The sequence below is a fragment of the Ixodes scapularis genome, unplaced genomic scaffold (assembly GCF_016920785.2).
Source record: "Ixodes scapularis isolate PalLabHiFi unplaced genomic scaffold, ASM1692078v2 PGA_scaffold0__279_contigs__length_252992795, whole genome shotgun sequence".
NCBI lineage: Eukaryota > Metazoa > Arthropoda > Arachnida > Ixodida > Ixodidae > Ixodes > Ixodes scapularis.
In genome coordinates, this window is record NW_024609835.1 from 101,354,152 (window position 1) to 101,426,240 (window position 72,089).

The 72,089-nt window shown below is 45.1% G+C and overlaps 1 protein-coding gene across 1 annotated transcript; it reads right to left on the reverse strand.

Moving 5' to 3' along the window:
• Positions 1–16,052: 16,052 nt before the first annotated feature.
• On the reverse strand, positions 16,053–17,969 carry LOC121837104. The gene is made up of 2 exons (XM_042292563.1): positions 17,160–17,969; positions 16,053–16,169 (listed from the first exon to the last, which is right to left on the reverse strand). The coding sequence occupies exons 1-2, from the start codon at positions 17,967–17,969 to the stop codon at positions 16,053–16,055; spliced, it is 927 nt and encodes a 308-aa protein (XP_042148497.1).
• Positions 17,970–72,089: the final 54,120 nt, after the last annotated feature.

Genomic DNA, 72,089 nt, shown 5'->3' on the forward strand with positions numbered 1-72,089 from the left:
AAATACTTTACGTTTAGAACGCAATCAAAGTTTAGCATTTTGAGCATTTTACTGGAAAATAAAATAAGTATCGCCAAGCATTACCATCTACTATTAAGCTCTTAATTTATAATGTATTGTTCAATTCTCGTATATCCTACTGTAACCTGGTGTGGGCAACCACGACCAGTACAAACCTTAATAAACTTTTTTTTTATTGCAGAAGAGAGCAATTCGAGTCGTAGCCAATGCGTCGTATTACGCACACACCGATCCACTTTTCTGTAAGCATAAAGTAATAAAAATACAAGAATATTACAAATATAAGCTTGCGACAGTATACGCGGCATCCCTTAAGTATTTTAACCACCCATTACTGCGGTTTGCTAGACTAAGTGTTAAAAATAAGGTATACGGAGTACGTAGCGCCGGGTCCCTGAGAGTACCTCGTCATAGAACAAATTATGGGCTTCAAATGTTACAGCATACATTGCCAACATTACTGAACTTTTCAAGAGACCACCATGTCTGTCTTGATGCACTAAATAAGAAAACAATACGCACAATATTCACTTCTAACTTTTAAACTTTTTTCTCCTGCATAGAACTGCCTGTTTTGTTTTTTCGCCTTTAAAATGTTTCTGTTAACGTTTCCTGTCTGCCGATCTGCCGATAGGGGGCAGGGGCTTTGTCAAGCTGCACCTTTTGCAGCTTTTTTCCCTGTCTCCGTCACCCATATGTACAAATGGGAGTAAATAAATGAATTGAATTGAATTGAGCTCACTACAAAAAAAAAAACTATTTCCTTTACACAAAAAAAAAATGCCGAAAATATATTCAAACATTGGCGGTTTAAACCAGCTCAAACCGGTCTGAACCGTAATAAGCCGAGAATATTGGACTTAAAAAAATGAAAATATTACAGTATCGAGTTATTACAAGATAAGGTGATCGATGCGTGTTTGTGCGAAATCCGCCCCTTAATTCTGCAGAAATCAGCACGTGTGCTCGCGCATATACGTTAATTTCCCTTTAAGTCAAATGTATTGCCTATTATTCACTCACGCAGCCGTGCCCGTTTCGAATTACGTATTTTTCATACAACGACAAGTAAGGGTTCCGTCATTATCTTGTTTTCTTTCCTATATCGTTGTTTCGCACATACTCGGCTCTCACAGTGAAGTGATCCGCCATTTTGCGTAGCTCGAGAGGTGCCTTTTTATGTTTTCAGAATGAACTAGCTTAAATATCTCATAATAAATATTCGATTCCTTCTTGGAAAAAAGGCCAGCAGGAGCACATTATTGGAAAAAAAACACACACACGCAAAAAACGGTAACAGCACCCTGAACAAGCGAACTCTGTCGCAGTAAAAGAATGTCAAGCATGAATTTTACGTCTTCCAGCGGCCCTTTCCCTTATGCTATGCAGTTCTGGGTTATGGCAAATCTTCATATTTATATGTATGACTGGGGTGCGTTCAGAGCACTAAAACACTCCAAATGCTCCTAAAAACTACCGGTTCTAGAGGTGTACATGCCTGCTTTATTACCCTGAGGAGGAGGTTATCTTCTCGGGAAAACACTTGGTAAAAGTGCGACTACGTGCGGGTGCATGAGTAGTTGTGGATAGCTTACTAAGGAGCCTAACAAGAGTTCGCATAAATGCAGGAGGATTTCAAGAAAAGTAAAGATTTGTTTCCCTTTTTTCATTCTGGTTAAAAAAAGTTCGGCGCATGTATTGCCGTTTGTTAGTCTAAGGGGCATAGAATATTTTTTTATGAAATAATTGTGTTTAGAGAAAAGTAATGGTACTGAGCAATAACAATTAAAATGTGTAACTGTTCCAGCAATTTGCTTATCAATGTGTGCTTGGGGCATGACTCCAGCAAGAGGAAATGTTTACCACTACTGTTATTGAAGGTGCTGCTCTTTCTCGGCGTTCTGTGCAGCAAGGTGCCCTGGGTCATACGAATTTGTTCTCCTCTTACGATTGCAATTTGTTTTTTCGCTGTAAAACGTGGTGTTTTGCTTGATTTTTGTATTATTAGTACCCCCTCTCCTTATCTTATGCTTTAAATGGGCATTTTAGCTATTCTAAGTAAATAAATAGGTATACTTGACTCTAAACATTAAACGCCAGAGCCATAGTAGGGCCTAGACGACCAAGTACACCCACTGCGGCATGCGGTGCTCGAGCATAACTCGTTAAGACGGAAACCGTCCAACAATAATTGAACACACTTAAGACAATATAATGCAACCTGTTTTGCAAATTTTAAATTACTAGTTGTTAGTGGCCCATCGAGTAAAACTTAAATAAAATAAAACCTGACTTTTTTTTTCATTGTAGCACAAAGAATGCATAATTTGGACCTTTTTTTCTTTTAAGGAAAATGTCAAGCACAATGCAAAAAAAAAGTATAATCGTAAAGCTAATCTTGGCTATACGTGTAGACAATCTTAAATACAGCGTACAAAATGTAAGCTCAAAACACAATTCTAGACTGTACTAAACATTGCAGAAGAATACCCCAATTTAAAGAGAAACTAAACAGCCACGTTTCTTTTTAATTTTATTATCTTCCTAAATGTAAACTGAATGAAATAAAATTTGAATAATTTCAGTATGCCAAAGGTTTTGTGTAATACTTAAAAGATATTTGCGGCGTAGATTGTTGTATTACTTTCTCCTGTGGCTCTCAAAGTAGCGTCAACGCGCAATTGGGAAAGTCGTTGTATCCACCTCCTGCCAGACGTAACTTTTTCTCACAAAATCCGGGAAGAATCTTGCTAACGTAAGGTCCGCAGCGTTGTGTGGACCAGTGTTCCGGAAACGGCACCCCCATTTTATCCCAATTGCATTGCGGGGAATAAGAGCTTCCAACAATGCCATTCTTTTCAACTTCTCGAAATAAAAGCCTCGGGCAAATTCACACTACTGTAATGGGTGAACTCCAGCGTTCCGTCTCTTTAATTCCTAAACGTAAACAAATGGAAACTGACAGCCACACTTTGTTGCAGAAAAAAATCTGCATGAAGCTGCTGTCGTTATTAAACACGGAGTCGAATGAAAAAGTATGCAAAAGCTTCCTCAAATCACTAATTTTTTTAATCCTGAAGGCTGGTCGCACAAAGCGCTTTGTGGCACTTGGTGCCACTGCGGACATCGATCGTGCTATCAAACGTAAAAAGCTTGCGAGTCGCAAATGAGGCGAATAATTAAAACCACCGATTTTCTTCGCAAATAGACTGTACACCTACAACAGGTACATGGTTAGTGTGTTGTTTGTTTGATAAGACCCTAAACGTGTCTAGTTCGTGCATGATGCAAAAAGCTACCTTGCTCTCTGCTTGGAATGCTTGCACAACAGCACCGCTAGTGCACTGTTATAAGCGACGCCGCGTATACCTGCCCCAGATCTCCACGCACTGCGGCAAACACAAAAACCGCTGACAGAGTGTAATCGGTATACGGCCCCAGCAAAAGGGAGCGTAGCAGCATATTACGCAAACCTGCCTTAAAACGCAAACGCAAACGTGAATGTGAGTTAAAAACAGGGGTCGAACTGGCTGTTATTCCAGTTCGGGTTCAGTAGCATTGCGTTTTGTTGCGGTTTGGATCTCTTTCAGTGATGTGCTTGATTTGAAATAACGGTTCGGTTACCGGTTTTATTGATCGCCAGCCAGTTTATACCGGTTAAAAAAAAAGTCCCAAACTCCCAGTGATTAAAAAAAAGACAGACGTTTACAATTCTCTCTAATGCCGAATTAGAGCGCATCTCTTGAGGAGGAGGAGGTGAGGGTATGTCCTTCCTCCCCTCCGTGCCCTCCCCTCCTTCTCTCCTGCTCCCCTCCCATTTAGTGGGAAATTTTCCCCAAATTTCCCTCTGAATTTAGAGAAAAGTTCCCACTAAATTTAGTGGGGAAATATTCCCGCTAAATTTAGCGGGGAAACTGAATTGGTGTTGAGGTCACGTGATTTTAATTTCCCCGCTAAATTTAGCGGAGAAATGTTTCCGCTAAATTTAGTGGAAATGTTTTCCCGCTAACAAGGTGTTGAATGGGCGAGTTGGTAAAAGTTTAACATGGTGGGTGCAACAGCTTCAAAAAACGAGGACGATGAAAGGTACAGATACGACAGGACAACAGCTGTCCTGTCCTGTCTGTTTCTTTTATCGTCCTCATTTCTTGAAGCTGTTACGCCCACCATGTCAAACGTTTTCCGCTAAATTTCACGTCACGTCACATTCATTGACTTGACATCACACGTGACATCACGTGTGACGTCACGAGGGTAAAAGTATCCCACTCAATTTGAAGGAAAAATTTTTCGTTAAATTTAGCGGAAACATTTTAATGGGTTCAGTGGCGTCACGTGTGACGTCACGTCAAGTCACACTTGACATTATATGTGACGTAACGAGGCTATAATTTTCCCACTAAATTTCATGGAATTGGCGGAAACATGTTCCCGCCACAATTAGCGGAATAATTTCCCGCCAAATTTAGCGGGAAACTTTTACCCTGATGAAATCATGATCGAAAACGTCCCACATTGCAAAGCACGCCAATGGCGACGCCGCTCAACCCGAAAACGGGCGCCTAAGAGCTGCGCTCTAAAAGAATAGAAGGTTACTTAGTGTCATCAGCATTAAAAAGAATTCGGTCATCAGAAGCCGTGCTGCGAACACGAGGACAGCAAAACAAATACAGGCTTTATTTCTTTTCGGGATCATGAATTTTTAATGCGCACACCGTTCAATGAAAATCACGTGGTTATAGAGGCGCTTGGAAAGAGTAACACAGCGAAATACTCACATGTGAAGTCAATCAGCCAGCACGTATAGCAACAGCGGGACGGTACGACGCACCATACTCAAAACTACCGGCCAAAAAAAAAGTATATATATATATTGTTAGCCACTGGAGATGGGAAATTTATCCACCGCGGTACGACTGCTCACGTGGAGACTTGAACGGATATCACGCAGTACTGATACGCGATGACACGCCGGTACGATCCTCATCGAGGTCGAAACGGCAAACTACACTCAATGGACGCCCGAACGACTTGCTCGAACGGCTGAGCTGAAAAGGAAAAAAAGAGCGAAGGCCCATCGAGAGAAGATTGAAACAAGAGGTAAAAAAATGCAACGGATGACTTGCTGTATTCCAAGGACATCTAAGGACTTCTTATGAGTTGTGAATGCAAAAGCAGGAATGTCGTTTTTCTGCTCCCTTGGTACGTCCACGGTGTACTGGCGTGGACGCCCACGTTTCACTACTGCCGAGGTTGCGGCCGGCGATGATATATAGGGTCACCCAAGTCACCAGGCTGGATCTAAAAAGGAACGTAAAAATCGACGCCTGCACGTAGCAATCTAAACTTTTCGTCAAAGGTGCATTTCACAGGTCGGTTGGTTCTTGTAAAATTAGAAAGCGTAGCCCTTTCTCTGTAAAAGATAGGGCCAAGGAACTGGCCAGGGTCTGCGGCGGGCGGCGAGGCAGACGACCAAGTCCAGCTAGTAGCGGGGTGTATTTGGCTTTCATATTAATATATGGCGTCGGGAGTAACGTCCAAATAAAACCCCTTTAAAAATTCCTTTTTTTTTTTTTTTTTTTTTTTACATGTACTGCCAATTATTGTTGTGGAAACGCGCGAAACACGTGCCAGGAGCGGGTGCTCCGCCGCCATTCGCTTCCGAGGGCCGCTCATTTCAGTGCTGCGCCGCCATTTGCTTCCAAGGGCCACTGGAGACACGGGCCTCGTGTTCAAGCGCATTTAACGCTACTTGCGAGATAAACGGAAACATATCGAGGGTCTTTATGTCCGAAGGTGCAGCCGACCAGCGAAAGAAAGCAGACGACACGCAGGCGAAATTCGTTGGCAGGAAAGCGCCGTCGTTATGCAGACGCTTTTTTTTTTTACTCTAAGTTTTGTTTTCATTGTCCGCGTTTATATTTTATCAAAGGCACATTTCAAAAAGATTATGCTCTTTTTAATAAACCACGGTGTTCGGTAGCTGTCGCGATAAGGAGGTAGCGCCATCTCTCAATACGAACGCCAAACACACCCTGCTATTGGACTTGGTCGTATGCGTCGCCGCCCGCTGTTGACCCTGGCAAGTTTCTTGGCCCTATTTTTTACAGAAAGAGAGCTACGCTTTGTAATTTTACAAGAAAAAACCGACCTGTGAAATACTCGCTTGACTAAAAGTTTAGATTGCTACATGCACGCGTTGATTTTTACGGCCCATTTCAGATCGAGCCTGCTGACTTGGGTACCCCTATAGATGCCTCAGGTGCCGCCATGTTCCTCGACGCCGAAGAAAAAACAAAAAAAAGCGGCAAATTGTTTAAATATTTGTGGAGGACGGAAAAGCGTTTCCTGTGATTTTACATAAAGCTTCAGATAACTGGAAACCATGGTTTTAAGCCACAATATGGCCAAGTATCGTTACTTCGAAGCGCAGCTTATTTAGTGGTACTAGGCGGAGCAAAGGCCGCCGCGAGCGCCGAATACTCCCCCCGCGGTTAGAGCGTGAACTAAATGTGCCACGCAGCGTCGACCGATTCGCAGACAGCGACGTCACAATATTGGAAACGACATTTAAAGCGTTAAATTGAGCGTTCAATCTCGGCGTCTCTGTGACAGTTTGCTCTGGGCCGGCTTGGTAGAACAGCGTCTTAGCTGAGACTCGGCGAAGGGAAGCACTGTAAAGGCTTGGGCGCGCGAGTGACTTGACGGCTTGAGTCCCGCTCAGCTCGTGCGCTGCCTTTGGCAGTGCTTTCTCTCCCCCCCCTCCCCCCCCCTCTCCCCCCTTCTCTCTCGACTGAGACCGCCGTGTCTGAGACGTTTTTTCTAGCAAGTCGGCCCTGGTTTGATGCGCACGTTCGTTTATTCTACAATTGAATATGGATGTGACGAAAGCCTCACATGCGCCAAATTTTCATTCACTAAGAGTTATGCATTTTTACTGGAGCGACGCTAAAACGGCTTAAATTAGTCGAGTCGCATTTTTAGAGCTCATGACCATCGCTAGGGGCTATTTCGCGGCCTGCAGTTGGCCCCTAGATGCTCGCCTATTCAAACCAAGGAATGGCCAAACTCCCCAATACATGGCTCTGCGGAAGGCTTACTCAACACGCGACCATGTAATGCTGGCCGCACCATCCGTGTGGCGCTGGAACGTTCGATGTTGCACGTGCCACGTTCGGATACGTGCATCTGTCAGCATTTGTAGATGCGCGGTAACAAAACCTGTAAAACAATTTAAAGAAAAATGCAGCTCGCGCCCGCAGCGTTCCAATAAACATTTCTTTCATCTTCTTTTTTTTTCATAGATTCCGCGAGCACTTATGTTTCACTTTACGTGATAACGAAGCCGAAGCTACTCGCAGAAGCACGTTCTCCTGAACGATGCTCGCACTGCACGAGCGCGCGTGCTTGGCAGAGACACTAATAAAGACCCTCTACCCTGGGAAAAATGGCGCCATTTATTGTTGTAGACATGCTCGAGGCACGTGCCGCACGCCAATTATGGGAAATTCATGGCGTCTGAAATCCAGGACAGTGCTGCGCTGTATCGTCATGATCTTCCCAAGGGCTGCACGTTGGACGTGCCTCGTGCATCGACGCACCTTGCGCTACTTTCGAAACATGAAGGGGCTTTAGAAACTGAAAGCTCGGAGCCCGCTTTTGTGGCCTCTGCTACGCTGGTGCTTCAAATGAAACGGGAGTGTAAAAAAAAAAAAATTGTAGTGGGGAAGCGAATCGACGCATGTTCAAACAGCGAGCCAAATATTCTATTTTACTTGCCTGGAGTGCTGCTCACAACTTGAGAGCTACGGGCCTATAGTCAGATATACTCCATCACTCACCTTATGATGTACTGCGATGGACGCTACAACCTACGCAAGACAATGTGTGGTTGTCACAGGTTCGGTGAAAATTAACAATAAAAGATCCGAATGATCCCCATGCAAACAAAATTTATAATTTTGTTTGGACCGCTGACCGGACGATAGGTCCACGCCCTGGTGGACGGACTCACTGTGAGGGGCGAGGAACGAGACGGACACGTTGCGTTAAAAATAACGAAGGATTTACTTGACTCACTTTCAAGACAACGCACACACCAAACGCAAACAAAATAATAATCACACGCTAACTCTGCCCTTCTCGCGCGCGGCGCTTTTACAGATAATGAAATTCACATTAAAAAAAATCACACCGCTTTTCTCATCGCGCAGGCGCTACTCTCAAAACAAAACAAAAAAAATAATAACCGGCAGAGCAGCGGTTAAAGGCTTTGTCCACACTGGACAGTACACAAGAACAAACGAACAAAAAAAAATGTAGAACACAATAATGACTCTAAATGCTATACAATTCTACTAAAGTGAGTGAGCGAACCTGGGTCCCGGAGAGTGGTGTGGGTGACGCGGGCCCGTTGCGGCGCTGGTCGAAACGGGGAAGTCTGTGCGTGCTTGGATGCTCCGTGAGATGCTCCTCGGCACCACACTCACCCACGAGCACACACACTTGGGGGCCTGCAGAGCCGCTCCGAGCTCTTCCCGCGTTCCCCCTTCCGCCGCACCCGCTGTCGCTCCCAACTTTCGCGTCGCGTCCACCCACCGGTCCAGTCTTCGCATACACTGCCTTGACTCGGCTCGGAATCAAGCCGAGGTCCTCACTTTCCCGAATTCCAGCGGCAGACACCCACTCCCCCTTGCCCCCCAAAAAAATAATTGTTTCTCTGCAGTGGCAACAACAAAATACATATAGAAAAAAACACACGTCTCACTGGCAAGCCGAGCCTACCCCAGCGAACCATAAAGCGCACCCCCACTCGGACATCTGGAAACCATTCCCAACATTCCGGGAAGCCGAGGGACCCATCGCTACCAACTAAAAAACCTCGCGAGAAACGTCCTCGGGACGAGGGGGGCCCAGGGGGCCATAAAACAGAAAACGGACGGTGCCCGAACCCCGCCGCTCAACGCGCGGGGCAAGGGTGCGTCCCACGACCGGATGCGTTCCCTCGCGAAAACTTCGAAAAAAGATTTAAAAAAATAGTCGAATTCTGTGACAGTGGTTCGTAGCTTGTTTCGTGACTTCGCACTCTCCGGGTCGCTCTATTCCAACGTGACGCCCTCAGAACATTAAATTTGCTGCGGGGGTTCAGCGCCCTTTCCGGTTCATCGTAGGGCGAAACCAAGTATAAAAGTGTACGCCTCCACACCGACGTGCCTACGTTTATTCGTGCTGCACATAGACAAGAAATATACTTATTTGTAGCATTATTATTGCATTGGCTCTAAGTAATCGCTGCCGTCTGTTTAGTAAAAACTGAGCTGCTCACGCCACAGTCGTGAGTATCGAATGGACTTCGCGCCGCCGCCTCAAATAAAGTGCGGCTCACATTTCATTACGCCGAACGGTTTCCAATGAATCGGTAACCGTCACATGAAACTGCGGTTCCGTTCTAGTTCGAATTTTATGTCAAATGTTCGATTTGGGTTAAGTCTTGTTCCGCTTCAGTTAAAATTAACGACTTTGCTCCTGTTTTCGATTCGGTTCGACACCCCTGGTAACAGCCGCATGCTAATCGCGCATGATTACAACAGCCGCTTTGTCGCGTTCCGCAGCGTCAGAAAAAACACCTTGTCCGTCTACAACTATTCCGCTCTTGTTGCTTCACTGACAGCACGCAATTTTCAACCTCGACGGAGCACACACCAGTGAGACAATCTAGCCATCAGACACCACGCCCGCAATGACGCTATTTCAAGAGCCACTTACCATGCCCTAATGAATGGCGCTATTAGCCTGTAGGTCCCAAATAAAAATCAACATAAACTGCATAAGAATAGAGCCAATTTCAATCCCACGCCCTTCCGCGCAAAAGGCACCTAATTTCATTCCCATTGCATTCCCCCAGCGTCCTTCATTCCATTCCAATTCCATTCCGGGTTCGCGAAAGTGCGGAGGGAATCATTTCAATTCCTGAGTGGCGACTCCGCAAATCCGGTGTAAACTTATCTTGCTACCTCATGTAAAAATGTTATTCCAAACAAAAAAATCTACACGACACCGTGACTCTCCGTATTATGAACACATCCAGCAATTGTATAGCTTTTTTCACATGAAAAAATATTGCTTATCTATTTAAATGCATTGTTCGAGTCCTAATGAAAATATCGTAATAAACTTAAACGTATTTCTCTGTCATAAGCCCAAACTTCGTCCCGCAGCCTTCGCCTTTCATAAAACTAATCTGCATTTCAAATTTTGAGACAAAATGATAACAACACACTGACTACCACCCTATATTCTAAAGACGAGAGTACTTTCGTTTACTGAAAAGGGCATCACACGCTATCAAAACCACGGAGTGTTTGGTCAACATCGCCTAGAAGACAAGGCCGTAGTGCTGATATTTGTGTGTCATCAGCTAAGGCCAACGCCGGACACAAATGGGAAACGAGTGCTGCGTCAGTGGTCGTCTTCGAGTCAAGTTTGAGCAGAACGTTGACGCAATCGTCGTGTTGAATCTGTGACGAGCGTTGGCCTTCGCTGGTGATGACATCTCTATCAACAACGGCTGTGTTTCCTAGGAGGCATTGGTTTGGGCCACTGAAGGAATTCCCTCTCCGCTTACAGATGAGTCACCAACGTTGCTACAGACGCTAAGACATTCAATTCAGATGATGCTCTATCCACGGGTGCAAAACGCAAATCCATCCGCAGGATAAAATTCCTGCTCAAGTATCGCGCGAATGTAGTATTCATTCAAGGTATTTTGTCTAAACTTGCTCTGTAGCATCACCAAGTACATCAAAGCACATCTCAGTGTGTTTGGCTATGCAGTCACTGGCAAGGGTGAGGGTGAGAGGCGGGCCTCCCTTAGCGAAAACTAATACGTTTGAAATATACCACATTCTAATTTGAGTGTATTTGAAATACAGTTCATAATTATAAGTACACGAAAAATAGACCGAAAATATAAACTTCTTTTTTTTTTACTTAGTACTAAAATATACTTCTAAAAATCATTTTAAAATACCTTTACTTAAACTACATTTGAAGTTCCCTTCATGCGTTTTGAAATATGTAAATACTAAATTAATAGGAACAAAATACCTTTCACATATATTTCTTGAAATATTTATTTAATTCATGCAAAATATACTCCAACCCTAAAAAAATGGAGCAATCAAAAATACGTGCAGAATACTCTTAAAATACCTGAAAATCGTAAATACTATTGTGTTATACTCTAAGTATCTTTTGACTGCAATTCTTTGGTAATTTGACTTAAACTACCAAAATATTGAAAAGCTCTAGAAGTGCACTTCAAGCAGATATGGAGTACACTGATGCGCCTAAATACAACATTTGATTAGTTTGTCAACTGAATTGTGCAGCATCGCACTGATAAATAAGCCCAAATTATGTTATTGTTTCCTTTTTTCTATCACGAACACACCTGATCAGTTCCTTACACACCAATCACAAACGGGGTTCGGGAACTACAACCACAATATTTGCTGATGCTGCAAAGCTTCAGCAGGTGCTGTGAACAGGTACGTTTGGCGTGGTTTTGTTAGCACAATGTTAGTTCACTGAACGTGTATACTCACCATTGTACGTGATGTGAATAGTGACTGTAATATAGTGACATTAACTACCATATTAAATAGTCTACTACTAAAAAGAAAAGGCAAAATAACTACTGTAAAATACTTATTTTTCGCGGGCTCAATATTTCGTGATTTAGGTAAAAGTTGGAGTTTTGGAATAATTTGCAAATTCTAATTTTCGCGACGCGCTGGGATCGTAATATAGATTTTAATGTTTTTACATTTTGCCAAAATTGTTCACGGGACCTAATTTTCGGAATTGTATGCGATTCGCGAACTTTGCGAGAATTAAGTCCTCACGAAAATAAAGTCGTTTACAGTATTTTAAAGTGAAGAAACTGCCCTGATTCGCTTCGTCCTGAGTGGTGCTACGCAGAGAAGCAATAACATGTATTTTATGAGCCGTTTGTGTGGATATTGTTTTAGGGACTGCGCCGAATTGTTATTAGTTGTACCAATGCCTTTTAGTAAGAGATATCGTCCACGACCTTCAAAACACTGTTTTCCCTTTCACAGACTCCCGAGGAGAAGATCGAATACTTGGAACCTTAATAAGCGCAGAGGTGGTCACCGAAAAACTTATTACCTTCAATATGTAGGCTATATAAGGCTCTAGAGCAGTCAACGGGACTGTGAATGAGGTGTTCAGTGCGTCATGGTGTTTGTGTTTGTGTTCGTTTCTAATGTAGCTTTGTGAGATGTATTTAGTAGTGCCTTCAAATACCACGGGGACACCATTTGCTGACAAAATCGAAAATAAAAAAAAAATTGTGTAACCGGTTTTTAATGCACAAATGGCATCTTGAGTGTGAAGGGATAATATTTTTGATATATCTAAAATATTTTTTATTCATATTTATAATGTGTTTTGAATACATTACGCACGTGTTTCGAGTGCGGCCAAATAATACAGAATAAATACAAAATGAATATTCGTATTCAATATATTTCAACATTGTTTGAAGTACGGTCCCTTTTGCTAAGGGCTCCATCAATACAATATCTGAAGGCAGGTAATCATATCTGAATGTGGCGACATAGGCTGAGGCGAGCCCAACGGCAAGCCAAGCCTGCACAGGAGGCCACGCGCCAGCCCAAAATGTCGGCAGCTTGACTTGAAATGATGCCAAAGATCCCGATGGAATAGCTTCCGCCGCAGGCGATTCACCGTCAGCCAAATCCATCTCTGAAGATGCTGAAGAATCGTAAAGGCGTATCACATCCGGGTCACCAATTTGTCGGAGTTGAAGTGTTCAACGGGACGAATTTTAAAGGACGACTGTCTTCGAAGCACCCCCTCGGTCTAGTTCTTTATTTCCTCTTCTTCTGCCGCTCTTTTGGGCTGGCGCGTGACCTCCTGCGCAGGCCTGGCTTGCTGTTGGGCTTGCCTCAGCGAATGTCGCCACATGAGGAGATTCAATTATTAAATACTTTATTAAATAAACATCTGGACGAAGTCGGATTCACGGAAGCCCGTGCGATCTCAGAAGGCCGTCGGCCCGCGCTCCTGTCTCAAATAATGAAGCTCCGAAAGTGATCTCACGACGTTATGGGTTGGATTATGACGCACTTATGAATAACATAGCGGGCGTATGATGTCAAGAGTGCAGAGAAAGGAACTAATAAATGGCGCAGCAGACGCGATTATTCCTCCCCTGGTGATAACTTCAGTTACCATAAATAACATCTCGAAATGCAAGAGAACTAATATATCAAGGCGCTACACACACCCTCCGAAGAAACCTAACCCATAAAATTTGTAATAAACACTATATCTGTTACTCACACACTCCTCTCTCAAATAATTTTAAACGTGTTTCGATAATTCTGATAAGCCCAGAGGCCTAATAAGACTGTCATCTGGGCATCCCATCTACAACCATCAGAAGCTTCCCGCAACAGATAAGACACGCACGACACAATCTATGCTTCCAGGGTTTATCGGAATAACAATGACAGGTCACTTTTAGAGCGCAGCTCTTAGGGGCCCGTTCCGGGCTTGAGCGCCGTCGCCATCGGCGTCGCCGTCGGCGTAACCAAGGTCATCCCCAGGTCACTTGACCCCCAAAGTCATCCCAAGGTCACGTGACCCCAAGGTCACGTGACCCCTCCCCAAGGGTCATCGGGGTTCACGTGACTCCCCAAGGTCACCCCAAGGTCACGTGACCCCTTCCCCAGGGTCACGTGACCCCCAAGGTCACGCGACACCCCAAGTCACGTGACCCCCGATGACGTCATCAGTGACGTCACTGATAACGTCACCGGCATCCGCATCGTCATTGTCATCATCACTGATGACGTCACTGGCATCCGCATCGTCATCATCACTGATGACGTCACCGGCATCCGCATCGTCATCGTCATCAGCGATGATGGCGTCATCAGTGACGTCACTGATGACGTCACCGGCATCCGCATCGTCATCGTCATCATCGCTGATGACGTCATCAGTGACGTCACTGATGACGTCACCGGCATCCGCATCGTCATCGTCATCATCACTGATGACGTCACCGGCATCCGCATCGTCATTGTCATCATCACTGTTGACGTCATCAGTGACGTCACTGATGACGTCACCGGCATCCGCATCGTCATTGTCATCATCACTGATGACGTCACCGGTATCCGCATCATCATCGTCATCATCGCTGATGACGTCATCAGTGACGTCACTGATGACGTCACCGGCATCCGCATCGTCATCGCCATCATCGCTGATGGCGTCATCAGTGACGTCACTGATGACGTCACCGGCATCCGCATCGTCATCGTCATCATCGCTGATGACGTCATCAGTGACGTCACTGATGACGTCACCGGCATCCACATCGTCATTGTCATCATCACTGATGACGTCATCGGTATCCGCATCGTCATCGTTACTGATGACGTCATCGGCATTGTCATCGTCACGTGACCCCCACCCAAGGTCACTTGACCCCCCCCCCAGTACACTTCCCTCCTCCTCCTCAAGAGCTGCGCTCTAATTCGGCGTTACAGGGAGTTGTAAACGGCTTTCACTTTTTTAATTTTGTATTTAAAATTATAATTAAAGAAAAGTGCGAGTGTCTGATCCGTGCGGACATATTTTAAATTGTCAAGCATATTAATGCGGTGTGCATTTTGAGGAGCAAAAGCAGTTCCACCCCAACTTTGAGCTGGTCTGCCTAAGAATGTATATATGAGCAGTTCGCAAAGGCCCCATTTTTGTTTTAACTTGAAAAGTTGTTTGACTTATTGAGTGGGGGAGGGAAAGGATTCCAAATCTCTGTGAACACGTCGATTATCTCGATACTGACTGGCTGAAGCAGGTATAACGCCACGTATGACGTCACCTCCAAGCTTGACGCGTGTTGATGAATTTTTGTTTTTTTTTAAGCCACGATTATCGTTGTTATGTTCATTCCAGGAACTTCTATCAAGTGTACAAGACACGCGTTAAGTTAACAGCTAAACTAACCAATGAGGAGCGCCGAGGGCGCAAGCGCCAGTCCCAGGACAATAGGGCTGAACTTATTGACGATTAGGTCAACGGGCCAGGCAGGCTGCTGAACGATAACAATCAACGCTCGAAAACGCGACCGCAAGCAACAACATGGAATTAGACACAAGCGACGAAAAAAACTCGGCCCAGAATTGAACTCGCTGAACGAGCCAAGCAGGCATCACTGAAGTATCGAGATACCGGAACGTTTCACGTGCAACAGCTGCCCTGCAGTTTGCTATACATTTTTATAAATACATTTTTAGGGGCGAAGCTCCTGAGGGTCTAGCCTTCTCTGTCCGGCGTCCGTGCTCACATCGATCTTGCTGGCACTCGTGCTCGTGATCGTGCTCAAAAGCTCACGTGCTAACGTGCTTGTGTAGGGCAAAAAAAAGATGACGAAAAAAAAAAAAGGAAATGTTTGTTTTCGGATTCGAGCCTGTGCGGAGAGGCCCCAATGGATTTCTAGTCCATCGCCTTAACCACTCGGCCACGACTGCAGGACAAGTAGGGGACTCTGAGATGTAGTAATAACTCAAGAGCTGGGGATGTCATGGATGAAACGTTGCATGTAGCCGCTCGACGTCTATACAGAAGGCGCTGCGGTCAAAATCGTATATAATCGCGTTAAACTTTGCATGCATTGGCTCAACGTTTATAGACGAGAGGGCGCTGCGGTCAAATGCTCAAATGCGTATATAGCCACGTTCCATACCACACATTCTCTTTCTGACATTTATGAAAACGAACGAAAGGCTCGGCATGCTGCGGCTCAGCGTCTACGCGGACAAGCACTACCAGAGCTTCGCCCCAATCAACGTCATTCACCACGTGGAGATATTGTACGCGCTTTTGATAATGTTGTCTTTGTTGTCCTAACCCGATCAGTACTTCAGGCAATGACTATACAAGAATTTTCAGTATACTCTGACTGAAGTTTAGATGTAAACGACAGTCGCCCATACTCTACGCGCTTTATTTGTTATTTGTAGATAAAGCTCTAAATTTTGGTAACAAAGGGAGTTTTCATACGCAGCTTCCGCCTGGAACCCTCCCTTAATACATTTCAGTTTTTTTGAAATTTTAAAACAAATCAATACGTTCTTTGTTTTGCACAAACGTTTCTCAATATCATAAAGTTCTTAAAACCATTCAAAATCTTGCTCTGGTGAATGTTGAGGGAATTGTTGCTTCTTGGCGTTCCGAGATATCGATCAGTCTCAACAAATCTCAACACTGTTATTTTAAACTACACACACTACACACGTTCAAAACAGACGAGCCACTTTCTCGTTCTCCGTCTGCTGGCGATTCGATCACACGTTGCTCGTCGGCTTCATTTGCAGTGCAGTAGTCTCTGTCCCGGGTTTCCTCTTCACTTTCCGCGCCCGTCAAGAGGTCGTCAACGTAGACCGATCTACCCAGTCGCTCTGCTGTCTTGGGGAATACGCTCTCCATTTCTCTGAAATGATGTCGTAGGGTCGGGGCCAACAGAAAGGGGCTGGACGTGGCTCCGAAAATGACCCTCGTCATACGCCAGACTTCCACCACCGGATTTGTTTGGTTCGGTTGAGGAATTTCTTTGTACCAGAGGAACCGCAGAGCATTGCGATCCTCCGGGTTTACTTCAATTTGAAGGAAGGCCTTTTCGAAAACCCCGCAACCAGTGCCACCGGGTGTTGCCTGAAGTTGAGAAGCAGGCTAACAAGGTCTGGGTTCAGGTTCGGACCGCTCTCCAGGTTGTCGTTTAGTGACTTGCAGTTCGGTCCGTGCGAAGACGCGTCGAAAACGATTCTCATCTTCGTCGTACTGCTGCCTTCTCGCAGAACAGCCTGGTGGGGCATGTAGTACACCCGTTCATTCGAGTTATCGTCTCTCTCGACCCTCTCAGCCATTCCGTTCTCGACGTAAAGCCGGACTGCCTGATCATATCTCTGCATGAGCTCAGGATTCTTGCTTAGCCTCTTTCGTTGGCTTTCGAGTCTCTTCCAAGCCATCTCTCGGTTGCAATCAAGCTTTACATCAGGTTTCCAAGGGAGGCTCACTTCGTATCTTCGATCAGATTTGGTGATGCTTCTCTCAAAGCGCTGCATGATGTCGCTATCGGACTGATCCTGGACCTCTGCGTCCACAACTCCCATACTCTCAAGCTCCCAAAATCCTCTCAGGACAGCCGTGTTCTCCTGGTCGCTCACGGCAGCTCTGAGGACGATCACTTGGGAACAGTTGACAACAGCTGCAGTCGCTTGGGAACGTCCATGTACTGCCCAACCAAAGGTGGTCTCCACTGCCGTCAGGTTCTCGCTCAGTCGACGGACTCTTCCCGTAACGCACCCCCAGTAGTGCTCCGATCCTAAGAGGATTCCTACTCCGTTGCACTCGAGTCCGTTCAGGTCGTCACCAACCGTCAGTCCGAGCTCCTCCATATTCACCAGGATGTCTTCATCCGGACCTGGAAGTTCTTGTTCGCAGATAGAACGCGTCTCGAGGGCGTCTATCTCGTATGTCTGGCCGGTTAAACGATTACGCAAAACTACTTGAACTCTACGGTACGTTTGTTCGCTAGTCTTGCCACCGAACACTCCTACGGTAAGAACCTCCGTTCCGAGAAGCTTGCAACCAAGACCCCTCGACAGCTCCTCTGTAATGAAGGAGCGCTGACTACCGCTGTCGAAGAGAATGCGGGCCAACTTTCTTCTGTTCTTGCTTTCCACCCACGCGGTAACGGTTTGCAGAAGGACAGCCGGTTTGTTGCCCTTCTCGCTCACATGCAGGTTGAGAGGCGTCTTGTCTTTCTTCCGCGTTTCATCCGATCCGCTGGCGGCTCGTCCCGGCAAGTAATCTGGATCACACATAGTGGATACATGCCTTCCTTCACACCTGTCACAACGGAGCGTGCCGCGACACATTCTTGCCGTGTGGTTCGGCTTTGTGCACCGGAAGCACCTGCGATCGGCTTGCAGCCTGCGCTTCTTTTCCTTGAGTTCGATCTTCGCGTTACAGTCTGGTGTGCTGTGCGCCTTTGATTTGCAAAGAAAGCATTCCATGCTGTCCATCCTGCCATGCAAGGCCGTAGCGGTAGCGTTCCGAGTCTTGGCGTTGTTTAGGCGCCTCTTCGGATGTTCATGCATGGGGAAACAATGTGCAGGCTTACCGCCGGCGTCTTCGGGTTGTTCCTTGGATGTTTTCTCCCGGCTCTCCACCTCGATCTTGAGAAAGTTCAGCAGCGCGCGCGATCATAAATCGTCTCCGCCGAGACAAGCAGTGGTGCGAGGTTCAGCTCGCTCCTCGCGTGCATCCTCTCCGCAGAGAGAATCCGATGCCGTCCTCGCGAAAGTTCCAACACACTCCCCACCGAATGGGCGCGAGCACATTCTAGAGTTCCGTCATTTCTAGGGGGTAGATTAGTTGCACTGGCCTTCGCAATACTGTACCGCGATGTACGCGAATCTCGCATGAACGAACCCTTGCATCGCGTCCATAAAATACCTTCTCAACCTTTCCAAGCTTCCAAAGCAGTCGTGGAAGTGGCTCTTTCAAAAGGACCAACTGGCCCACTCGGGGCGGAGGGGACTGCTTTTGGTGACTAGCGTAAGCAGACCTCAGTTCTCGGAGGTATTCTGCCCCCCACGTCCCCCAAAATAAATTTAGGATCCGTTTTCGCTTTCGCCACAGACCGCGAAGTGTCTCCGGTGTCGAAGCGAGCGGCTCTCCCCCGGCCGCCGGCAGCGCCGTCAGCCGTCTACCGATTAGAAAGCTCGCAGGCGTGAGAGGGTCGCCCTCTCCCACCTCGTTGTACACAAAGGTCAATGGTCTCGAATTCACCACGGCTTCAATTTCGGTGAGAACCGTGGCCAATTCCTCTGCGCCCAGGCATTTCTTTCCGATCACCTTCCTCAATGACACCTTTACTGAGCGCACGAGCCTCTCATAAAAACCTCCCCACCATGGCGCTCGTTCGACAATAAATCGCCACTCTATGCCAGCATTGGCAAAATGCTGAATCACATCAGGGTGTCGGAGTGTCTTCCACAGTTCCCTTAGTTCTTTTGAGGCCCGTTTAAATGTCAAAGCGTTATCCGAATAAATGACGAGGCATACCCCTCTCCGCGACACAAATCTGCGAAAGGCATACAGAAAGCTCTTTGTCGACATGTCTGTAACTAACTCTAAATGTACCGCTCGGGTAACCGCACATGTAAACAACAAGACGTAACATTTGACAGTGAGGTCGTTCGCCTTAACATACAGGGGTCCCGCAAAGTCTGTGCCCACTACTTCAAACGGGTCCGCTCGCGTTGTACGATCCGCCGGCAAGGGTCCCGTTGGAGCACTTGCAGGAGTCGCGTTGAATCGCTGGCAGGTCACACACGCACGCACTACCTTCTTTACCAGCGGTCTTCCGCGGAGGATCCAGTACTTCTCGCGCAGCTGCACGAGAGTGTCCCTGGCTCCCGCGTGCAGTACCTGGCGATGGGCGTCGATAGTCAGCAACGTTGAGTATCGATGCTCCTTAGGCAGTACAATGGGGTGGCGTTCTTCTTGCGTCAGGTTCGATGACTGGAGTCGACCGCTGATCCTCAGCAATCCCTCTTCATCGATGAAAGTGCGAAAGTCACGCAAGAGCGACCCAGGTGGGGGCGACATTCTCTTTGCTGCACAATCAATATCGGAGGCAAACGCTGATCTTTGTGCTCTCGTTATCCAGTGTGTTTGCGCTACGTGGATCTCCTCGGCGGTCAGTGGTCCCATCCTTTTTTCTGACGATCTGAGGTTATAGATGAACCGTAAAATCCAGGCCGTTGTTCTGTGGAGTTTCAAGGCCGAGCTGAACCTTGAAACGTCCAGCAACTCTTCCGGTACAGTTGCAGTTACCTCGAAGAGCTCTGCTCTTGGAGTCCTCTCCTCGAGCCCGTCGTGGGAAAGCTCCTCGTCACTTTCCCCAGGCCACTCTGTCGCGGGCAGTAGCAACCAAGTTGGTCCGTTCCACCAGAGCGGTGCAGACAGCAGTCGATCCGCGGACAGCCCTCGTGTCATCAGGTCGGCAGGATTTTCTTTCCCCAAGACAGCAGAGCGACTGGGTAGATCGGTCTACGTTGACGACCTCTTGACGGGCGCGGAAAGTGAAGAGGACGCCCGGACATTCTGCAACGAGGCGATCGAGATATTTGGAGCAGCGGGGATGAAGCTCCATAAGTGGGGCTCCAATAGCGCAGCCCTGTCGAAAATGCTTGAAGACAAGGGTCCCGATGAGAGACCATTGGGACAACAGACGGGTGTGTTGAAGGTACTCGGTCTGACGTGGAAGCCGAATGAAGACAACCTTTCCTTTTCGGCAGAACACGTGATTGAATTTGCCCGCCAACGAAGAAACACCAAGCGTTTCGTGCTCCAGACGACAGCACGACTGTATGACCCCCTTGGTTTCCTTTCCCCCTTCGTGGTGCGAGCCAAGATCTTGTTTCAGGAAATCTGGAAGCTGAACCTGCGCTGGGACGATACACTGCCGGAAGAACTGATGAGTGGCTGGAACAACTGGTGCGACGAGCTCACCACACTTCAGCAAATTAACGTGCCCAGATTCTACGACAGCGAGCTGAAGGGCAACGTTGTACATCGAACGTTGCACGTATTCTCGGATGCCAGCACCTCCGCACAATTATTTTGTTGAGGGAATTGTTGCTTCTTGGCGTTCCGAGATATCGATCAGTCTCAACAAATCTCAACACTTTTATTTTAAACTACACCCACTACACACACGTTCCAAACAGACGAGCCACTTTCGCGTTCTCCGATCCGTAGCGTTCCAGCTTTCGTTCTGTCCGTCTCCACTTTCCCAGCTGTTGATCTTCGCGGCTGCATCCGGCCGCTGCGGGTACGAAGTTTACCTCTCGACCCCCGCGCGCGATCATAAATCGTCTCCGCCGAGACAAGCAGTGGTGCGAGGTTCAGCTCGCTCCTCGCGTGCATCCTCTCCGCAGAGGGAATCCGATGCCGTCCTCGCGAAAGTTCCAACAGTGAATACTATTTTTGCTGAGAACATTTATAAAAAAAATTACTAATATACGTCCTCCTCGCGTCAAGGCCTACTAAATGTTTCCTCTCAAACATCATTAAAGTAAGGTTGGTGTTGCAACATATAGCACAAAGGCCTTTTCTATTTTCATTTTTTTTATTCATCGCTCATGCGTAGATTAGAAACATATATCAAACTCACTCGGGACGACACAACTTGACGGAACCAAGACGAAATACTGATATTTGTAAATTATATAATAGTACAAAATGACTCAAACAAAGCAAATCAGTACGCACTTTGTGTCCCGAAAACCTGACCCAATCTTTACATTCATAGAAATTCAAGGGTAAAGTCGCCGGTCGTTTTCTTTTTATTGAGAACCAAGCGCGACGAATTTGCTGAGACGGTGGCCTTCGATGAGTTTCAGCAAGCTGAATAGAGTAAATTGCGAATGCGTCTTATAGCTTGACGGGAGTTTCCGAGCACTGGAGCAAGGCCAGCCTCCAGTATGTATACCAGATTAGACGAGGTCGTGGCACTTTTCTCCGGGAAAGCCTTCCACCTGCACCTGCGGCCCTTGTCTTCTCATGACCTCTCGACCGCCTTCGCGCCAAAATAAAACTATCACGTCTTTTTTTTTTGTACTTGGCCCACAATCATCAGACCGTCTCCAATCCTCAACTGAAACTATTCATGACAAATCTGCCCTTAGAACTGCTCTTTTTAACTTTGCTTACCCAGGAGAACCACGACTCCTTGCTTATTTTGGCTTTATAGTCCTTGCGTTTTACATACCAATCCGCTCTGCAATGTCCCACTAACCTGAAGGTAAGTAATTAAGTGAATATCTAGATAAATCTTCGAGCTAAAAGTACACTGTTCACCGTGATACTTGTCCTCTTACGGCATCATATAATTGTATCGGGTTGCGCAATACTCTTCACGTAATTAAAAGAAAGTGGCATGTATTTTTGCTCCAAGTTTACAAGCACGCGAAATGTACGCCCGAAGAGCTTCCCGAGGCCGATGGGGAATATCTGCGCCGCTGCACATTTAACGCATATCTCGCATTACGAGCTGTTCCCTTCGATTAATTTCGATGGCCGCACTGGCAGGGGCCGCTCCGATCGTTTATTTTCGCGCTCTTCCGGATAATTTTTGCTTCTTCGGCAGTCCTCTAGTTTCCCGCTAATCGCGTAGCAACACGCGAACTGCGACTCGCGCCCTGGAACGAACGACCCGCGCTCGTCGGACTGCTCCAAAAGCGCCGTGACGCTGGCGCCGCGAGAGGCTCATTGATTACCTACAAATTACGATCTGTTCACCGTAGGTTTTTTAATGAGTACCGAGGAAACGTTCGGAGTTAAAATATCCACACTATATGCGCAACGTGCATGGATACGGGCTGTTGACCATCATGCTCCGTAAGACCGGGTTAGCGGATAATTTTAGGCATGGGCACAATCCCAATTTGTTTAGCGAATCTGCTCGGCTGTACTCTGGCAGACGAGAACGTAAAAGTGGTGTAACAGTATCCTTTCAGTTCTATTAATTAAAACACGCTGCCATTGCAGGGGAGTCGCAATTTACAATCCTCGAAGTTGCCGCGGGTAAGTGCGACGTGAAGTTTTATGACTTGGAATGATAGATGATTCACCCGAAAGTTCCCGGTTATGTGTTTCCGCATGTGTAGTGACTGAAATTGCCGTATTTTGTAAGGTGATATTTATTTCTGGAATTCATTTGGTTTTGTTTGAGTGTGTCATAAATAATTATTAGACATTCAAACACGATGTAATTAGAAATTCGCGTTCTCGCAGTGATAAGGGAGTAGGCAAATACAAAACATATTAACACATACTAAACATACTCAGATAACATATGGATATAAAAAAAAAGTTAAACGAAGCAACCGACCGCACTAATATGAAATGTATTGAAGCAGCGTGCAACCTAGCCTTTGATGTAGCACGTCGGTGCTCATATTGACCTGTATCGTTCTGTCAAGGAGCGGAAATATACGGATGAAATGTATAATTTCAACAAGTGTTTTTTTTTTTTTTTTTAGTTTAGCTTGGCAGGGTTGAAACACCGGTTAGAAGAAACGGGTAGTGTTTCTGATATGTAGTCAATGTATTGAGCATGTTTGAAAAAAAAAATGTGCGGCCGATTTAAGTTAATTGTGCATCCAAATTAAAAATATTTCATGTGCCACTTTTAATTTTCATGTGAAATGTCAGTGTTTCTTGCAAGTTACAGGCGTCATATATTTTCGGAAATATTAGCTATATGGTTGATATAACTAATTTTCAGTTACGCTGGTTGGCACCACACACGTTAAAATCGTAATATCGTCACCCTAAGACGCTTTTCAGTGCAAGTTCTTCAGTACACATGAAGGAACTGAAATAAATACAGTAATCGCACAAGGAATTGCAAGGGTTATTAGCTTTTCGAAAGAGGGATAAGAGTACCTCAATACATGTTCTGTAGTCATCTTTAATACAAATTTTGGAACGCATTTTGATTTTAACATTTTACTTCAACGATTTAAAATTCGTCTGTGAAATCGATGTACACAAACTGGTTCGCCGTTCCACTGGAAGTATTTTATTTCGTTTAGAAATGCAGTTGCATATTTCATAAGCCTCGTGAAAGCACTGATCATAAACTGATAAAACTGAAATACATTGATTTTGGACATTGTTATTACCTTCAAAGTTTATGACCTAGAAGAAATAATAAATAATTTCAAATTACCATACATTAAATTATGCACCATTGTACGTTGGGAAGTGACCCTTAATAACAGATACGTTTAGATTTTAGTTTATAAATCGTTGCTCTCTCTAATACTTTTCCCGCAGTATTTTAACACGAAAAAGAAACATATGTGCCAAGCGTTTGAAGCAGGGGTGCACAATTAATCTCTTTAACACCACAGGAGGTCACCCTACGGTAAATTTGTAAGCTAACGCAACTCGTCGCTCAAGGTCTATTTCTGACGTATAGTGAATTGACTTAGACTATAACAATTAACTCTGGAGGATCAATGCTGTATAGAGTGTGCTCAATAAAGGATGTTATATTTTCCTAAATGAAGTCGAGCAATATTTTTGGATTATTTTACTTGCAGGACGTCGCCATTTATTATTTTAGCTAGGCGGTGAAAATGGTGACATCTTTGACACACGGTCCCAAAGGAAGCTGATGCAGTTTAGAGATATCCCGATTCAACTACAGAAGTATATGAAAAAATGGATAGAAGAGAAGTGACATGATACCGAATGGTAGACTAAGAAGTAACAAAAAGTGCGTGCATGCGTATTATCTGTGTCAACGGAAATCTTGAAACCTCGGTCTCCTGTTCGCTGGGGAAAGGTTTTTGTGATACTTGCCATAGAGACAAAAAAAAAGGGAAGAAAATGTATAGTTTTGGTTTAAAGTTTCGCATGAAAAAAAGAAATATATATATATAAAAGATGTGTACCTTTAAGGGAATCTCAAATCGATTATTGAATCAAATTGCATACGTTTTCCGAGGCATGACTTTCCATAAAGCTGGCATTAGAAGAAAGAGTGTGGTGAAATATGGGGTTAAGAAAGAGAGCTATCGAGTCCGACAGCCAATCGTTATGATGTCAACGACATTCCAGAGCCAGAATGATGGAATAAATTTTAATAATATACATAACTTCGACGAATCTTTAAGTGTTTCTAGTCAGATATTTAGAATAAAATATATAAGAAAAATATCTAAAGTTTTAAGAAAACGCAAAGGCGTTAAGCGATTGCGAGAAGAAAAATCTCTTTGAATTTCTCTATATTTTCTAGTTCAAGTTATTTAGCTATGGAATTTGAAATTATTGGTACTTAAGTTTTATCATTTAAGAAATAATATTTCTTAAATTACACTAAAGAAAAAAGTGGTATCTTTAATAACGTCCCAGCATTTTGGCTGAGCTGCATAAAATATGTCAAGTTTTGACAAAAACCAACAACAACAACAAAAACAGTATATATTTATATCATCTTAATCGATTCGTAGAAGTACGGGTTACAATGCATCGAGTGATTACATTGGTAAAAAGGTTTTACACCTTCTTACAGCTTTATGGAACTTTAGAAGCTCGGCTGGCACTGTTGCCCAATCAGTGAGGAGACGAGCGTTGCGTCAGCTTTTGGCTGGCTGTCGTCTTATCGACTTCCGCCCCTGGTTGGGGAACGGAAATGTCTGGATGCCAGCTATGCAACACACCCTCTGCAAGAACAACATAATGAAAAAATAAATTGAACACAGGCGCGGGATTGTTTAACCTCTAGCGGTCATACGCATTGCCCAATCGCTTGGAGAACGCAGATAGGAAAAAAGAAACGTAATACATGGTGTGGTTTCCGAAAGAAGAAGCAGTCTTGGGGATAATTCAGTACGGGTGTGTTTGGGTAGAGCACAAAATAAAACCAAGAAAAAAGATTCATTATTTAAAGGGTTGAGGCTCGAAGGTCATTTTTCAGGGTTTATCGCTATACTTACAAAAAAAAAAACAAGGACCCCTACGTATAGTCTCGCAGAAAACACACAGCATTCCCAATAGTGAAATAGACTCGGAGCAGTGAACAGAAAGAGCTACAATCGGTTGCTAGACAGAGCGGCAGGTGGTCCAAAAGGGCAAGTTTGGACGGTACATGCAACCGAACGATTGGAGACAAGCCCTGCATCACAGACCGGCAGCACATTACATCGTTAGAGCTAGAGAATGGTTCCAGTTATTATGGCCAAGAAACGTTTGAGGGTGGCAAAACTTCCACATAAGATGACAAACCAAATTTGATTGCTGGGTCAGTATGGACCGTTTTCTAAAGTTCCTTGGCATTGCCAACCGGCTTAGATAACATGTGGCAATCAAAATATACGCGAATGGAGCTTTTGAGGATATCTTTGCCATCTTTATTCAATCGAGAAAATTACTAATTATCCTTGAAGTTCGCGTTTTATGTCTTAGAGCCGTAAGCATAAACACACCGTTGTCTCCTGCACAACATATTTTCTGTGGGTTGTACCAACGTCCAGGTGATCCAAAAGAAGTCTACTATTAGGAAGTGTAAACATTGTTTCAGTTATAATTGCAAATACATTATGCGAATGTACTTTCCCAGTCATTTGTCATTAGTGTCAATTTGTTTTTGTGGCGTCGTCTATGGACGTCACCATCAGTATTTGCCTCGCAGTGACGTCAAGAGCTGTAATCCTGGCTACTTATCGTCGGTTGCAAACTACACGTTTGATGGTAGGTGTAAAAAGCGCAATGGAAGCTTGGAGTCATCGCATTATTATACCAACACCGTTAAAGTTGACAGTCCGACAATGTTACTATTTCCGTCGATGAAAGAAAAAAAACTAATCCCGATAGAGATGCGATAGTGACCGTTTGCCGTGTATCAGTTGCCGATCAAATCGACGCTTTTGGTCGCACACGTCGTCAATAATGAATAATGCTGATGACTTTACTAAAATCACTTCACCAAAAATGCTCTAAATTAGCTAATAATTGGCCGGTGTCTCCTGATACTTTGTCTTTTGGCGTCTTCGGAACATTTAGCCGATTCAGTTAGTACGGTTCATTCATCTGAATATTTCGACTAAATCTGAGTAGTACGCTTTCTGCTGCAATACTTAGATTCCATGTGCTGCCCGGATGACCATGATATGACAGTCCCGAATTTCATCTAAAACGTTGTCCAGTGCCAAGACTTGGTTACCGTTTAGTGAACCCTCCCTCAGTGTTCTTCATCTAAAGGATAAAAGACGTTCTCAAACGCAGACAAAAAATTTTAGATTTATTTTTAGCATTGCTACTTTTTCTATCTCCACGTCTTCTACATCTTAATCTTGTAACTTAGAGATTAAGTATATTTTGAACTTATATCGTCCCCCATGGAAACGTCCACGCCCCTGCAATAAATAAAGCTATGAAATTAAATGTAAAATTCTTGGCGCAATAAAAAAAATAATAAAAAAAAAAAGCTCTGTCTGGGCATGCCTGTATGCATATATCCAGCACTTGATCGTGCTCTTCTACTCGACGTCCAACCGCCCGGTCAGAAACAGCTGTCAGTTCGGGACGACGCAGGGCTAAAATATGCTCCCAAGAGGGCTGTCCATTATGCGGTCTCGGCGGCGCCTGTGGGCGGTGCTAATTGCGGGCCGCTACGTTCCCCGCTGCGCTTCATTCGATTTCTGCTGCTCCTAACGCATAAAGCAATTACTGCTCAAAATGTGAGAAAAAAGAAAGAAGAGAAAGAGTCATGAGAATTCCCTGAAACTTGCTCGCCGCTTGGGGGTTGAATAGTGAAGATTGATTGGCAATATAAAAAAGGAAAAAAAATCAATAGCTAAAAGAGTCTCTAAACAGTTTGAAGCCACGGAAATTAAATCTTGAATATGGTTTGTGCTGAATTATTTTAAGAAGAAATATATATTTTGCGTGTGGGTTTATGAAACGCGCAGCGTTGTTGTTCAGTTGCGAGCCTAAGTAGAGTGCGGACCGGGGCTTTTCCTGAGAATGGTTTTATAATAAGACGGTCAGTTCAAACTTGGGTTTACAGTTTTATTTTAGTTGTAAGCGATGAACAGTGCTAAGTACGTGACGCGAATATTTTGCCAGCTGTCATGCTCATGTACGCTCTAAATATCCCACTTTGACTCCCTGAGATGCAGCCAATAAGTCGATTTATGTAAAGAGATCGGAGTGTGACAAGGCCGAAATATTTTGAGCAAATATATATGTCGTAGATTCAAAACTGAGGAAACTCTGAATGTGCGGAGCATGCTGAGTGACTCATGAAGGATAGTGTTTTTCGGAGAAGAAACTTTTGACCTGCAATGTCATTATCCGGGCTTCTTTTCAACTTTGAAGTGAATGGCACTCAGTAGGGCTTTTTCCACAGCCGAGATCACGCGCATTGGAGATATATTGTGTACGTCTAAAAAAAAAAAGGACTTTACAATATAAAAGGTACGTGTTGTTTTCAAAACTCAGAAGAAGAGACGCGCCTCTCTGTGTGAGCTAATATATTAATAATATATGAAACAGTAGATAGCTCACCTTGTGATAACATTCTTTATTTGTATTAGCTTTAGCACCATGGGAACTGCCTTTGACTATTGATGGCTGACAAAGAAAGTGGTTTCCCGTTCTAACACCATGTCTTGTCTACCTTGTAGAATCGCAGCTCTTAATACCTGCCTCACGCAAAAAGAAATACTTCGAGCTCTAAATGAAAACAATGAGCGCGCCACAGATCCGAGCACAGCGAGCGCGTATCGCTCGTGCAGACTCTCGCTCTGGCTCGCTCAGTGGATCTGGGGAGCCGGCGCTACAACGATAAAAAGAAGGAGAGATGCCGTTCGCCTAAGCTCCGGGCCGGGCGTTTCAAATTTTTTTCCGGCAACTTCGAACACCGCCGACAAATTGGGGACCCGCACGTGATTCTGTAGAGTCGCAGCTCTTAATACCTGGATCACTAAAAAATTATATTTTTTGCGCTCTAAACTACAGCAATGAGCGCGCCAAAAAACCGAGCACAGCGAGGGCGAGTTGCTCGTGCAGACTCGGGCTCTGGCTCGCTAAGTGGAGCTCGGGAGCCGGGTGCGAAAACAATAAAAAGAAGAGATGTCTTTCGCCTAAGCTCCGAGCCGGGCGTCTCAAATTGTTTTCCGGCAACTTCGAACAACGCCGACAAATTGGTAACCCGGACGTCAGACCAACATGGAACAGAACACAAGAAAGTTCTTCCAGCGGCGATGGAAACTTTTCCGCCACCCAGCTCCACCTTCCATATTTTTTGGCGAAGAATCCTCGGGCCTAATTTTCGCAAATGGAAGCGCAGTTCCACTTGTGCCGCATAATCAGCCAGGAATCCCGCTCCTACCATGTGGTTTCTACCCTACCCCCCGAAGTGGCCAATGAGCTGGATGACGTCCTGGCGCTTCCTCCTCCCGAGACCGCCTATAACCATATCAAGGAAACCATCCTCGCGAGGAAGACAGCATCGGAGGCATCGCGGATACAACTGCTCCTGATTACCCAGGAACTGGGCGACCGGCGGCCTTTTCAGTGGCTTCACCGAATCCGCCAACTGCTAGGTGAGCAAGCTCCCGATCAGAACCTCCTAATTCTACGGGAACTGTTCCTTCAACGCTTGCCTCAATGGATCCGAATGACCCTGGCACCAGCTACGGACCTATCATTAGATCGCCTCGGCGATATGGCGGACCGCGTTACCGAATATGCTGCGCCAATCTTGTGAAGCGTTACGGACAACGACCACCAGTGCTGCTCCATCCGAGCCCTTGAGGACCGCGTCGATGCTCTCACAACCGCCATCGCAGAACTCAGCACAACACGTAAACACCCACATCGTCCGACAAGTCGTAGTCCGTCTCGACGCCGCAATTCTTCTTGACGACGCGATTTTTCGCAACAACGCGCTAGTGATTCCTGCGGGTACCACCAGAAATTTGGCCGCCGAGCTTTGAAGTGCCGACAACCATGCAATTGGCAGGGAAACGCCCAGGGGGGCTATGTTGCACATTTTGGACTCCCAGGAGACTTGGGAGAAGGAAGTGACGTCTACAACTAGAGCAAACGCAGATTGGATGTTGACAGAAGAAAACAAAATTAACGTCCAATCTGCATTTGCTGCGTTGTTGACGTCACTTCCTTCTCCCTAGTCTCCTGGGAGTCCAAAACGTGCAACATAGCCCCCCAGGCCAGTCACTAGAGGTGGCGAGTGACGCTGGCCCAACAGCAAGCCGTCTCTTTTCCATTACCGAGAAAATCTCTGGAATACGTCACGGTACGTGGTACGTCATGGCACGTCTGGCCCCGAATGAACTCTGACATCCGTCTGTGGACGAAAACATGCAACAAATGCCAACGCTCTAAAGTGTTTCGCCACACAAAAACACACACGCACGCATTTCGCCCACCGGACGCCAGATTCGACCATGTACACATTGACATAGTAGGCACCCTACCATCATCAAACGGATTTATATAATACTAACATGTATGGACAGATTCACACGATGGCCAGAAGCCGTTCCGCTTACCGATATCACAGCAGAAACAGTCGCTCACGCCATCATCTCCGTTTGGATCGCGCGTTTCGGCTGTCCGTCGACCATCACAACCGACCACTGCAGACAGTTCCAATGCACCTTCTTCACAGCCCTCACCAAGATATTAGGTGACAGACACGTGCACACAACAGCCATCATCCCGCTGCCAGTGGCATGGTTGAAAGGCTGCATCTACAGCTCAAAGCAGCGCTGATGACAAAAGAAGACCGAACCCATTGGGTTAATCACCTTCCACTTGTCCTTCTTGGAATTCGTGCCACTTTCAAAGCCGACATCGACTGCACCTCAGCTGAACTCGTTTATGGAACCAAGATTTGATTACCTGGAGAATTTCTAAACTGCATGCCCTCTGAACCAACGGACATCCCATCGTAGCTTTAGGACATGCAAGCATCTTTCAATTCCCTGCGTCCAGTCTTACCTAGATACTCAAACGCTCGGCACATATTTATTAGTGACGATCTCAATACATGCAACCATTTATTCGTAAAAAGAGATGCCGTACGACCACCTCATACGCCATCGTATGACGGTCCATTTGAGGTACTTTCGCGAACGGACAAGACCTGCACCACTGACATCAACGGGCGCCACAATGCCGTCACGCTGGACGAAGTCAGACCAGCGTGCTGGACCTCTACCGCCGTCATCATGGCCGTTCCTCCACCTAGTGCACCAAACACCACCACCACTTACTGTCATCCACCCCCGCCGAACAAAATCGTTACGTTGAGCTCAACAAAACTTTCTGCTTCACGCTACTAGGGGGGAGGGGGGGGGGGGGAACTTCTGTAGAGTCGCAGCTCTTAATACCTGCCTCACACAAAAAGAAATACTTCGCCTTCTAAATAAAAACAATGAGCGCGCCACAGAACTGAGCACAGTGAGCGCGAGTTGCTCGTGCAGACTCTCGCTCTGGGTCGCTCAGTGGATCTGAGGAGCCGGCGTTATAACAATAAAAAGAAGAAATGCCTTTCGCCTAAGCTCCGGCCGGACGTCTTAAATTCTTTTCCAGTAACTTCGAACACCGCCGACAACTTCTTCTGTTTCGTCCAAGTATTTTTGGTGAAGCACGTCAAAATATAATTTGCAAAACCCGACTTTAAATATCTATGCTAGCTGGAAAGAAAGCTGGGCTTGAAAGCAGAGCTTTCTCCGATCCGGATACTTTGAGTTATATTGCGACAGTCCTTTCGACTCGAAAACGTCAAAAAACATCTTCCTCAAAGAACCAGTTATACCAGTTATCAAGATGCTTCAATTATTGATCTTTTGTTTTGTTTACATTAATGACTTATCTACCTGTATATCTCATGACCTTTGTCTTTTTGCTGATGCTGGCGTTGCCTACCGTAATATGACTGATGATTCTGGCATTCGAACTCTTCAATTACAATTGAAAACGAGCGCGTTGATTAATAGATACAAAACTTGAAAGTATAAAACAGAGAGGACGAGGACGGGAACAGGACATCTTTCATTTAGCAACAACATAGAATGGCACAACGATAAAAAACCGCCCCCAAGGGTCTCAACGTTCTCAAAGAGGGAAAGGAAATACTAGTTATGAAGGAAAGGGAATACACTAAAAGAAAAGTTTGAAAAGCGCATCAGTAATCTAGTTATTTTCGATTAGTTAGAATTAACCTTGGTCATTGTCAGTGATAATGCAGAATTATTCTTGTTTGCAGTCCAAAAAGAGAATTGTACTATAAATATAAGAGTTTAAATATCTGTAGCGTCACGACGAGGTGTCAATAGTGGTATTATCTGAGCATGCAAATATACTTCGAGAACTTTAATTGGAGAAGGGTTCTTGCAATAACTGACGCGAAAGCAGTGTCTGAGAAGTTTTCATCGATTGTTAAGGTCGCGATTGATACTTTTGTGCCTCAGCAAATTTTCAAGCCTTAAATTTATCTCGAATGGTACTCCAATGATTTACAATCTTGCTTGCATAAAAAAAATCACTTTCACAGACTGTTTAAACGAACTGGCAATACTTTATTGTATACTCAGTATTTACCGTTATTTAGCTAAAAGGTTGTGCTCTACAGAGAGCGCTCAAAACTTGACCGAATAGAGCGTAGCTAGAACCAAAACCTAAAATATTTATAGAGATTTACAAAACAGCACAGCGTGATACTAAACAAATTTGCTCACTTACCGATAGCTATCTTTCCGCTCACTTACCGATAGCTATCTTTCCACCCCTGCAGAGGTTGCAGACATGTTTGCTTATTACTTCAGTGATTGCTGCTCCACCGTTCAACAAGCGCTTCAGCCTACCAATATTAAAATGAACCGCCATGTCTTTTTGTCTCATATTAAAATAGATATCGCAGATATCGCTGAAGCTATAAAGGAACTAAAACCAAAATTATCTACTGGGGCTGACTTCATTCCACATTTTATTTTTAAGGGTTGTGGTGAATTGTTTTTACCTATTTTGCAGCGCGTCTTTAACCTCTCTTTTGGTTTCGGTTTTTCCATCGCTTTAATAGAACGCGGTTAGTCTGCCTATTTTCAATGCGGGTAACCCTTCTGTTACTATTAAATATCGCCCCATATCTTTAGTTCTTGAATTTTCCAAGGTGCTTGAATGAATTATGCATGATCAAAATTGATTTGTACTTCCGCCAAAATATTATTTTTTATTTTGCCAGTACGGCTTCTTGACAGGACGGTCAGTTGAAACTCATTTGAGCGCTTTTTCAGCTGCTGTGCCCCTGTCGTTTGAGCAGAGGTCATATTGATCGTAGATATTTTGATATCTCAAAAGCGTTTAATAAAGTAAACCATGAGTTGTTATTACATAAACTATCTTTATATCGTTGTTTTGCAGAGCTGTACAAATGGTTTCAAAGTTACCTATCATGTCGTCCCAACCGTGTTTGAGTACACAATAGTTGCTCAAAAACACTTTTTTCAAATTTATGTGTTCCCCAAGGGTCTAGTCTTAGACCCTTTTGTTCTTTATCTTCGTAAATAATTTAGCGTCATATGTCGAAAATGCCGAGTTGTTATTGTTTGCAGATTACTATAAGCTTTATATAAATGCTCATACTCTTATCGACTGGGAAACTTCGCGGAATGGCATGTCGCGCATACTTCAGTGGTGAAAAGTGAGTAGCTTTTCACTGAACGCTCCGAAAACAAATTTATTGTCTCTGTGCAGACGTGGTGATGTATTACATAGAGATTATGTATTAAAGTAACTTCAATCAAATGCATTTCTGTTGCAAGAGAGTTTGGCGTGACCATAGATACTAAACTGACGTTTATTTCACATGTGCCCACTATTGTAGGCAGCGCGACAAAGATGTTGGGCCGGATATCTCACATCACGAAATAATTTAAAAATCCTGCCTGAATTATTCGTGAATTTTGCTCTCCCGTTAGGTCAAGGCTCGAATTCGGTTATGCAGCTTGGAATTCTTCGTCAGAAACGCAGTAAAAAATTTAAAAGTGTGCAAAAACGCTTAATACGCATCGTTTACAATCGCTATGTTCAGCACCGATTTTATTTTGATTTAAAATTTCTTCTAAACAAGTTCTTGCCGAGGACATTTTATGACAGAAGAACATAACGTGACCTGATTTTTTTTTTTTGCACAAGATTGTAAATGGAATTATGCATAACGATTCTCTTTTATCCAGTGTTAATACCCCAGTCACCTCCCATTTACTAGGGATTACTCTAATTTTTATGTCAATACCATATGCTCATCTTCACCCTTGTGATGTATACAAACATTGTTCAATCGGTTCGACAATACAGGTATTGATTCATTTTGTGACCTTTCTGTTTACCGCAAGCCATTTCAAGGGATCGCTACCTATCTGTTATGTGTGGTTTATTTTGTTTTATGTGAATTTGGCGTTTACTAGTTCTTTATGTACCGAAGTGAAGACCTTCGGGTTGTTTTTGGGAAAACGAAAATGAAGATTATTATTATAATTATTATTATAGCTATTATCATTGTTATTGTTATTATTATTGTTGTTTTTCTTCTTATTGTTGTTAGTTTTATTATTATAAATATTGTTATTGTAATTCTTATTCTGGTTGTTTTTGTTGTAGTAGTTGTAATACGACAGTCTCTTGACTTTTCTGAGGTTTTAACATTTTGTATTAAAATAAAAATGCAAGATTTGTTTTTGGTCTTGCCTTATCCTTATATTTCGGTTTCGGCTGTCACATATGACACGTCGTTTTATCAAATTTAATTTTCTGCCTCGTATAGCTTCAAATTAATATAGCCAAGTAATACTGCTTACGGTGCCCTTAATGAAACAAGACACCTTAATATAGGGAAACAGTATACTTGTCCAGAAAAAGGAGGCGGATTCAGGGAGAAGCAGGAACGCATAGATCCTGACGCATCACCCGCCGTAAGTCTGCGATTTGTGTCCTTTGCGAAGTGACGCAGGACCTACCAGGCTCCAAACGTTTCTGCTTCTGTCCATGGCTTCGTCAAGCTCCGTCTACACAATTATAAAAGTGAGATTGCTTGATTTTTTTTTTTGCTCAAAAAAGATACCCAGCTTTGATTTATTACGCATTGATACATACGTTTCCATGTTATAAGTAGCCAGTGTTCGTTGCTCTTATCGTATAAATACGTACATAGTAAAACATATACAGCTCTGTGCAAGCTTTGAATATAACGAGATAAATGACCGTCAGCATGTAGTTTTTGGAAACAAATGATTTTTATAAAAGAGGTGTACCTATAAACCGTTCAACTAATTTGCCCTTCACGCGACTGTTTTCAAATTGAACGTATATTTTAGAACCAATACGGATATCTCATGCGTAAAAAATATGTTCGAATACTAGCGAGTACTGAACGCCAGTAAACACAGCGCTTAACCTATAAAACTAGATCTTGAAGTACATCTTTCTTGAGATTTCTTTATGTGCGATGCTATTATGTTGCTATGTTCTCGTGCTATTCAAATGGAATTCTTTGGAAGATTATGACATTCATAAATTTCGGCTATCTCTTTGCCGATAAACTTTAAAAAAAGAACATAGAGCTATGGCTAAAATTTGAGACATCCGAAAAAGTAAAATACCGCACATGAACGCAGTTGCTTCTTCCGTGGAGAGAACTCCAGTGAAGCGAATCACGATCCATTCTGGGTTACGAAATTCCCGACAATATGAACGAGCGTATTCTAATCTAGGCAATCTAAATTGCCCACCGATATTCCCCAAATTTTGCTTAGCTCATTTCCCGCGTTTTTTTTTTTCAGCGGAGACAGGACGTTTAAAATTCCAGCGACGCTTACAGGTGCCTTCAATGTTGATCGTGATTGCATGTCGTTTTTGCATAAATCTTTCATGAACAGCGCTTATTGTTATAACACAACACTAATGAATATTGTCTCATACAACTGGTTATATCAGGTTTAACATAATTTTTAATACACAAAAAGTTGAGGAAAAGTTTGTGAAAATGTAAGTGTATGTTTTTAGATTGCTCTTTCTCTTGTGAAAAGCTGCAGGACAATTATCAAGCAAGGGGTTTGTTAAACATTATATCAGAGTATATATTGCTACACGTAAACCTTTGTAATGGGTAATGGCCTCTGCACGAAGAACACAAACTGCAGTTTTTTATCAGCTGTAGTGAATCTGGTTTGCTAGCTCTTTGAAACAGAAAAAAGTCATTACTGTGCGCGCTCCTTCAAAAACATTAATTCACCTGTTTGCACCAAAAGGCGCGGATCATTTTCACGCTCGATACCGGCTTGTAAATTCTGTATTGTTTAATCCCAAGTATATTCAGAGAAGCTATTTTTCGTCGGAATAGTTAGCAAAACAAGCAGTGACCGAAAAGCAGAATTATTTCGCGAAAGTTCGTTAACTAGAAGTAAAATCTAGAAAGGAATGAACGGAATGAAAGGAACCCTAAAAATAAAACAGAATCGTGCTTGGAAAAAAACAAAAAACAACAACAACAAAGAAACATTTGCCATATAGGTTAGGAGGAAATAAATACATGCTACATGATACAGCACTTATTTATATTTTAGAAAACGGACAGATTTTATTTCGTTCTGGGTTATCTTTAAATTTCGACATTTGAACTTTATTAAAACATATCTTTCTTGCATGTTGCGTTTTCAAGGTAACGGGTCTTCGAGGCTCGCCTTTAAAATTGATATATTTAACTGAGGAAAATGTTCACTATACATATAACGAGCATTTAGTGTATTCACCTCTTGCTGAAACATTCCTTGAATACGTTGTCTTTTTCGGTTATAACGACGCCTAATTTATATTCAATGGTCGTAAAACCATGCTGCTCTGCTTCATGAATAAATGACAGAAAATTTAAAGCAATTTCCGTGTCAACATTTATTGATACCTAAGCCCTACTGTATTTCATTTGTTTTTCCCCTGATGAGCGTTTTCTACCTCATTTTGTCTTGTCGTGCTTCAAAGTGCATACACAAAATACTGTAAACGCCTGCAGTGGAAATCGTTATACGCTCGTAAATGGGTAACTATTTTTGTCATCTCGACTCCGGATAAAGGGCAAAAAAAAAAGTTGATTTGCATTTTGCGCGACGAATATTCACGATAAGTAAAAAAAAAGCAAACGCTCAAATTAAGTTTTCAGCAAGTCGTATTCCGACAATGTGGTACTGTTTGAACGGGAGTTCATTCATCACGAGACATTTGCGAGTTTTAGAATTGCGTACCAAAAAGTTCGCATCCGCACAGAAACAGCTTTGCCGGGACTGCGCTTGCGCCGATCCTAAACAGCGTTTTGGATTGGTGCACAGAAGCCTTGAGTACGTTGCTCTTAATGTCGCTATTGTCTAATAATGAAAATGAATATCAACGACCGTATTTTCAAACATTCGTCCGCGGACCCAATACATGTTCCAACTTTCAAATTTTACGAATTCGGATTCCTTGTTTTTAGATCGTTTATTATGACGAGATGTGAGAGAGTTTGAGAACGACATATTATGCTACTGACGATTTATGAATAATACAAACAACTTTGTGAGCTAGTAGGGCAAGCTCTTGTCAAGGTGGGCTCTGCGTGAGAGCTTTTTATGTGCGAAATTTAGCGAAAAAACTGAATTGGTGTGATGGTCTGTGACGTCTCGAAACGCAACACTGCGCAGTCAGTTTCCCTGTATAATTTAGCGGCAAACCTGATGTCACAGGACCTCAACACCCAATTCAGTTTCCCCGATAAACTTAGAGGGGAATCGAATCGGTGTTTAGGTCATGTGACGTCACTTTTCTCGCTAAATATAGTGAAAAAATTGAATTTGCTCATAGGTGACGTGACATGAATTCATGCGATGTCATTTTCCACGCTAAATTTAGTGGGGAAACTGCGTTGGTGTTTAGGACAAGTGGTGTCAATTTTTGAGCAAAATATGGAGGTGAAGCTGTAGCGGGAGGAGATAACATGGAGGAGGAGGAGGAGGGGGAGAGGATTATAAGGGGGAGGGGGGAGAAGGGGGTAGGGGAGGGTGCTCTGTATCCTTTCATCCTCCTCCTCCTCCATACACTTCCCTCATATTTCTTATATATTTAATATTACAATAAAGAATTGATATATATTGTCACGGGTGGTGATTCGACAACAGTAAATAAACAGGAGGAAATTAACGTTTACTGGGGCGAACTTGTGCCCAAACTAAACAAAACAAAAAGGGAACAGAAGAAAACAGTAGAGCGTCGCGAGCGTCGATGTCGGCGAAACCGCAGGATCGAGCGCGGGAGCGAGACTGACTGCAAATCGCCACGCGCAGCCCTTTATGTACACGTGTGGGCTTCTGGAATAATCGGCGTAGAAGGTTCGGCGTGTAGAACATTCTGACCTCGAACAAGCAACATGGTTATCGAATTTACCAGAACATTCAGAGTCAACAGAAATGCGCCTCCGCGGCCAGGAATCGAACCCTGGCTTTCTGCGTGGAAAGCACTCGCGATAACCGTTAGACCAAGAGCGCGCTGCCTTCTCGGTCAGCTGCGCTCGCGGCATTATCCCCCCTTTAAAAAGAGTGCATCGTCCCGATGCAGCACAAAACGAAAACACAGATACACAGCAAAAGGAGAGCAGACTCGCGAATCACACTTAACAGTTCACTCTTTGACGAACGTCCAGAGTTCTATGGTTCGTAATACGGCTTGAGCCGGACGACGTGCACCACCTCGGGTCGTGGCTGGCGTCTTGCAGATGGGCGCGTTCCGTCGGATAGAACTTCGTAGTTCAAATCGCCGAGGCGTCGGATGATCTTGTAAGGGCCAAAGTAGCGCCTCAGCAGGTTTTCGCTGAGACCGCGGCGCCGTATCGGTGTCCACACCCATACCAGGTCTCCGGCTTGCAAGTGGACATCCCTGCGACGAAGGTTATACCGGCATGCGTCGACTCGCTGCTGGTCTTGAATCTTGATTCTGGCCAGTTGACGAGCTTCCTCGGCGCGTTGAGAGATCAGTTGAGCGTCGTCGTTGCCATCGTCGGTAGGCACGTGAGGCAGCATGGCGTCGAGCATCGTGGTAACCGTCCGGCCGTGTACCAGTTGGAACGGCGTCATTCCAGTCGTTTCTTGAACCGCTGTGTTGTACGCAAACGCAACGTACGGCAAGACCTCGTCCCATGTCCTGTGCTCCACGTCGACGTACATGGAGATCATGTCGGCGATGGTCTTGTTGAGTTTGTCCGTCAGCCCGTTTGTCTGCGGGTGGTACGCCGTGGTGCGACGATGGCTGGTGTGGCTGAGACGAAGGATCTCTTGCATCAGTTGGGCCATGAAATATGATCCTCGATCTGTGATGAGCACTTCAGGTGCGCCGTGTCGAAAGAAAATGGACTCGACGAAAAACTTGGCGACTTCAACCGGCGTGCCTGGTGGAAGGGCTTTCGTCTCGGCGTATCGTGTAAGATAATCTGTCGCGACATTAATCCATCGGTTTCCGTGCGTCGATGTTGGGAACGGCCCAAGTAAGTCCATTCCGACCTGGTGGAAGGGAGTAGTCGGGGCAGATATCGGCTGCAGGAGTCCTGCTGGCTTCGTTGGAGGCTTCTTACGTCGCTGGCACTCATGGCACGACCGTGTGTACAGAGGGACGGTTTTCGGGAGTCTCGGCCAGTAGTACGTGTCTCGAATCCGGGCGAGCATCCTGCTGTAGCCAAGGTGTCCAGCCGTCGGGTCGTCGTGGCATGCTTGGAGGATTTCTTCTCGTAGGCTGGAAGGAACAACCAGCAGCAAAGCAGGGTCGCTGGTTCCGAAGTTTTTTTTGAAGAGCACGCCTTGCCGCAAAACGAAGCTTGCATGTCTCGGCCAAGACTTGCGGGACTGGACTTCCTTGACCTTCGAGGTAGTCAATCACGGCGCGAAGTTCCGGGTCGTCGCGCTGAAGTCTACCATGTCGGTATCGGTAACTGCGCCGAGAAAACGGGCGTCAGGCTCGTCGTCAGTGCTGTCAGGAGGGGATTCGACTGTGGCCCTAGACAAACAGTCGGCGTCGTTATGCTTGCGGCCAGACTTATGCACAATGGTTACGTCAAATTCTTGCAGTCGAAGACTGCAAGAATTTGACGAGGCGTCCTGACGACTCGTCCTGACGCCTCGTCAAGCGAGGCGTCCTGACGGGTCCTTGAGGTTGGCGAGCCAACAGAGAGCGTGGTGGTCCGTGACAAAGCGGAACGGGATTCCATGCTGGTACGGGTGCAACTTGGTTAACGCCCAGACGACAGCGAGGCATTCCTAATCGGTCGTTGAGTAATTTTGCTCTGCCTTCGAGAACGCCCGGCTTGCGTAAGCAAACACCCTCTCTGCTCCCTCTTGTCTTTGGACGAGTACCGCGCCGAGTCCGGCGTTGCTAACGTCCGTGTGAACTTCGGTTTCCACTGATGGATCGAAGTGCCCGAGGATTGGGGGCGACTGGAGTCTTTCCTTTAGTTCGTTGAACGCTTCTTCTTGCTCTTCCCCCCACCGGAAGTCCACGTCGTCCTTCGTTAGATGCGTGAGCGGTGCAGAACTCTTGGCAAAATCGCGAACGAAACGTCTGTAGTAAGCGCACAGCCCAAGAAATCTTCGTACGGCTTTCTTGTCTGATGGCTTCGGAAAGTCGGTGATAGCGCATGTCTTGTCAGGGTCAGGGCTTACACCTTGAGCACTCACGACGTGGCCCAGGAATTTGAGCTTGCCGTAAGCAAACCGACATTTTGATAGCGTTAGTGTCAGTACAGCACTCTGGATAGCCTGTAGCACGGCTCGCAGGCGTCTCAGGTGCTCGTCGAAGTCGCTTGAAAGTACCACGACGTCGTCGAGGTAGACGAGACAGCTTTGCCATTTCAAGCCGGGTAGGACGGTGTCCATTACGCGCTGGAAGGTCGCCGGTGCAGTGCAGAGGCCGAACGGCATCACTTTAAATTCGTACAGCCCGTCCGGCGTGACGAACGCAGTTTTCTCACGATCCCGTTCGTCAACCTCTATCTGCCAGTACCCACTCTTCAGGTCCATCGAAGAGGAGTATCGGGCGTGGCGTAGCCGGTCCAGAGTGTCGTCGATGCGCGGCAGTGGGTAGACGTCCTTTTTATTACTGCGTTCAGCCGGCGATAGTCCACGCAGAACCTCAGGGTTCCGTCTTTCTTCTTCACCAAGACTACTGGGGAAGCCCACGGACTGTTTGAGGGCTGGACGATGTCGTCATCAAGCATTTCCTGAACTTGCTTCTGGTTGACTTCCCTTTCTTTCACTGAAACTCGGTACGGTGGTCAATGCACAGGAAGGGCGTCGTCATCTGTAACTATTCGATGCTTCGCAATCGTCGTCTGGCGCACCTTTGATGACGTGGCAAAGCACTCAGAGAACTCAGCGAGGAGGTCAGTCAGCTGTTGTCGAAGGGAAAGGGGGAGGGTTGGGTCCATGTCGAGCTGAGAAAATGACGCTTTTTGGCGTTGCGACGAAGGGGAGTCTTCAGAGATTCCGGCGATTGCGGCTGAGTCCTGGAGCTCCTCGATGTGTCACACCGTGGTACCTTTTGGAAGGTGCTGAGCTTCTTGTCAGAAGTTCGTTACAAGGACAGCGGTGTGTCCATCTTGGAGCTTCGTTACGCCTCTGGCGACACTGATCCCTCTGCCTAGGAGTAGCTGAACATTACCTTCCAGCAAGACTTCTGCGCAGATTGCTGTTTCGGTTCCGACGGGCACCAGCACACTCGAGCGCAGTGGCAATTCCACGTGGTCGAACAGTACACCCGCTGTGGCTGAGGCGTCCGGAGTTGTTTTGTGTAGTTTGGGCACAAGTTCGCCCCAGTAAACGTTAATTTCCTCCTGTTTATTCACTGTTGTCGAATCACCACCCGTGACATCTGGTGGAGGTGCGGGGTACGCACCCTACGTTTCTTAACCGTACCCCTCCAAGACCCAAGGAAAGCGATGTCACGCTTTCCTTGGGTCCCTGGTTTCTACCTCGAAGCAGGTCTTCGGCACGCTCACGTCGGTGTTGACTGGCAAATGTTTTCTTCAACTCGTTCTTACAAACTTCCCACGTGGTCAAGGTGACTTCGTTATTTTCATACCACTGCCTTGCCGTTCCTTCCAGTGAGAAGTAGATGTTCTGGAGGCGCTGCTCATCAGTCCATCCGTTGTGGCGGGCCACTCGGTCGTACTGCAGGAGCCAGTCTTCTACGTCTTCGTAGATTTCACCGTGGAATGGCGTCGGCACGCGGGGGACCACAGGAAAGAACACGTATGACGACGCGGCTGGAAGGTTTTCTGTCTGCTGGGCCGGGGAGCTCATCGTCGGCTTTGATGGCTTGTTCGTCTTGTCCGGCAGTGGTCCAAACTCAGGGCGTTGTCCTTGCAGACGCTGGTTTACCCGGGGCCCTGCCTCTTCCACGAATCGACGATTTGGAGTGGGGCTTGCCCAACGGGTCCTCGGAGGGGTACGGTTAAGAAACATAGGGTGCGTACCCAGCACCTCCACCAGATGTCACGGGTGGTGATTCGACAACAGTAAATAAACAGGAGGAAATTAACGTTTACTGGGGCGAACGTGTGCCCAAACTAAACAAAACAAAAAGGGAACAGAAGAAATCAGTAGAGCACCGCGGGCGCAGAATCGAGCGCGGGAGCGAGACTGACTGCAAATCGCCACGCGGAGCCCCATGTACACGTGTGGGCTTCTGGAATAATCGGCGTAGAAGGTTCGGCGTGTAGAACATTCTGACCTCGTACAAGCTCAACATGGTTTTCGAATTTACCAGAACATTACTTTACAGAGTCAACAAAAATGCGCCTCCGCGGCCAGGAATCGAACCCTGGCTTTCTGCGCGAAAAGCACGCGCGATAACCGTTAGACCAAGAGCGCGCTGCCTTCTTGGTGAGCTGCGCTCGCGGCAATATATATATATATATATATATATTATTTATGCTGAAGTACGCGGTATATATTTGTACATACAGATATTTTTTCTTAAAGTTATTTAGCACGCAAGAGCTGCGCTCTAGCTTCGCATTACAAAAATGTGTAAATGTCTTTAAATTTTTTACGTAATGTAGATTACTATATTTACGGTATTTTATATGTTCACTTTCACCTAAAGATTTTGCGCCTCGTGGCTAGCTCAGTTACTGTGGACCGGTAATTTCCCTGTCCTTTCTCCTTTTGGTTGTTTCAAGGTTCCTTTCACGCGAAGTCTAATGTGTTTTAACATAATGGTAAAAAAATGCTTTGGAAAAGTAACGGGGAACCCTATTAAGGCAATATTAGTTCACCGTTTGGTATTATAAAGAGAGTTCCATTTGTACGTATTTTCTGCATTATAAATGGTGTGATGCACAACAAGGGTCTGGTGTGAAAATCGAGCATCTGGAACGGTAACTAGCTAGGCACGATAGGGAAAGAAAAGAAGACAATCACGGCACGAAAAGGAGCTGCAGCGAAAAGCATCGCAACCTGTCAGTGCTGTTTAGGACTAATTATATTAAAGGTTACGTTAACACTATGAACACATTACGTGAAGCTGAAATAGCCCTTTATATATCTCTAGCAGAGAAGAGCGGTTCTTTTTTTACACCCCCGCCCCCATCCGGCTCTCTGCGGGCCCTAGCTGTTACCACCCTTAAAATTAAGTGTTTTTATTTGCAATTACGTTTATCCTTCCTCGGCTGGACTATATGAATACAGTCTGAGAGCATGACAAGCAGTCTCGTAATTTGTTATTAAACGGTCGTTCAAGTAGCAAGTGAAATGGAAAGTGAAACAACAGAACGAGCACGCTTCGTGCCGAACAGAAACTAGGACTCCCCTTATAACAATACGATACAACCCTACTTTCAGAAAGGCATCTCGATCACGCACCAGACAAAGAGTAATTATATACTATGATGAAATAAAAGGTTACAACACTTGGGTAAAGTTGTGGTCATATCGCACACTAGGGGGAGGTCTCGTTTGCCGACTGGATTTCCTCGGAGGAGGAGTGGCCACGTGCACTGTTGCCGCCTCTGCAGTACCCTGATGATCTAAAGACGACGGTGACAAAGCGATCTGCTCTGTTTCCTCGTCCAATGTCTCCAATAGGCAAACGCAGGCTTCACCCACGTCTGCAATATGACACCAACATCGCCGGCTTACTGAGTTTATGATTAGCGACCAAATTGTAATCGGCATCAACAACGACAACTTGCGGGTGAAACTCCTACGCGAGAAACTATTCACTCTAGCCAAGGCTGAACAAGTGTGCGAGGCTTTCGAAGCAGCGGCGCTTCAAAATTAAATATAGGTGCATAAACATGAACGGGTAGATCCAGTGAAGATGAAGCCAGCGACAAGAGAACTGCAAAAGAAGACCAACTGCTCCAGGTGCAAGAGGGAGCACAAGCCGCCCATTTGCCCCACCTACTGTGAGACCAATAGAGCGTGCCAAATGAATAATCACTCGCAGCCTGTTGTTGGAAAACGGGCAAGGTTAATGACCTTAAAGACGACGATGACTGCTCCAAAATGCTGTACTTCTGCGTCGACGTGTGATTGAAATTCAGCGGGTCTGTGTCGTCAAAACCAGCATCACTGTTGAAGAAGTGGTGCTGAAATTTGACATGGAATCCCAAGTGAACAAATTCTGCCCTACTCGAAATACAAGAATGATACTTGCTGTCAGGGTTGACAAAAAGGATTCACAACACCCTTAAAAGTACACGCTAAAAAATAAACTGAAGAAATTCGTTTTTTGGAACCGCCAGAGTTCAAAAATGGGGAAGTTATAATGAACGAGTCCATAACCTATGTGAAAATGTGAAGCTGTGCTTGACTAAAAGGATTGTAATGATATGTTTTATTGTCTTATCGTAAGACTACGCACGTGTAATGATGGCGCGGTTTTAAAGTGTGAAACATCACACACACAAAAAAGTTACGTTCCTGTTTATGCAGCGCAAGGTCGATCTGCCTTTGAAGTGCAGCGAAATGGATCACGCTGTACATAAGTAATTTAGCCAGTGCAGTACCACTGCTACCTTGGGATCTTTAACGTGCATCCAGCAGCAGTGATACACCACCGCACGGCCGTATAATGCTCATTCAGATCGAAATGAGCAGGGGTGCAGATTGAACCAGGACCCCCGGGCTCTGCAGCGCGAGCTTTAGCTCCACGTCCTACCCCTTATCTGGTGTGTCCCATGACCAAAAACTATTGCCAAAATGGGACTTCTTTGTCCCATTCTGCTAATATTTTGGCATACCAAACGTACCTTGTCGAGCTTATTTTTTGTTCCTGCTATTTATGCATAGGTATTTAAAGCCATGGCCTCCGAGATTTTTGCCGCGCTCTGCTCCGGCCTCTTCTAATGCTCGATTGCCCGGCAGAAAATCGAGCAGAGCCTGTTCTCTAGATCTCCGCGTGCAGCGGTTAGAACCAAACCAGAAACGGAAACAGATTCGCCTGAAATCTCTCTGTCAAAGTGCGAGCCCGCCGCATGAAGCTTGCTTTTCTTATTGTTCTCATCGTCACAATAAAGACAGGTCAATCTCAGCTGATTTGTAATTTATTCAATGCTCCTCTCTTTGCGTTGTTTCGCTGAATGATACCTCATAATGCACGATTCATTGCGAATCTATACATCGTGGAAACAGTGCGAGAACACGAAGACGTAGACGAAGAGAAAGCACACGGGACGAGCGCTTACTATCAACTGACGAATTTGATTAGAAAAACATGCGAAAATGACCCTTCATTCTAGGGCAGCATTACATGGCTATGACATGATGAAGTCTTTACCATCTCGCCCAACTATACATTTTTCTAATACAAATCAATGTGTGTCCTCTGTGGATGCCGACTGAGAGGCGGGGACAAGCATAGAAATATGTTTTGTACTCATGCACAAGAACGGCTTTCTGAACTTCGCTTACGTGCACGACATTTGTTTTACACCTTGCACGCTTTGTAATGATGAACCTTCAAATTTCGGACTTCTTCCTTGCCAAAGGCATGTCGGCTGTAGGCTGCGGTAAGAGGCGGGAACTCATTTCGTACTGCTCCCCAGTTCCGTAGACCGACGATAATAGTGATCATGATAATTCACGGCCATTTCTTAGCATTGTTTGGTTTTGGTTGTGAGCGCCACCATGCAACCCCAGTACCAATCTCTACCGGCGAATGCAATGGCCTGAGGAGCGCAGCCATCGCGCGAAAAATCTCGGAGGCCATGTTAAAGTAAAATTATCTTCAATGTTTGGGGATGGATGGCGCTTCCTTCCGTGCGATGAAAAAGCGAGAGTTTAAAGACGCGCTCCCCAAGAAGAACTGAAAAACATCACATCCTTATATTTTGGACAATTACTTGCTGGTATTTCGCACGCAATATTATTCTGGCGTATCATAGTCTATGAATGAACCAAAATGTGTATGTGATTTTAAAGCGAACGCTTTAATTGAAACGAGGATATTACATTTAAGTTGTGCTTATTTAAACAAACATTGTACGTTGATTTATTTTAAATATAGAACTGTTTTTAAAAGGAGTTAAATTAGAACATTTACTGTACTATTTCACAAAGCGAAAATTTGACTCTTCGTAGATAGTCGTTTTGTAAGAAAGTTTCAGATTGCAATGCGCATTTCTATGACATTATCGCGATAGCAAGTTGCTAGCGGCGGGTTTTTAGATAACTTACTAAGAAGATATATACAAAAATTCTGGAAAATCAAAAGGGACTATATAACTTTTATTATAAATCTAAAAACTATTTTTGCCGCCTGTCCCTCCTGCGCAAAGAGGCTGCCACGGACTAGAGCGGAGATAAAGAAGAAAAATGAATCCCTGTGTCCCCAGATTCGTAGCATGTAAATGTCGGTTCAGAGCTTCGGTAACTAAATTGCTTCTCTAACAGTGAGTTCTTAATCGTTTGGACCTCCTTTGCTTTTATTTTAGGGGTGTATACCGGCACGCTTGGTTAATTCTAAACGAAATATAGTAATTTGTTCTAAATAAGTATAAACAATCCGGAATTGTTAAAGGGATTGCCAAAAATAAGAGGAGATACCTATACTGCTAGGATCTATTGCATGTTCCTTTATTTCTGCTAAATGTGTTTTGAAAATGGTGTTACAGTTTGTATAAATCGGTTTATACGTGGGACACTCGGCTCCACCCCATTAAAATGCCGCCATGTTGAGTCGGTGATGTCTTTTGCCCAACGCTCCGCTCGTTTTGCACGCACTCGAAGACTTGACTCTCTCGACGTCTCGCGCTTCTGCTTCCTCGTTCACCTTCCGCGTGTCGAGCACACCGTTTCGAGACAATGACATCTACGACATCACTTGCTTTGTATACGTCGTTGGGACTGATCGCAGAAAAGATGAGAGTGGCTATCAATCGGTGTATAAGCTGGTAATTTTGACTTCCACCCGCTTGCGGCCAGGTCGGCGACGACGACGAGACCGACACGGAAGAACTCGCCGTCGTCCTCGATGTTCTTGCATGTGGAGGCATGGTGGAGTATCAAGGGGAAGGGAACAGGGTATACGTTGGAGTAGCCGAAAAGTGTGAGAGTGCAGGATCGTACCGTGGGGAGACGAGCTTGGTCGAGAACTGGGGCGCTAAGAATGCAGGAGCGTCCAACTGAATATGATCATCACTGTAAAAAAATTTCACCACATTTTACGGGTAAAAGTTGCGGGCTCAATGTTGCCGACATGGTTTTCTGTAATCTAGAAACTGGACCGTCTGTAAAAACAAGGCATATAATTTAGTAAAATGACAGGACTTATTCCCTAGTTCACTTCAAAGACAGTCATCCATTTTCCGTTTGTACGTGTAAAAGTTGCCGGTTCAATAGTGCCAAAATGGTTTCCCGTAATCTACAAACTGAGCAGTCTGTAAAACAAGGCATACAATTTCGTACAATGATGAAACGTCATTTGAATGTAGCCCACATTCGAATGCACGAATCTAGCCCACATTACGGACAGCTATTCGTAGCAAATATGAAAGCTGTATGCACTAAATAACGAAGCATAATACATTTCCGCCTTATATAAGGCCAAAGCTACGAGCCATTTGTACCACGTGCACCTCCGATATATCAGGGGACTCGCTTGGCAGAGCTCTAGATCTGGCAGGGGTGTCGCCTGAGGTATCGGACCTGCAGGATTGTTGCGCATGGCTCATGGCTAGGGCCTTCAAAAAGACAGAAAGGTCTAGTGCTTTATTATTTAGTGCAAACAGCTTCCATGTTCAAACAAGCCGAACTCACACGAAGCTTTTAGGGTACAGATCGGTATGGGGGGCGAGTTTATAGCTCCATCATTTAATATATGAACTTGTATAATTTTTCATCCCTAGACAAAACAGGAGAGTTAATGTTTTGCGAAAGAATAAGAGCACACGACCTCTACTACTCATTGCCAGGATTTTGTTTGTGTGAGGTCAGCTGTTCCTACAGATGACAGCCCAACAACCGAACCAATTAAGAAGTTTCACCAGAGTACCTTTATTGCTTTACCTTTGGAGAAAATTTACATTACAGTTATCCTGAAGCTGGCAGTCTAGATGCCCCTTCATGCTTGAGCATTACAGTTGTCCATCAATTGAACACCGCAATTGAACACCGCGATTGAGTTAAGGCATCTCCAATTGCCCCTTTGCGAGCCCAGGACTTCGTGGCCCCTACACCAAAGCCACCTCGAGCAGGACCATGTTCATGGCTTTGTCATGCCTTCGTTTAGTAAAGCTAGTGGCGCTTTGCGCTAAGCCTATCATGGTGTTATGTCTCGCTCTGCACGTAACAGCTGCGCACAGTTCTTGTTCGAAGAAGCAAATGTGGATTTTGATCTTGGACAACGGTGCCACAGCGTGATTGTGCAATGCTAGAGTTTCGCGGCAGTGTGGGGTTGCGAACGTGTTCGGTTCGTCCTGGATGTCATTTGCGCGTCTGCTCCTTCGAGTGGATGCGCTTGGGAGACGGACGAACCGCAGGCATGATCAATCCATCTGCGGATCAGTCCTTCATGTGAATACGTCATCAATGAAGAGTGCTGTACATTTTGAACTTGATATAAATTAACTGAGCAGCACTATTTTGTAGGATGCCTAACTCCACCTAAAACCCCTGGATATTATTGTGCTAGTTTGGACAGTAATGTCAAAGTGACAGTGCACAAGGCCCGTGCAGCACTTGGAAGCGAATGGCAGTGTAGCCCTGAAATAAAGCGAAGTGAGTGGCACGTGTCTCTCGCGTTCACACAATTAAGGGTGAAGCGCATGCACGTGATTTAGCAAGCGACGGCGACGAGCGACGAAGATATCTGACTGCAGGTCATCACGTCGCTCGGTTTTTAGATTTCCAGAAAACTTTGCTCATCGTCTTTTTCGCTTGCTCCCGTAGCTTTCATGTAGTTTCCCTCGTCGTGCCGGTGGTCGAGCGATAGCGAAGGGGGTCACCATCACTTCTCTCGTCGCTCGCTAAATTGCTTATGTGCGGTTTATACTTCAGCATTATCGGCACTTGCCAAATTTGTCAAAATGTGAAGCGTTACTTTTATCGAGGGCTTTGCCCCTGCCGACTCTCAGACTGCTTGAAACACTTTAGGTTCCATTGAAATACGACCATGTGATCTTTACTTTGGTTATGGACTGAGGATGAAAGCTGAAGAGGAGGTACTTTGAAAATCAGTTCATGATCTCTTCAAGGAAGTTGTTTAAAACACCTCTTTTCTGTTTCTTTCGCAACTACTCAATGCGCGTTTTTGTTCTCTCTTCCAACCTTCTCAATGAAGCGCTGCCAGACGGTTAGTAATGCCCGCGTTCCACTAGAGCGACAAACAGAGACAAAATTTAGCGACAAGCCTCCAACCCATGCAGCATGCTCGTGATGGTATCTTTGGCAGGCGTTTAGTCGTTCGGTGCTCGTGAAGTAAGCACAAGCGATTGCAAGCCTACCAAAGATACCCTCGCGTGTATGTTATTCGTGTCTGACCATAGCCTCCTTTATTATACGAAGATGCTCAAATCGCGAAAGACTGGTTTGAGGCTTGTCGCTGTCGTTTGTTAAACTCCTTGGAAGCAACATCAACAATACAGACTCTACTTCCGAAGACGCACGTCACGCAACCTTTCGAGTAATGTCTGAGGACGAAAATCGAACTTGAATCCAACCTCCCACAGTGGAAGCGAATACGAGCGCCAGCACGCTAACGGGTACCTTTAGCAGTCATGGGTTCCGCAAAACAGTCCGTCTTGCTAGGTGGTACCAAGCCGTCGCCCGATTTCCAGAAATCAAGCCTTGACCACCGACCTACGAGATAAAGCTCTCTCATGCGCTTACCCAGTGCTTCGCTTTGCCCCCCCCCCCCCCTCCACCCGTGCCTCCGGTGGGACCTTTGCCTCTGGGTGCATTCCCGCAATCTGACTGCTCGCTCAGTGACAGGTCGGTTCCGGGACTTTCTTGGCAAAAGCTCGAGGGTCATTCAATACGCAAAGCACGTGTGCGACAAGGAACCGCACACGTTCGCTTTCACGCGGCTTGCACACACAAGAACACGTCATAAACGCTCTGGACAGAAAGGACTGAAAAAAGTAAAACGAATGGGCGAGCACTCAATAATTAGACTCAAATCCACAGCTGGCTCCATGGACACGCTGGCACCTATGACACTTCCTTTTCCCATTAACGTTCTTCGATGTTTTTTCCGAAACTCTCAAAGCGTCCGAAAACGCCTCAAAGTTTGTAACTCGCTCTGTTTTTGTGTTTTGTTACGATGGCAATCGCGATGCGGCGATGCTCGTTGCTCATTAGTTCCGACCAAGTTCATTTGACGCAACGGGAGTGTTCTTGTTTTATTTGACTGAAATTCAAACTTTCAAATACAGAAAGCTGTTTTAACATTTACATAATTATTTGTAATAAACCATGTTGTAGTGCATTATGTAATAATCTGAAGCTTAACTTAGTTTCATTTTAACAAGGCGGCGAGCAGCATTTTCTCGAGTGCCGGCCATGCTCGACCTACTCGTTCGTTGGTTTTCATGTTATCCACCTCCTGCTATCTGCATCAGCCACAAGCATGCTGCTAGATATTATGTGCCCGCCGGAAAGAACCTCCAGTCTTTTTTAAAGCAAAGGCCCCTTAGGGTTCTCGGTCGTCGTTGGCACCCACGAACCGAGCCAGCGAGCCCCACGTCGTTTTCTTGGTTCCTCCACTTTTCCGGCTACGGATCCCCAGCCCTGGCCTCAGCCCTACATGACCTAGCTGGTGAAAAACAATCTACGCCCTTGAAATGTGATTTCTACGATCAGTGGCTTTTAAAACCTCAGTAGCCCCGTCAATGATGGCCTCTTCGATGGGAACGGTTTTGGCCTTCAGACTTTGCAGACCCTACGAATGGTCATTCTACAGGCGACGCTGCGAGACGCGAGCCTTCTCCGTTGTTTCAACTCGTAGTGTGACTTTTAAAATTGACACTTAGTCCCAAATAGCCCCTGCACCTTCACTCACACCCCTAGGTGCACCACAAGTCAGTTCTATCGGTATGTGAAACGTGGATACAGGATTTGGTTTATGGCGGTCACCTTATCGATTGAAACAATGGAGCACGCTACTTACAGGAAAAATCGCGCTTAAAACCCTACATTTGTGCTGGTCGTGGTACCATTCCGATTACCGGTCTGGCGACGCCGTAACTTGGAGCTGTAACCTCCCACAAGCATGGCAAAGTGCTGCTCTGCTGTGCGTGCTGCCAGGATTCCGTGAAAGCTGAGTCCTACAATTTGCCCAGCGAGCCACTGGGGCTCATTAACACTAGAATCAATTAAATCTGTGCATACTAGAAGCTGTAGAGTCGCAGCTCTTGATACCTGCTTCACTCAGAAAGAGATCATTGGTGCTCTGAATTAAAACAATGGGCGCGCCACAGAACCGAGCACAGCGAGCGCGAGTTGCTCGTGCAGACTATCGCTCTGGCTCGCTCAGTGGATCTCCGAGAGCCGGTGCGACAACAATAAAAAAGAAGAGGCGATGCCTTTCGCCTGAGCTCCGGGCCGGACGTCTCAAATTCTTTTCCGGCAACTTTGAACACCGCCGACAAATTGGTGACCCGGACGTCCGACCAACATGGACCGGGACACAGGCAGCTCTTCCAGCGGCGATGGAACCTTTTCCGCCACCCAGCTCCGCCTTTCAGCTTTTTGGGCGAAGAATCCTCGGGCCTGGTTTTCGCAGGTGGAAGCCCAGTTCCACTTGCGCCGCATAACCGCACAGGAATCCCGCTACTATCACGTGGTTTCTGCTCTACCCCCGAAGTGGCCGATGAGCTGGATGATGTCCTGGCGCTCCCTCCTCCGGAGAACGCATATGACCACATCAAGGAAACCATCCTCGCTAGGAAGACAGCATCAGAGGCATCGCGGATACAACAACTCCTGACCACCGAGGAACTGGGCGACTGGCGACCCTCCCAGTTGCTTCACCGCATGCGCGAACTTCTAGGTGAGCGAGCTCCCGATCAGAACCTTCCGATTTTACGCGAATTGTTCCTAAAACGCTTGCCTCAAGGGATCCGCTTGACCATTGCACCATACGAACCTACCACTTGATCGCCTCGCCGACATGGCGGACCGCGTTGCCGAATATGCTGCGCCAACCTTGTCAAGCGTTGCGGACAACGACCGCCGGTGCTGTTCCATCCGAGCCATTGAGGCCTGCGTCGATGCTTTAACAACCGCCATCGCGGAACTCAGCACAACGCGTAGACACCCACATCGTCCGCCACGTCGTAGTCCGTCTCGATGCGGCAGTTCTTCTCGACGACGCGATTCTTCGCAACAACGCACTGGTGATTCCTGCTGGTACCACCAGGAATTTGGCAACCGAGCTTTGAAGTGCCTGTTAAAGAAAGGACTAGAAACGCTCCGTACCGTTTGCGTCCATTTTATCTACAAGAAAAGACTCGATCGCCGGTGCCCTGGCTCGCGAGCCCGCGCTGTAGTCGGGCTCTCCTCTTCTTCTAATATTCAACATCCTCCCCCCGGCGGCGTTGCGGATGGTGTTCCCGCCTCGAGGAGATAGAGGCGCTGAACAGGGCGGCGCAGTTGCGAGCCGTTAGAAAGGCCTAGCGCGCATGCTCGAGTTACGCCGTCCCTGCCCGGGAACGTAGTCGTCACCCGACCAAGTTTCCATAGCAGAGGAGGTGTGTTGTCGTCCTCTACGATGACCACGTCGCCGATCTGTAGTCGAGGTGGTGATGTTGTGCTGCTGATGTGGGGGGAGCGTAACTGCAGCAAATATTCTTTTCTCCACCGCTTCCAAAGGTGTTCCAACGTCCACTTCCAAACTTGAGCACGGCGGCGAAGGACCACAGGTGTCGAGCTCAGCGATGTAGGCTCTACTTCCAACGGTAGACTGATAGCGCGTTTCCCTAGGAGGGAGTGCGAAGGTGTCAATGTCTGAAGATCGTCGGGTTCAGAACTTAGATAAGTCTGTGGGCGGAAATTTAAAACGGCTTCAACTTCGAGGAGCACGGTGGTCAGTTCCTCGTATGACAGACTGTTGCGACCCAGACATCGTTTCAAGCAGTCCTTTACAGAGCGGGTGACGCGCTCCCACCATCCTCCCCACCAAGGGGCTCGCTCCACGTTGAAGCGCCATTGAATTCGGAGTCCGCTTGTGTAGTCTTGTACTTAAAGAGAGGAGGCGAGGTTGAGGAGTTTTGCGGATTGGTGGAATGTTCGAGCGTTGTCCGAGTAGACTATAGATGGCAGACCTCTCCGAGAGACAAAACGACGAAAGGCGAACAAAAAGGCTTGAGACGTCGTGCGCGATGTAAGTTCGAGGTGTATCGCTCGGGTGACCGCGCAAGAAAAAACTGCGATGTAGGCCTTCGTATCGACCGCGGTGTTACGAACAAATAGGGGTCCACAGAAATCGATGCCGACGACATTAAACGGACATGCTTCTGTGATTCGCTCACGCGGGAGAGGAGCCATGGGTGCAGTTTCTGGTACGAGCCTCCGGCGCTTGCATGGTAAGCAGGTGTGCAAGACCCTTTTGACGGTCTGCCGTCCCCTCGGTACCCAAAATCTTTCCCGTACCTCAGTCAGGGTATCTCGTATTCTACCATGAAGCAGTCGGCTGTGTGCGTCCAACACTAATAGGTGTGTAAATCTGTGCTTGGGCGGTAACAAATAAGGGTGCTTCAAATCTTGTGATGCATTCAGCTCCCGTAGGCGGCCTCCAACACGCATTGTACCTTGTGGTCCGATGAACGGAAGTAGACGACGGATGCCTGAGCTGGAAGGCAGGGGTCGATTCTCTTGTAGCGCTGCCACTTCAAGTGGAAAGGCTTCGATTTGGACGACGCGAATCCAGTAAGTCTCAGCAGATGTCACTTCTGTCGAAGTTAAGGGTCCCGAGACAGAAATTCGACTGGGCGACGCATTGTTCATGAAGCGCCGAATCCACGCAGTGAGACGGATGACGCGAGATGGCGATCCGTAATTAGACAACTCGAGTAACGGGCTCGTGTTGTTTGACGTCGTGACCGGAGAGATCGTGCTCGACGATGCTACCGTCTCTGGAAGAATGGTGAGTTGGTTGCGAGTTTCTTCGACGGGCCAATCTGTCGAGGACTGGGTTAACCAGAGGGGTCCATTCTACCATTTCTGACTTTTGAGTAGAAAGGTAGCTGATACCCCTCGTGTGAGTAAATCTGCGGGGTTATCGTGACTCGGGCAGTGGGACCAAGGGAATCCTTTGGTGAGACGCTGGATTTCGGTCACGCGGTTGCGGACGAACTGTTGCCATCTTGCTGCGTCACCGGCGATCCAGAATAAAGCAATCTCGGAGTCCGTCCAAAATTGGACTTGCAGGTGGGCAATTCTTGTTGTCTTCTTTACGTAGTCGAAGAGGCGAGTTCCTAACAAGCAAGACAACAATTCCAAGCGGGGTAGCGTCACTGGTTTAATGGGCGCGATGCGGGAGCGGCTGATTAGGATGTTTGTCGTGAACGAGCCCTGCTTGACGGGTGTTCGCAGATATCTATCTGCGAACACCCGTCAAGCAGGGCTCGTTTCCTAAGTCGGCGCGGAGGTTGTTTTTTTTTTTATATAGAAACGTGCTGGATCACTTTTATTTTGAACAAGAATTCAGCACCCGTTTGCAAAACGAGATAATATTAATTGGTGAAAAATTACAGCATAATGATTAACGAAAGGTATATCTTACAAATACTACAGTTTTGGGACTTGTTGTGGCGAAATTATATCAAAACCAATGACACTTTCAGTATTTTAGCCTACAAAGATACACTCAAAACATACGTCGAAATGACTTGACTTACTTTTCTGGTGCTCGGTGACCCTGACTTGACTGCGGCTTCTGCGTTCTTATATGGTGTTTGATCGGTGCAAACTGTCCAGAAGTGTGCTTTGCAAAACGTGTGACGGACTGTGCTGTGATTTCTATTGCCATTGCTTCTTTGGAAATTATTTGAATCTGAGATATTGTGACATGATGAACATTCAAATACAAGTATAATCAATTTTTGTGTACCGCCCTAAGTCAAGGATTACCGCGTTCTATTTATTTTTAAAATCTACTTGCGTTGGAACGGATTGTTTCACCAATTGGCTCACACCTACCCATTTTTTTTAGTTGTGTCACATGTTGCAAAAATTTTCACAATAAAGCGTGCTTTCTTACGAGAGGTTTTCGTCATCCTGTATCCAAAGCATCGCTGTGGAAAATCAGCCCACAGTGCCACTTAACAGCTTTTGATCCAGGGTCCTAACTTCTGAGAGCGGGCGGCCGAACTTCTTGGTCGCGCGCTTCCTTTCTTTCCCACTGCTTTCTAATTCCCCAGCGGACAGAAAAGTCACGTACTTGATCTAACGCCTACGCCCATAAAGAATAAAAAAATAAAACAAGCAGCCATCAACGACCGTACTTGTTCAGACGACGCCGGAGGAGACACAAAAACCCCAGCCAATCGACCGGGCGAAATAACGAGTTGGTACGTGACCTCGTCATCGGAAGGAAAAACTGCGTCGAACGGAGTTACACAAACTCCGCGAGGTAAAAAAACAAACGAATCGAAGTTGCTGTTCCAGCACTCGGATTCCATGTCACAGGATCTCAACCAAAAGACATTGCGCGCGCGTCGCCCACTTTTTCCCGCCACGGGTTTTGGGCGATGCGTCGACCGCTGTCCTCGTGAGGGCGCTCAGCGCAGCGCCCTCGCAATGATAGCGGCCCTCCGGTCCGATATTCAGCCCAGTGCCAGTGCCGGCATCGATCCAGTGCGAGCTCAGCGAGCTGGGCACAGCACGTCCGACGGAGCTCGGCGACTCCGCTTTGCGCTGTTTTCTTCCCACACTCGTCAAGCGTTTGGCTGCTGCGTTGAGTGTTTCATTTTCTCACGCAAGTTTGGCGGGTCACTTGACAGTGCTACGAAGTGACGTCTGCGGTGCTCGGCGTGTTTTGAAGAAGTTTTGGGGCTCACACCGGTTAACTTCAAATGGCGTGGACAAGTGGCAACAACTTCCCCTCTCGGAGCAGCAGACTTGAACTGATTGTTGCGTCTTGCGCACTGTGCCTCTGCGCGGGTCCGGTATTGGCTCAAAGTCGGATACAGGGACCGGCAACCAAGGAACAACCTTTCGGTAAGTGACTGCGTGAACAAAGAACAATAACGAAAACATTTACATTGCATTTATATCTGTTGTCATTAATTTCTTTTTATATATCTGCGAACGCTTTGTTCACCGAGTTGAGAATTGCAAACGAGATCGAGCTAATTGAGAAAATAACTTCTCAATGTATCTCAGTTAACGGCTCAAAAACTTTAATTACGCCAATATTTCTGGCAACTAAATTGTGGGCGTTTTCTACGTTACTGCTTTTTTTCAGCGAGTCAACTTGTAAATCGAAACACATATTTGAATGCTGAATAGTGTGTTGGCTCATTTTGTCTTGTAGCGAGACCCAGCAAAGATGCCTTACAAATTATGCACCCGAAACCACGGCTGTTGATTAAGTTTTAGGATATTTTCTTCTTCTCTTCGCTGCTGCAACCGTGTTTAGTACGTCGAAGCCTCTTTTTACGGTCCCAAGCTAGAGTGCTCTTTGACAATTTTCCCACACACTTGCTATGAATAAACTTGTGGCTCACACGGACTTTCTCGACAACACGAATGAACGCATCTTATATTTTAAGAGATATTTTTTTGCTTAGTAGATGAAACAAGACTCAGAATCTTGTGGCACTCAAGTTATTAGACCCCTTGGTCCTTCATATTCCATAACCATTAAAGAAATTTAGAGTAAAACAAATAAAAAAGAAAATCTTTTTGGTGTAGACGTACTCCAGTAGCGTTATTGAGGGTGTTTGTTTATAAATTCTGCAACAGCAACCGAGTTGCTAAAGATATTTTGTGCTGTTGTAAGCGTTCACACATTCCACTATATGCCACGTTTTTTGAAAAAGAAGAAATAATCATAACCGTGAACATAACAGCTATTGATGTTGCTCTAATTATGTTATCTTTAGAATCCGTTATTGAGAAGTTGATGTTAATGGTGAAATGTTTGAGACTATGGGTTCATTAAAGCTTTAAATAGATCGCAGTCAATATCTATAGAACATACAGCCGAAAATTCCAGATTTAAAATCAATTCAGGTTAGCGAAACTAGTGATCAGTGTTTAATCATACAGCGTTCCTAATAATATGCATGAACAGGGAAGCGAACGGTAGCGCTGGGTGGGTTAATATTTATAAGACAGTCCAGCGGCAGGTGGGCAGTATCGAGCGTCAAAATTATGCGCGCAATTTAGATGCCTATAATATTTTCTTTTGTTATGCACCCTTCTACCCCATCATCAATCAAATTTTGAAGCTTGTGAACATTTTATTGTTGCACTCTAATTTTATACAGTTCAACCAGCTGAACCACGTAGCCTAAATTTGTGTTTGTTTATAAATGTTCGTACTTAATCACTCTCCTGTGGGAGCGAACATGAACCAAGAAAAAATTATTTCTCTCCATATATATATTTCTAGTTTAAAAAGTTTATACCGTGGAGCCTGAGAGCACCTCTTGAACATGTAGGCTTAGTCAACTTTCCTTAAAACAAGTATAAACACTGCAGCTTCCAATCATTCTTCTCAACTATCCTTTCGAACACAACTTCATAATAAAACAAAATTAATTAGAATTTATTTTTCAGAAAAAAGGTCATTCCATGTCAAACGTCCCAGACGTTGCGCCCGACGCCTTCCGATTTTTAAAAGAAATTCATGGTCTTTTGCCGCAACGTCGGTAGCCATGCCCTAAAATATTTTTGGCGAAAAATTTTCTTTTTTGATGACTGGAGCGCGGTTTTAACTTTTAAAAACAGCGTGAAAATAGGCATCACTCAATACTTTATGAAAAATGAGCTTTTTAGTGAAACACGTAACAATATGTTTTCTGAAATTTTCATGGCTTTTGACTTACAATGTGGTTGGGTTTGTGAAGCTTTGTTTAATCTAAACATATTTTTAAGAACTAAACACGTTTGAAAGTTTTAACATTTTTGTTATTTTATTAAAAAATATCTAATTCCTCCCGGAACTTAATGGAACTTTTTACCGGCTGCCGTGCAGGTATATAATTAATAAAATTTTGAAACCGCTCAATTAAATATCTCGCAGTAAACAAAAATCCTGAAGTTGCGAAAAAGTGCGTTTTGACGCAAAAACAGCCGTTTATTTCACCCTTAGGTGGTTCAAGTAAAAATACAACATATGGTGGGTTTAAAAGAAAAATTAATAATCTTTTGGTTCTGAAAGTTTGATCAAAGTAGTTTTTGTTTAAAGCGAGAAAACAATTTTTGAAGTTGAACTCTCGCACCCGGGGGCGCTTCTTAACGCCTCTTCGTCGCACAGAACGCAACCTGCGACGATTGGGCAGGAGATCGAACTATAGGGGGCGCTCTGACCCATTTGTTGTCCCCACCCTCGGTGTTTACTCTACACAAGGCCTGCGCACTGCCAAAAGGCCTTATGGGCATATCCATGCCATCTTCTACAATAGAGCGCGGGGCACAGTTTAATATAAAAAATACTAACAACCGACGAAGCGATTTTAAGTGCCGGATCTATCCTCAGAGAATGCGAGCTTGACCAACTTCGGCTTTTGTACGGAGCTGGGACCATGCATGCGGCATTGTTCATGCAGGCCGGAGGGGAAACAAAAGAGCCCCTCCTCCCCTTCACCGGAGAACACGAACTCTAGCCGAACGCTGACGCCGCGTTCGGTTATGTCGGCCGAGCGCTGAATCATTGTATTTGTTGTTCCCATCCCTATAGTTCTAAAGGTTAACCGCTTGCGGCGTCACGGTCGCTCCTCCTCCCGAATAGCTGACACGATTATGTCCAAAGAAATAACGGAATTTTCTGCCGCTTCCCCTTGTCCGTCTTTCGAGCTGCAAGGGAAGAAACGGCGGGTTTCACGTAATAATCGGAGGTGCCGCCAGCGCGTAGCAATAGCAGGCTCTTTAAACGCTTTGTACAGGAGGGCGGCTCGAAACGCCATGCCTAAACCACGGGCGGCATCCAGTGTCCAGGACTTCACCATGCCATGTCAAAGGTCACACCGCCACCTCCGATTCCTAAAATAAAATTGATGGCTCTTCACCGTAACCGTTTGTGGTACCTCTCTAACATATTTTTTTGACGAAAAACAAATTTCATGGGGTGACGGCGGTTTGAACTAGTAAAAGATGTGTGGAACTAGGAGTCATTCAATAATTGATGAAATGTAAGATTTTTTTACGGAACACTGGAATATTTTTCGCCTAAAAATCATGCAGTGTTTGGATTTCTATGTAATAAATATCGTGGTCATGGAATTTGGTATGCTCGAAGCAGTTTTAAAAAATAAGGAACATATGAGCATTTTAGCATATTTTTAGTTTTGTTACAAACTACGGCTTTGCTGCATGCGACTGTAAATACTCTTATTGACAGCCCTGTAGGTATACTGTACACAAAAATGGTTTCAGCCGTACAACTAAATATCTTGCAGAATAAAAAAAAACTAAATTTCTGCAAAATTGCGTTCTGCCGTTTAAAGAGCCATAAATTCTGCCATGAGGTGGCCCAAAGAAAAATACGTAACATGGTGACTTCTACAAAAGAGTTTATTTCCTTTTCTTCTTGAAAGTTTCATTAAAATAATTTTGTTGTAAAGAGGAAAACAACATATTTAGGTTGAGCTTTCGCGCCGCAACCTGGCGTCGTCCCTTGCGCCTCTTCTCTGCCCAGCACGCCACCGTCGAGCCAGGCAAAGCGTGCGACGGTGTCACGGTGTGCGCACGTAAGTAGACCTCGGGTCGTCGGGTACATCTTGGTGGGGAGAGGCTTTTTTCTACTCTTGTTGTTTAATGGCTTTTCGTATTTTGACCGTTTTGCGCCGCTGTGTCCTCCTGGGGTCTTCCACTGTCTGGATATCAGCAAATGCTTAGCCCTGCCAGGTAAGAGCATCCACTAGTAAGCTAGCTGTTTCTTACGTACATATCGCAATCTCTACCCGACGTCAGGACAGATGTAGACAGTAACACAAAAGCCCCGAGAAAGGGCAATCTCAAACGACGAGGCGATATGGTGTTAACGAATGTGCGCAGTTGGAGGCTCACGCCTCGTTTGTGTTTAAATCGGCTTTGAAACGTCAAATTCATGCGTCGCTGAATAGTTCTGTTTTTTACCGCAGCATGCGTGACAGCTAGATTTCCCGGCGATATTATCACGTTTCCCTTTTCTGATGCCGCCCGTATTAACCATCGCGTTTCTGTCCGCCCTCGGGTACAAAGGGTTCAACGGGCCTGCTATAGCTACGCGCTGGCGGCACCTCCGATTATTACACGATACCCACCTCTTGTTCCCTTGCAGCCGGAAAGACGGACGAGAGAACGCGGCAGAAACTCCGTTCTTTCTTTGGACCTAATCGTCTCGGCTATCGCCCAGGTGGCGTGCTCTGCGGCGAAGAGGCGTTAAGAAGCGACGTCGGATTGTGGTGCGAGAGTTCAACTTCAAAAATTGTTTTCTCACTTTAAACAAAAATAACTTCGATTAAACTTTCAGAACCAAAATATTATCTATGTATGTTTACTCGGACCACCTCAGGGGGAAAAAACGGCTGTTTATGCCTCAAAACGCACTTATTTGCAACTTCAGGTTTTTTGTTTACTGTGAGATATTTAACTGAGCCGTTTTAAACATTGTTTATAGGTTATATACCTGCAGGAAAGCCGGTAAAAAGTTATATTAAGTCCCGGTTGGAATTACATATTTTTAATAAAATAACAAAGACGTCAATATTTTCAATTTTTTTAATATTTAAAATCAACAAAACTTTACAAGCCCAACCTCTATGTTAGTCGAATGCCATGCAAATTTAAAAAATATATATTATTGGGTGTTTCACTAAAAAGCTGATTTTTTTCATCAAATATTAAGTGATGCCTACTTTCACGCTGTTTTTAAAAAAGTAAAGCCAAGCTCACGTTATCAAAAAAAGTTTTCGCCAAAAATATTTCAGGGCATATGGCTACAAACATTGCGGCAAAAGGCCATGCATTTTTTTTTTCTTTAAACCGGAAGGGGCCGAGCGCAACGTCTGGGACGTTTGACATGGAATGACCCAAAAACTAAATGTGTTCTCCTTTCTTTGCTGAGGGGGCTCTGGTTAAATCCCACTCTTATGTTAAGTAGAAATGCCGTCGAAGTTAGAACCGATCTTAAGATTATGGGAGCGATGTTTGACCGCAAGTTTAATTTTGTCTCCCATCTCAAATGGCTAAAGCAGAAATGTATGCAGACATTAAACATTTTTGAAGTCCTTTCACACAAATCTTGGGGTTTTGATATGAGGTGTCTACTTCGTTTGAGCCTCTCTCTTGTGTGATCGCGCCTTAATTATGGCGCTATTTTGTTTGCATCTGTTGGCTGTTTATCTTAAAAATGCTTGATCTTGCGCACCACCTTGGGTGGCGTCTGGCAACTGGTGCTTTTATGACATCATCTAATTTAAGCTTGTACGTTGGCTGCAATATTATGTCACTTGAAAAAAGGCGGCAGTATCTTAGTCTGGTTTATTCTTAGAAGGTGCTATTGGAACCCAGTCGTCCGGCCCGCAGCAGTATTCGAGTGTCTAAGCTTTGTCATACGTTATGATAAACCAAATCATGTTTACTTCTTGAGTCTTTCTTTTTAGAACCTTCGTCTCTCTCTTAACCTGCCTCGTGATGATTTCCACGTCCTTCAAAGTGCATGTTACATTGCCTCATTGTATATTATGCCAGTACATTTGTATATCTATTTCAGAAAATATATTAACCATACTGTGTCCCCAATTTTTCTACAACAAAGATTTTTAGCTCTGTAGTTTTACATTGCCAGTGCCAAGTCCTCAACCTCAATGTATGTTGGCTCCGCTGTTTATTCAAATTTGTTTACCCGTAAGACTTGGCTAAAAAATTTCGACAGCATTCTTACTGCATTAATGTATGAGCTATATGGTGTTCTGGCCGTACTTGACTATAAAATCAGGAGCAAAGTGATGGAAGCCATTACATTCGTAGGCTCTCAAGATGTTCTTATTGCAGTATGTTCCGTCACACCAACCACCAATAAGCTGTTTCAATTTGTACGGGTCAACGTTCAACAGGGACTGCTGGGTGGGAATGACATTACGTTTTCCTGTAACCTGAGCCATGCGAGCATCAAAGGCCAGGAGGTTGCAGAAAGACAAGCCACCTCTTCACAGAACCTTTTATCATGAAATTCCCGTGTACCTTACCATAGCCTTAAGATTTGCATAAGATTTTCACTTTCACCACTATGTGAATCTGAATGAGACATAGCCGATACTAAAACTTTATGCCATCAAACCAGAACTTGGTGCCTAGGAGACCTCCTATAATAAAAATCGTTTCCGCGAATTCCTCCTGTACAGCTTAAAGGGACCATGAAACGATTTTGAAATCGAATTTCATCCACTGCACGTCGTATAAATCAAAGTGGCAATGCAGGCGAGTTGGTTCATCGTTACAAAATGGAATCAGCGCGCAAACTACGAAGACACAAGGAAGAGAAATTGACAGGACAAGCGCTGGACTTCAACTGAACGTTTATTGAAAAAGAAACTAACGAGGAAAACAAACAAACCACCAAATCATCACCCCATCAAAACGTGCTCAGAAAAGCTACCTCTCTCTTAAGTAAAAATATCGATGTTTGGCTGACGCATCGGGCACCTTCCTTTCCTATCTCAAATGCTTCGAGCAGCTCGCGTGCTGTCTTATCGGCCCCTCTTCCCAAAATCGAGATACATCGGCCAGACTGGCCGATGTGTTAATGACCGAGCACGTGAACACGCGCTTTCGCTGCGATCAACCTCGGGCGGTCACTTGCCTTTACACTGCAGCACTTGCTCGTGCGAGCCGATATTTGATCGCATCTCGATTTTGGGAAGAGGGGCCGATAAGACAGCACGCGAGCTGCTCGAAGCATTTGAGATAGGAAAGGAAGGTGCCCGATGCGTCAGCCAAACATCGATATTTTTACTTAAGAGAGAGGTAGCTTTTCTGAGCACGTTTTGATGGGGTGATGATTTGGTGGTTTGTTTGTTTTCCTCGTTAGTTTCTTTTTCAATAAACGTTCAGTTGAAGTCCAGCGCTTGTCCTGTCAATTTCTCTTCCTTGTGTCTTCGTAGTTTGCGCGCTGATTCCATTTTGTAACGTCGTATAAGTGTGAAAAAAAAACACAAACACAAAAATAGAGATCCAATCAATTTCGCCATACACCTTTTACAAGAAAAACGGACTCTGTTATACCTTAATCCCTTCAAAAGCTCCATGCCTTTTCACTGCGATGCATCCGCGCTGCCAAAGCACGTCAGCCAAATCCACATCGCCTATTAGATAAGAGCCTACCTCACCAGTACCGCGATCATAAACAATAATCAGCCGGTGAATGTTTCTTAAAAGGTTTCCTAAGAGGATTATGATACACGTATTTTAGTGTACTTAGCGATGTAACGGAAATTGACGAATTTTATAATGCTTGGAGCCGTGCGCCATCTGTTGTGTGGTAAACGGAGCAAGAGACAGATCAAACTGCGCCTGCGCTATACACACGAGCGTCATCTGCTGACGAGAGCTAGGTCGCGCGCGTTGCATACCCGTCGCGGTTCCTGCTTTCTGCTGAAAAACAAGGCTTGGGGGGGGGGGGTGATAGTCAACGCGGTCGGCGTGGTGGAAGCTCATTGTTCCACGTAGAGCGCTATCCTTAACTGAACTCTTGTCCTGTGTCGCGATAATAACCCAGCACGTCCTAGACGGCAAGATCCATCTACTCGTGCGGCCATGTTGTGGCGGCACCCTCATGGCAGAGCAGAAACGATCGTGCCGTCGTGTTTGTTTACTTCGAATACATTGTAAAAAATCAGCTCCCTTTTACGGAGAAATTCTCTGGCGAAAAGTGCTGCCAGAGAATTCATCCGTAATCCAATTTAGTGAGGTGAATTCACCCATAATCCATTTTAGTGAGGGGTCCGCTAAAATACGGACACCTTTAAGTTGTAACCTTTACAGAATTTTGCGTAAAGGTTAGAACGGAATGTTCTCCATAATTGGAAAATTTAGATCACCCGTAAAGGCATACGGAAAAGAGTCCTTAATCAGGTGCAAGCACGGCCCCTGGGTGCCGCAATCCTGCTAGCTTGGGTGCGCTCTGGGGTGCACCATAGTCTCATTTTACGACACCTTAGCAAGGCATTTCTAAGGTGTCGTAAAATCGTGGTGCGTCCAATGTGCACCCCAGCAGGTAGAATGGCGGCACCCAGGGGCCATACTTGCAAACATGTATACACAAAACCATCTGTAAGGAGGTCAACAGAAATATGCCTTTTGTAAAGAAACAACAAGAACATCGTTATTTTAAAAAAAATGTTTTTGAGTGTCTTATTTTGTGTTACTCTAAGAAGGCATATCTTTCATGCGAATAAGTAGAATGAAAATGAAAAAGCTTAGTCACCATGGAGTTGTAAATTGAAGTATAATAATAATCTTAATAAATATTTCATTGATTATGATGGAGCCTGAAGGAAAAAAGCTGCAGCGCGCAGCTTGACTGGTCTTCGGGCCCCTTACACTAGTCTACGACAACCATGCAGAAAACAAAAAGAGCACATATAGAGTAGGAGAACTGCACATCTGAGATTCATATGCATACAAACTAAGGTTCCCATACATACAAAGCATGAAGCCCATGCATCAGGCACATCCATACTCTCACAAACATGATGAATCTATTAGAAGAGTGGTTCTAAAACACTCATGGCTGTGGGCAACTCTTCTGGTCTGGTAAAAGTGACGGGGACCCCTCCGTGACAAAGAACGAGAAGGGTGGGGAGACCACAATGGGTAAACGAAAGAATAACCCTACCATATATATGCTGGAACACAAAATATATGAGTAGGCCCCTAATTAAAATAACTGAGCACAACTGCAGCTGATGTTTCAATGTAGGCAGGCCCAGCCTTCAAAGAGAAAGATATATTTCACAGAGCGCTCGCTGATCCCAGATAAAACTAATTAATCGATCGTGCTGGTCACATCTGCCTCTGAACTTCTAGAACCAACCACATGCCTCTCCAACCTGTGGTGCTTGCAATGAGACAGTCACGTCATGCTTACTGTTTTGCGCCAGTGCTGCGGCGCATTGCTCTCCCGCATTGCACCGGCGTTCGCGGCGAAGTGTAGGCCAGGGGGAAGCGCTTCTTCGCAGTCAACTAGATGAGTACGTACTATTTTTTTTTTTTTCAGGATCATAAATCAATCCCAACTTCAGAAACCAGTGATAAAAAAGTAGACCTCTATTCCTGACCGTCCAAATCTATCATGAAATCGACTTGCTTTATAATAATAGTGATATTAAGAAACATCGTACAAAGTGTGACATTTGTTGTGTCTATAAGAGCAAAAGGTTTCATTCCTTAGCTTGACTAACAACCAGGGAGTATGTAGACCCCAATATGGGAACCACTGTACTAGAAGTGAAGCAATGACTCACCGTAAAAAAAAAACAAAAAAACTTTGGTGTTGTTAACTTTTCCTTTGATCCAAAATATCACAAAGTGCAGGCCTTTCTCCAGACACTTAACTATGAAACATTGTTTGAAGTTTTGTGACCAGAATCCAACATCCTGAAAAGTAATAAATAGATGAATTTAAATTCCAGTAGGCCAATATAAACAGGTTATATCTATGTTACACAAGCAGCCTTAACCTCAGTTAAGCTAGCCATGGTTCGTGGCCTCTAACTGAACCGAAATGCTATTACATGGCTCCCTAGCTCCAAGTTGCCACGAACAAAAACGAAGTGTGGGGTTAGGTAATAACCATGAATACTGAAGCAGATTAATTATCAAGGCATATTGTATTGTTCATAGGCGTATCCAACCGCTTTTAACTGATTTGAATTAAATATCTAACGTAGAAGCCTCACTGCCATCGGCAGCACTAACTCCCAAAAACAAAAGAATTACAAAAAAAACATTACAAAAAACAATAAAGTAGAATTTTCCTTATTCCGGGACATGCTGCGATTGCTATAAAGGCAGCTTTAGCCCCTAGGTGTGGCTCTTCCAAGAATATTTGCCGCTACGATTGTTTCTACATGACTCCCCCAGCATTCTAAAACAGTGAGTGGGTTGCCACAACTTGCGGACGTGGCGAAGTGGTGGACGGCGGCATGTCGAACGCGGTTAGCAAGCCCGAAGCGAGCCCGCCAACCTTGGTCTGCTCTAGCTACGGTTATTGGGCTAACTGTAGCTTGGTTTGATGTGTAACTGTGGATAAGTGCGGTTAAGCGTGACTGCGGTTAGCTTAAACAATATTAAGGCTGATCGTGTAAGAAGGGTACTAGAGTTGTATAAATGGCAACTGACATTATAGTTAAGTGAGGCAGTCTTTCGGTACATGCATGGGTGCAAAAGACTATCAGAGAGGGGATGATATGTGCAGTGACAAGACCAAAAACACAAAAAGGAACCATGATGCAACTCCCTCTTCTCAGAACTCATGATATGATCTACCAAAAATAAAAATATAGAAGCAATGGCCTATAGACGCTTTTTGAGATTCAGCATGGTGGTGCTCGCACAGAAGCAAAAGTTTAGGCCAGCTTAATCATGCTGACAAAGACCGGGAATGCACAGAATGTGTTGACGTCCCTTCAACGCATGCTGTGCGTGCTCGGGGACAATAGTTATTGTCACGTGACCCTAGACCACCATTTGTCACGATTACCAGCGTGATCACATGGCAGACTGGACCACACTGACCATGATCACGTGAACACCACTGGATGACGGTTTCGGGCAAAGATGCGACTCTCTCCTATTTTCCATACCCTTTCCCGGCTTGTGCTCACAGAAAATTGACTTCTTCCAAAACCGACGCGCCCCATTGCGGCGAAATACGACGGAGTGCACTCTGGAAACTAGTTGGCCACTCAGTTTCGGTTTCGACTGAGCAGCTCCATCTTATGCTATCGCGCCACGACCGAACGCGCTGCTTGCGTTTTCGATTATCCCACTTTTCACGAACGTACAATACACTCATTTTGGAGCGATACAAAATGAACACCGGGGCACTTTCCTTGGTTCCGGAAACACCGGATATTATGAGTGCGTATGCAAACCTAGTAAGACGTGGCTTAGTCACATCACCTTTGAGTTCAATTTCAATAATCAAGTCTAGTACCAGTGAACAACAACTGAAATTTGGCCACCTGGAGCCTTACACGTATTTTGTTTGCCAAACGTCCGCTTCTTGTTACTTCATTGGGCGAAAAGCAAGCCGCATCCTCAAAGGAGTATCAAAGTTGAGCCCAGCGCTGACGCATAAACTTTTAAGGAAACGCAATAAATTCGACCTCACTACTGCACCAAAGTTGCTATGATGCCTTCCTCGTGTCATCATGTACCTCCCACTCAAATTTTATGCTGATAGAAGATTAAGTTTTTGCAAACGCTGAGATCGGCTAGCTACGACGGAGGCCCTAACAAGCGTCCCTACTCCTCGCTAAGCCTTTTTGGACGAGTTTTTACTGACGCCCAAGATCTGTGCCTGAACGGAGTGTCTGAAATTATCTCGGCATACTCAAGCAGGAAGAAAGCAAACACATAAGAAATATTATGGCCATTAGCAACCGTCAAATTCACTTTGAATAATTTCGTTCGTTTGGCGCACCGCATATGGGTTCATGCCCGTCCGGCGTACTTCAGGCGAATGGTGCGACGTTTTTCACACAAGTGCTCGACTTTTGATTTCTTAAAACGGTTTATATGTGCGAATTCGCGCATACGATTGCAGGATAACGTTATGCGCATACGCGATGTTGGATATTAATAAAATGCAAGTGGGTGGGGACTTCGTTTCGTGCAGTGCTGCGGGTCAGAACAGATAAGAGATAAGTGAGCTTTTCAATGGCGCCTCCGAGTTTTACCTCACGTACTCAGGCGTATTGAGAAAACAGTAATTGCAAAGAGTAATATTTCGTCTATGGACGCACGAAACAAACAAACTTCCTGATCAACAACACTAATGTAAAGGCGCGAGCTCGATGTGTGCATACTTATTGGTTGCTGCAGCTTGTTAATTCGTACACAAGCAAGATCGCCGAGCTTCGCAGCGTCGACATCCCCAGCACTGGCTGGTCCACCATACCTCGAAACGCTAACAGAAAGGCTCAAGTACAAAAATACAACACGCATGTGTTAAGACAAGCTATGCGTCTCGGGCTTGTGCTAAAGCTTCGAGGTCTGGCCATTTAAGTTAGTTTAGAGACCACAAATCACGCTCTCGGGACCGGAAAACAACGACGTGTCGATCGAAACCGAAACCCTGCCACTCTCCTCCCTGGCCAACTAGTTCCCAGAGTGCAACGCGCGCCGTGTTGCATGCGGGGCTTTATGGAAGTAGTCTATTGGGATCAACAGCTAGCAGGTACGGGGTCTTTACCTCTCTGCTGAGCTCATTCAAGAAAGGAAGGAAGTGCAGCATGTGTGAAACTGACACCATATGCCGAACAGACCGAGAGGAGTGGGTCTCGGGCCTGTTGATTCTTTGTTGATTGGCGTCTCAGCTTCCGAAACCATTGATGGTGCACCTCTTTCTGCCTGACAGTGAAGAAAAGGCTATGTTTTGTATAGGCCAATAAGCTGTATACAGTTTGCTACGTGACTGCCCTTTTGGAGATGCGCATGCAACGCCATATTTTTACAGATTCTCTGCACATAAAGAGTGAAGGCCCATGACACAAGAAAAAAAAAAAACGTTGAACAAGAACTACTTTGGCGTTTGGGATCGCATGCCAAGGATAGTTTTGCTGGGTCGGTGGTTTTAGACTTTTCCGAGAATTAGGTGGGCGGCAAGTTGTTTGGACACAGAGCTACTTCATTTAACTGTGGAGCTGAAGTTTTTCAAGTGGAAAAATGCCCTCAGATCGCCCGAGCTAGCAGTCCAGACTTCTTGTTCAGAGGGCGACAATGAGCATGCAGGGTGCTCGAGTTGTGTCCGACTGACTCCCGACACGTTAATGTTTCACAGCGTTTTTATGGTAATTGTTAACTTTTTATTCACGTGCCGCACAGAATGTGTAATGCATCATGCTTGCAATGCAGGACTTCCTTTTTATGATGGGCTAATAATAATTTGTTTTCTTATCATGTGTCAATGGATGACCAGCTAATTTCCCTTAATTGGCACATTGAACTCTTTGCGGGTATTCCAAACTGTTCTTTTTGAGTACAGGGGCAAGTTAGCATAGGGATATATTCCAGAAATAATTAAACGTTGTAAAGGACAATACCACGAGCTCATGCACGAGCAAGTTGACGAGGTAGCCGATACAATAGAGTGTATTCACATAATGTCAGACTGTCTTTGAACGTGAGTTACCACAGATAAGCATTGCCGCTAAAGGTACAAAACGCTATGAGTCACTCTTTTTATAGAACTGGCTATAGTTCACTTTGTCTTCCTTCAGTTCTCTCAAGGATTCTGAGTAAACGTTTAGATTTACCTATTGGGACTCAAGTTTGTAGGCGATGACTCAGCCTGCAGATCATCGGCAATGCGGAATCCATGCGTCGTTTTGAAATCGCGATGTATTTAGAATTTGTGGATAGTGTGAAAATTTTCTTGGGTAACATGCTGCACTGTGTTGGAGTATGAATATTAAACAAGCTGTGTATAAAAGTGTCACCCCCCTCCCTTCCCTCCCCCAAAAATAATGTTGGTTTGCCCCCATTGAGAGAAAATTATGCTGACCCTCACGGGTATGTCAGACAGGCCTTACTCTCACAAACATGATAAATATATTGGAACTGAAGCAATCACTTACTGTAAGTACAACCACTTGTCCCAACTATCCTTTTGATCCGAAATATCACAAAGTGGAGGCATTTCTCCAGACATCTGACTAAAAAACATTCATTGATGTTTTGCTACTCGAAGCAAACCTCCTGGAAAGTAAACAAATTACATTAACATAAATGCCAGAATGAAAATATAAACAAGGAAGAGTTTCAAAATAACACTTGCTATGCCAAGCAAATGTTGCAGTGTATAAGCATGGGTGCAGAAGGCTGCCAGGGATGAGGTAATCTGTGGCGTGAAACGCCTCTGAGAAACATTTTCAATAAAAATAGAAAAATTACCATAACAATTGGACAAAATGGCTTAAATTGTTTTGAGATAGTCACGGTGATGTTTGCACATATCAGGACAAAAACTATTTCAGAAATTTGTGTGCATGACCTTTGCTTGTGATCTGTGATTAAAATAAGGCAAGTTCCCGAGCTATTAGGAGTCAGCAGCTACTGCCTTGCTTGTCATGTGAAGAATTCCCAACACTGTGTATTTCTGTCTGCTCGGTGTCGTTGTATCCATTGTGTCAACTGTCAACACCGGCTAAGGTAAAAATACTCAATTGACCAATAGTGTCATTCTTATGTATGATACCACATGAGAGAACAATATTACACACATCAGATTGTCTTTATTCTCTAAAAAATGATAAATCTGCAAAAATCTTACTTTTTCTTACATAAAAAAGTTCAGTGTTGAAGGCTCTAATTTAAGCTCTTCAGCAGCTTCAAAATCTTGGGATAGACAGCTGTCCGCTTCCTTGCTTCCGTGCTCTTTGAGCCCTTCTCTGGGTTGATTTGACAGATTTAGCTAGGAAGGACGGCATATGGTCTGTTAGACTATGCCCTGTAGATATGCAAGGTGTACTCCCCAAAAGCAATGAGAACGGTTTTCTTTTAGTTCTTATATTTCTCAAAACATTTCTAAAATATTATTACCCTCAATCTACTCTTCCTGAGATGCAACGCACTTATGCCGCTGATTTATTTCATTGTTCAAAGCAGTTCTCGAACTCTTGCATAGCAAAAGCATTCAGTGCCTTCGTCGTTTTCCTCTTTACCTCCTGCACATGTTGAAAACAATTACCTTACTTTTCAGTTAAATTAATTAGCAATGAAAAGTTATACAAAGTGTGCCATTGTCTGACCTCTAGTGGACTCAGGCATTGCCAAATGATTGTCTGAACATTGAATGAAATCGATGGTCGTCGAAGCTTCCTTTGGGTGGGAGAGGTTCAGCACATTAAATATGGCGAATTGAAGAGATACTACCTCCAAGAAGGGCACAGGATCATTTTACATCTTTTGGTGCTCTGTTATGACGAAACAGGTGCCATGAAGATGCATCCTAAAAAGAAAGACAAACTTGCACCTCAGAAGATATCTATGGGCGAGGCAAGACCTTGAAGATGAAAATTCAAAAGAAATTAATTGTGCTATACTAAAAAGCTCCTGAGGCAAAGGCAACGCTAACACGGACTTTATCATGCGCAGCGCTGGAGGGCGCGAAGGAGAGCCCCGTATGGCGATATTAAGCCGTTTTGTTTCACAACGCTTCTTTTCCTTCTTTGTTGCACTTAAAGAGTGTTCCCTGGCTCGAGCTTGTACATGCACCTGCCCAATGATGGCTATATGTTACCTGCTATTTTATCTATGTTTTTCCGTCAGTCCATGCTGTAGGCATCCGGTACAGGGATGGCACTGCCCTAAGCAACGCGGACATGATGGCACCCTTTCTTCTTATCTATCAATACTGTTAATCTGTTTCGAGATTGTATATATACCATATAAAGCAAACGAAGCATACATTTTTTGTGGTCTCTGGTATTTTTAATACATTGG

Bases quoted from the DNA above. Each gene is read 5' to 3' on its own strand.
- LOC121837104 (XM_042292563.1), bottom strand. From the start codon at position 17,969: ATGTGTGATCCAGATTACTTGCCGGGACGAGCCGCCAGCGGATCGGAT. The intron at 16,170-17,159 runs GTGAGCCTCCCT...AAATGTATTAAG, and splicing joins AATCTGATCGAAGATACGAA to GGAGGGTTCCAGGCGGAAGC.